The sequence below is a fragment of the Armigeres subalbatus genome, chromosome 1, assembly GCF_024139115.2.
Source record: "Armigeres subalbatus isolate Guangzhou_Male chromosome 1, GZ_Asu_2, whole genome shotgun sequence".
NCBI lineage: Eukaryota > Metazoa > Arthropoda > Insecta > Diptera > Culicidae > Armigeres > Armigeres subalbatus.
In genome coordinates this window covers 108,715,636-108,787,724 of record NC_085139.1, presented here as the reverse complement: position 1 = coordinate 108,787,724, position 72,089 = coordinate 108,715,636, and the positions used below count along the sequence as shown (strand labels likewise).

General features: G+C 38.7%; 3 protein-coding genes across 3 annotated transcripts; all 3 read left to right on the top strand.

The window, feature by feature from the left end:
- The first annotated feature begins 18,443 nt into the window (after positions 1 to 18,443).
- On the top strand, positions 18,444 to 21,169 carry LOC134206414 (uncharacterized). Its single transcript, XM_062682130.1, has 3 exons — positions 18,444 to 20,070; positions 20,132 to 20,869; positions 21,033 to 21,169. Exons 1-3 carry the CDS (start codon positions 19,512 to 19,514, stop codon positions 21,167 to 21,169), a joined length of 1,434 nt encoding a protein of 477 aa, XP_062538114.1. The 5' UTR covers positions 18,444 to 19,511.
- A 10,022-nt stretch (positions 21,170 to 31,191) lies between these two features.
- Positions 31,192 to 31,906, top strand: LOC134205225 (uncharacterized). The gene is made up of 2 exons (XM_062680293.1): positions 31,192 to 31,343; positions 31,405 to 31,906. Exon 2 carries the CDS (start codon positions 31,431 to 31,433, stop codon positions 31,761 to 31,763), a length of 333 nt encoding a protein of 110 aa, XP_062536277.1. The 5' UTR covers positions 31,192 to 31,343; positions 31,405 to 31,430; the 3' UTR covers positions 31,764 to 31,906.
- Positions 31,907 to 50,665: 18,759 nt separating this feature from the next.
- Positions 50,666 to 70,989, top strand: LOC134205220 (uncharacterized). The gene is made up of 4 exons (XM_062680279.1): positions 50,666 to 50,751; positions 57,732 to 57,864; positions 70,439 to 70,599; positions 70,773 to 70,989. Exons 2-4 carry the CDS (start codon positions 57,732 to 57,734, stop codon positions 70,839 to 70,841), a joined length of 363 nt encoding a protein of 120 aa, XP_062536263.1. The 5' UTR covers positions 50,666 to 50,751; the 3' UTR covers positions 70,842 to 70,989.
- Positions 70,990 to 72,089: the final 1,100 nt, after the last annotated feature.

Genomic DNA, 72,089 nt, shown 5'->3' with positions numbered 1-72,089 from the left:
TGAATCCAGATCCAACGATGCCTACCAACTAACTGATAATCCTTCCTGTGGTTTTTGTGGAGACGCAGAGGTAAACACGGTCTTCAAATAGCAAAAACCACCTACTAATATTCCTTCCCTCTTCCTAACTGACTACAAGGACGTGGCCGGCGCCGTTATTGATCATTTGAATATTAGAGTCACTGAAACTTGCACACTGAGAATGCTTGAACAATCCCAGTCAATCATTCAGTTGATTCTTTGTGCAATTTCACTGATTCTGGTCAATCACGGAGTAGCAACCATAGATATGTGTAGTCAGTCAAAGATAAGCTAAGCTAAGCTAAACTAAAATGTGGTTTGAACTTGAAATTAAGTTCCTGAAAAATATGATCAAAAGGTTCGGCATCCGAGTTGCAACTAATATTTGTTCCAACAATCCGCTCGCGACCTCCCTGGGGGTCGAACCCACAATTTGGGAAACCATGAGCTAGAGTGAGAAGGTACGCCTCGAGCGTCTGTTCACCAGGAGGTGCGGCTCAAACAGCATCTGCCTGGTAACCAGCGGCTGATTAATGGAATGCTGTATCGCGTCAGCTATACCTAAGGTGGCAGCGATGTAGGTAACGCGACCCCGGTAAGGTAGCTTACTGAAGCCTCTCAAATACCACGAAAATGGAGATAGAAGAAAAAGAGAACGTTTTTTTGGCAACCGACCCGGCAACGAAATAAGGACTATGATTGGAAACTCGGTACCTGGAATGTCAGGACCCTAAATGAACCTGGACGAGTGAGCCTTCTGGTTCGTGAACTGCAGAAGGTTGAAGTGAACGTGGCCGCTATTCAAGAAGTCCGATGGCCTAGATCCGGAGAACGAGAATTCCAAGCCGTGGACCCCACGACCAACACTGCATTCAAGTATAACATCTATCACAGCGGCGGCGGAAAAGCAGAGCATGGAGTTGGTTTCGTAGTGAAGGGTAAGCAGATGAAGGGAGTGACGCGGTGGAAACCCATTAGCGAACGAATCTGTGTGTTGAGTATACGGGACAAATTCTTCAATTACAGCCTAATCAACGTTTACGCACCGACAAACGATAAATCCGACGACGTGAAGGACACGTTTTATGAATGTCTTGATAAAACCTATGGAGAGTGCCCAAAGCATGACGTGAAAATTGTTATCGGAGATGCTAACGGCCCGGTAGAGAGGACTTTTCCGTCCCATAATCGGTAGGGAGAGCCTTCACTCCGCTACCAATGACAACGGTCTACGGCAAGTAAATTTTGCTGCAGCCAGAGGGATGGCCATCAGTAGCACCTAATTTGCACGAAAGAACATCCGACAGCACACCTTGAGACACCCAAATGGTGAAACTTGCAACCAGATAGACCATGTTCTGGTGGATGGGCGCCATTTCTCGGATGTTATCGATGTGCGGACATTCAGAGGTCCGAACATTGACTCTGATGACTACCTCGTTGTCAGTAAAATTCGATCACGGTTGTCAACTGTATCGAACGAAAGATCACAGCGAACGATGCGTTACAATATCCAGCGATTGTCGGCGGAAGGAGTATCGGCTGAGTACCGCCAGAAGCTCGACGAACGGATAAGTGCAATCAACGTTAGCGACAACATCAACGATCTATGGGAGTCGATCCATGGAGCGGTGAGCACAACAGCACGAGAAGTGGTAGGCACTGCACAGAGGCGACCCAGGACGGGATGGTTCGATGTGGAGTGCCAGAGAGTGACAGACGAGAAGAACGTTGCCAGAAGCCGGATGTTGGTGTCGGGTACCCGATCGAATAGAGATCGGTACAAGGAAGCAAGAGCAGCCGAAAAACGAACCCACCGCAGGAAGAAAAAAGAATACGAAGAACAAGTTATTAGTGAGGCGCAGGAAAAAATGGAGCAGAACGATATGCGGAGGTTTTATGAGTCTGTCAATGGCGTGCGGAGAAAGACAGCGCCATCTCCCGTCATGTGCAACGACCAACAAGGGAATTTGCTGACAGATAAAACCAAAGTGGCTGCCAGGTGGAAGCAACACTTCGAGACTTTGTTGAATAGAGGAAGTGACGGTGCATCGGTGAACAGAATAAATATTAACGACGATGGACAAGCTGTGGAGTCGCCTACACTAGATGAGGTTAAAAAAGCTGTTAAAGAGCTGAAAAACAAAAAGGCTGCGGGGAAGGACCAGCTCCCGGCTGAACTTCTCAAACATGGCAGTGAGCAGCTTTATGAAGTTCTGCACCATATTATGTCGAAAATATGGGAAACGAGGAAATGCCTGCTAGCTGGTTGGACGGCCTCATTTGCCCTCTCTTTAAGAAAGGGCACAGACTGGAGTGCGCCAATTAGCGAGGAATAACCTTCATTAGTTCGGCGAACAAAATTATGTCCCGTATTCTGTTCAACAGATTGAGACCGCTTGAAGAGTCCTTCGTCGGCGAATAGCAAGCAGGTTTTCGTGAGGGCCGATCAACGACGGATCAAATGTTTACCCTAAGACAAATCCTTGATAAATTCCGGGAGTACAACTTGCAGACACATCATCTGTTTATGGATTTCAAGGCGGCGTACGATTCAGTGAAACGGAATGAATTATGGCAAATTATGCTTGAACATGGTTTTCCGGCGAAACTGGTACAACTGATTCGTATAACGTTGGACGGATCGAAATCAAGCGTAAGGGTTGCGGATGAAATATCGACGTAATTTGTTACCCTAGATGGATGGAAGCAGGGTGATGCACTCTCGAATCTACTGTTCAATATAGCGCTCGAGGGAGCGATTAGGAGAGCTGGTGTGCAAAGAAGCGGTACCATTATCACAAGATCGTATATGCTCCTGGGATTTGCGGATGATATCGATATTATCGGGATTGATCGCCGTGCCGTGGAAGAGGCTTTTGTGCTTTTTAAGAGGGAGACAGCGAGGATTGGACTCACGATCAATACCAGCAAAACGAAGTACATGGTCGCTGGCAATCAACGTGGGTTCATTAGTGGTAATGGTAGCGAAATGGTGCTGGATGGTGAAAAATTTGAAGTGGTGGAAGAATTTGTGTACCTTGGAACATTAGTGACGTGCGATAATGATGTTACCCGCGAGGTGAAAAGGCGGATTGCAGCTGCAAATAGGGCTTATTACGGACTTCGTAAGCTTAAGTCTTAAGCTTAAGTCCCGTAGTCTGCAAACGAAAACAAAACTTGCGCTGTATACTACTCTGATTCTTCCGGTGGCTTTATACGGACATGAGACATGGACGTTAAAGGAGGCTGATCGGAGAGCTCTCGGAGTGTTTGAGCGTAAGGTGCTGCGGACAATACTCGGCGGTAAACAGGAGAACGGTATTTGGCGGCGTCGCATGAATCACGAATTGTACCAGGTGTATAAATGGCTGGATATTATTAAGCTTATACAACACGGCAGACTACGGTGGGCTGGTCACGTTATTCGTATGCCGGAAGAACGTCAAGCGAAGATAATATTTAGTAGAGAACCCGGAAGAGGTCGCAGGCTTCGTGGAAGGCGATGGCTTTTTGCAGTTGAAGAGGCCCTGATGTGTGCCCTGATGTGCGCTCAGTGTTCAGGGCGACTGGCCCAGGATCGAGTCCAGTGGAGAAGGTTACTCCATTCGGCGTAGGTTCATCGAAAAGCTGTAGCCCATCAAGTATGAAGTAAGTATCAAGTTTATTCACGAAATCTCAAAATACGGTTTTAAGTAGTTTTCATTCAATGCTAAAAAAAACATCTTCCGAATCTCAATGATTTTTTCAATAATCCTTAAAATATTTTCAGAATTGAAGAACAAACAAAAAAATTACAAAAATCGAGCAACATCTTAAAAGTGAGTGCAAATATTGTTAAAATACGCGAAAATACCGGCGGATTAATTAAAAAACTTTTCGCGAGATGATCGCGATCGTCGCGGAATATGCGATCACAACAAACAATTTGGATGACAGCCCGCATAATCATGGACCATACGTAGACCGCATCTGTTATAATTAAAGAGAATAAGTGGTATTGTAGCGAAGGTCTCACTAATAGTAGTCAACTATAAATGGACAGTCTCATATACTGTTTCAACAGTAGCTCAGATGGTAAACGGCCAAACTACCATATGAGTAATGGGCGGTTAAGTATAATTAACATTTAAATCCGGTCTTTTTTTCGAACAAAATTTTCGATGTACCATACATCAGTTGGTAGATGTACAATTCAAGAACTATATAATTACACATCGACAGCATGTTATGTATTAACAGTAAGTGTTGATGTAGGCTTGGTATGGTGAATCAAGCTTAAAATGGTATGCTAACAATGAAGTGAATAGTAACAATATATCTTATAACACATATGTAATTTTGACTGCATGGCATGTCGTTTTTCATTATGCGGGAGACTGAATGACGTCTTGTCAAATAAACGTCAGAATATTATCCCCACCCTGGACTTGCATGCAACATCACTAGCAATATTGGTTTGCACTACAAATGTTTATGTGTAATCAAAACAAACCAGAATTGGTAGAAGTGTTGCCAGAGTCACTGGAATATACTAGTTGAATTATGAATTATGTTTATATATCAATAATGTAGAATAACTTGTTAATGTAATATGACGATGGAAACTAATGAAAAATATACTCTGAGAACCAACAGAAAATCGTGTTTGATATTCTAATAGGTTATGGGCCCAGTGGTTAACTGGTAGAAAGTCGAGTCAAGTGAAGTTATTCTAAAGCGATTAGTTGAAGAAGATGCCTGGTAAGAAGGAAGATATTGCCCTCGGGGTTACCGATGGGGAACTAGCTGGTGGTCAACCAGTAGTAAACAACAAGACGGAACGCATTCCTCTTGAGCGAGGGCCGTCGTCCGTTGCGGCGCTCTATCGTGGAGACCGTTCGTGCGTATTCGACGGGAACGAAGCGAATTTCCCTGCTTGGAAATGGCGGATTGAGCACCATCTCAATAAGATGCGTCTGGTGCATAAGCTGTTGAGGACTCCCGTGGAAGAAGAATATGCCCATCCGGTGCCGGGAGCGAAACCCGAAGAAGAAGCAGCGAGGAAAGAAAAAATGAAGAAACGGATGGAAGAAGATATGGACGCTTTAGACGAAATAGTGCTGATGGTGAATAATCAGGTTTTAAATCAATTGATTGGCCTAGATTATGCGAAGCAAGTGATGGATGTGTTGGTCAGCACATACCAGAAAGTTGGAACTGGAGCAATGATCACGATGCGAGATCGTCTATTCAATCTCAAACATAAACGTTTTGATAGCCTTCAGCGTTTGTTTGATGAATACGATCTGATCATTCGAGAGCTGGAGAGAATGCGAGCTGGACTAACGCCAGCGGAGAAGATCCATGCTCTAATTATTGCGATGCCAAACCGATTTAAGCATGTCGAGGGTGCATTGACTGTGCTACCAAACGATGAGTTGTGTCGTAAACCATTAGGCGAGATAAAACGCATGTATGCAGAAATGATCGATGGTGAAACAATGGTTGGAAGGCGGATCAGAGGGTTAGATGACGTCGCACTGAAGTCGAACAAAAAGCACGTGAACGTTTGCTTTGGCTGTGGAGAAACTGGTCATTACAAAAACAAATGCCCGTTGAAGAAGAAGAAAGGACAATGGAATGGTCAACAAGCATGTCAACATCCCCGATGGCAGGGAAAGAACCCGAGTCGCCATCATGCACTGATGACTCAAACCAGCGCCAACGGTGAAACATCACGGAAAGTGAGATTTGTGGTCGATTCAGGAGCCAGCGACCACATGGTGAATGACGAGCGAATGCTGGAAGATGTGGAAGAATTGGAGAAGCCAGTCGTCATTGCAACTGCTAAATCAGGAACAACTCTTCGGGGTACGAAGAGAGGTAAGGTACGAGTGAGCAGTGTTGTCGGAGAAAACAAAATAAAGAAACTCGAATTCTATAATGTGCTTTTTATTCCGGAGCTAGATGTGAATCTCCTTTCAGTTAGAAGGGTAAATTCTATGGGAAAGAAAGTTACTTTTATGTATGAGGATGTCGTAATCCATGATGGTGGGGAGGTTATCGCCCATGGGATAATGGAAAATGGTCTTTATTATTTGCAATTGGAGTTGGAGGGCAATGTAACCTCAGCATTAGTAGGAAAGGACCAGATAAATGTTGAAACGTGGCATAAACGATTGGGACATTTAGGCAAAAGTAATATGCTGAAATTAGTAAGAAATGGCATGGTTGAAGGTATCGACTGTGGTGAAGAAAGTGTTGGCAGTTTGCCAGATGTTTGCGAAAGTTGCCTTGCGGGGAAGCAAGTTAGCAACAAGTTTAATAGTTTGAGGTTGCCAAGGTCTACTAGACCATTGGAACTAGTTCATTCCGATGTTTGTGGATCTATGGAGGTAGCAACTCATGATGGTTATCGTTATTTGGTAACATTTATCGATGACTTTACGCACTTCGCCGTGGTTTATCTTCTGAAATCAAAGAATGAAGTCTTCGAAAAATTTAAGGAATATTACGAATTTAGTACAGCACATTTTGGTCAGAAACTGTCTAAATTTCGTACAGATAACGGAGGAATATCAGAATAGAGAGTTCCAGAATTACTGTAAAAGTAAAGGAATTCAGATGATATATACGGTACCGTATACTCCTCAGCAAAATGGAGTAAGCGAGCGTTTCAATAGAACATTGATGGAAAAAGTACGCGCAATGCTTCATGATAGTGGGTTACCTAAGAAAATGTGGGGAGAGGCTGTTTATGTAGCGACATACCTTACAAACAGGTCCCCTACGGTAGCATTACAAGAAAATAAGACGCCATATGAAAAATGGTTTGGAAAACTCCCAAACTTAAAAAATCTTAGAGTTTTTGGATGTACAGCATACAAACTCATTCCAAAAGAAAAGAGAACAAAATTAAATTCCAAATCTAAAAGATTGATATTCGTGGGCTACGCGAATAATGGTTATAGGCTATGGAATGACGCTTTGAAGAGAATTGAAATTGCCAGGAATGTAGTATTTGATGAATCGAAAACACCATATATCGGTGAGTCTGCAGGTTCAAATGATTTGGTTTTCTCTCAAATAATTACAAGAGAAACTTGTGAAGAGAATACCGATGAGAAAAATGGCAACGAGGAAACTAAAATTCCAGAAGAAATTTCATCAGAGGATCGGGAAGATTCTGAAGAAACGATTTCCGGGGAAAATAATGGCATATTCGAAGAATCGGAATCAGAAATCGTCGAAAACGATAATCATGAACAAGCCAATGATACATCGGAGTCAGATAATTACGAACAACCCACAGAGAAACAGCTAGAATTACGTCGAAGCACGAGAAACAGAAAACAGACTACGTTTCATAATTTCTCTGCAAAAATTGCGCCAGTTATTGATGATTGCATTCCGCAATCAATCACTGAATTAAAACTACTGGAAGACTGGGAGCACTGGCGGGAGGCAATCGACGATGAAATGAAATCACTAGACGATAATAAAACATGGGAAGTGGTCAACTACAAAAACAACATCAAGCCAATACAATCAAAATGGGTCTTCACAAGGAAAGAAGATGGGAGATACAAAGCAAGACTTGTAGCAAAGGGATGTTCACAACGCCCAGGGTTTGACTACAGTGAAACATTTGCACCAGTAGCAAAAATGGACAGCGTCCGATTATTATTGGCTCTTGCAAATGAATACAAAATGCTTGTTCACCAAATGGATGTAAAAACGGCATTTTTGTACGGTGATCTAGATGAAGATATTTTTATGAAACTTCCAGCAGACGAAAATGGTAAAGCGAAGACTGTTCGTTTGCATAAAAGCTTGTATGGATTGAAACAAGCAAGCAGAAATTGGAATAAGAAGTTTGACGATGCAGTCAAAGAATTGGGATTTTCTCCCCCTAAAAGTGATTGTTGTGTATATAGATCCAAAGCAAAAGGAATTATTTTGCTTTTGTATGTGGATGACATACTGATTTTAACCAACGATCAGGGAAATTTGGATTGGATAAAAGAAGAACTTGGAAGGCTATTCCAAATGAAGGACCTTGATGAGGTCAAATATTGTCTCGGAATGGAAATTAAAAGAGATTTTGAAAACCAAACGATAGAAATATCACAATCAAGATACGTTGCGAAGATTTTGAAACGTTTCGGTATGATTGATTGTAAACCTGTGGGGACACCGCTCGATTCAAATGTAAAATGGTCTAAAACAAATCAGCAAGAAACTGCTCATCCCTACAAGGAACTGCTTGGGTGTTTGCAATATTTAACACTAACGTCTCGACCTGACATTAGCGCGGCAGTCAATACGCTAAGTAAATATCAGAGTTGTGCGACTGATGCTCATTGGGTTGGTTTGAAACGTATTCTTAGATACCTGAAAGGGACTACGGATACAATGATAAAATATGAGAAGAGACCTTACACACACATTGTCAAGGGATATGCGGATGCAGATTTCGCTAATGATCCTGATGATAGAAAATCGGTTTCAGGATATGCTTTCGAAATTTTTGGAAGCTTAGTTTCATGGTCAACGAAACGACAACAAACGGTCAGTTTGTCAACATCAGAAGCAGAACTTATTGCACTTTGCACAGCTGTAACAGAAGGAATATGGCTTGTGAAATTCCTCAAAGAATTGGATGTGGGTAGCATTCCATTCATTATTATGGAAGATAATGTTCCATGTATTAGTATCGCGGAGGAACCTCGATCACACCAACGAATGAAACATCTGGACATCAAATACATGTTTATACGGGATCACATCAAGGAAGGAAGATTACAACTAAAATTCATCCGTTCCGAGGATCAACCGGCTGATGCATTCACCAAGGGCCTCCCGAGAGACGCACATCGAAGGTTATTGGGACGTCTCAACATCCAAATTGCGGGGACGCGTTAAAATACGCGAAAATACCGGCGGATTAATTAAAAAACTTTTCGCGAGGTGATCGCGATCGTCGCGGAATATGCGATCACAACAAACAATTTGGATGACAGACTGAATGACGTCTTGTCAAATAAACGTCAGAATATTATCCCCTCCCTGAACTTGCGTGCAACATCACTAGCAATATTGCATTGCACTACAAATGTTTATGAGTAATCAAAACAAACCAAAATTGGTAGAAGTGTTGCCAGAGTCACTGGAATATACTAGTTAAATTATGAATTATGTTTATATATCAATAATGTAGAATAACTTGTTAATGTAATATGACGATGGAAACTAATGAACAATATACTCTGAGAACCAACAGAAAATCGTGTTTGATATTCTAATAAATATAAGGATTTTTAAAACATTTTTTATTTGATAGGCGCTCAGTTGTGTATGACGCTTTGCAGAGCCGCAACTCTTTAGGATGAAAATATTAGAATTATAAACACAATGATAGAGATGTTATTGAAATTTTATTAAGTATAAACAAATCATCTTCGTTTCTACTTTTATTTAGTGAGGGATTTTCCTAGGTTTTCAAACTAACCGTCTCACAGTTTTTTTATTTATATGGAGCGTGAGAAAAAAATCGACCTCCTACTTTTCCCATTAGCCCAAAGTGCTCCTTAAAATCGGAATATCATACAATTATCATGAAGTTATGAAGAAAGTACGGCCCCTTTATTTAAACATTTTCAAAGCTTTCCGCATATCATACAAACGTAAATATAGAGATCCAAAACCTGCAAAGCTGATTAATAAAACCCTGTGCATAAATAATGAAAATACGATTAAAAGACATCGCGATTGAGAATCCTCACCACACATTTATCTATAATTAATACAATGAATATGAAAAATAGACACGCCTTGACTAAATCACACTATATTGCTATAAATAAAACTATTTTTTTCGCATATTAAGTGATGTTAACAAAAAGAAAAATGAGCGGCAAAGGCATAAAAAACCCTTGCCAGCCCGTGCATGCAGTGCTCTATATCGCCTAAGAATATCATCTCTCATTCAGCTGGGGTCATGCCTCCCCCTAGACCGGGACTCTAGTTACGCCTATGGGATTACGTAACCACCTTCACATTCAAGACGAATTCTCAAAAGAACGTATTATGATACAGCCTGTAACGGGAGGATATTTTGAACTAAAACAACGAATGAATACACCTGAGTTGATGTTATTCCTGACATAGATAAACACATACAAATCTGAGTGTTACTACAGTGGATTCTTCTTAGTCATCATAATTGCAAACCATGTTTATCGATCCCTGTGGGAGCAAAAGTCAACTTTAATCTTTAGGTTAGACTTTGTTTCTGAGTTAGTAACTCCCATTGAAGCAATGACTGATACTATTCTTGTCTTAGCGCCAAGTACACGTTGAACAAATTTTACACATAAGTAGAGGATGTTCTCAAATAGGTGGTCTTTTCTGCTTGCTTGGCCCACATTGAGGTCGAACTAATATAGGCAAACCCTCAAACGTTGTTTACTTGCGTGAGTTTCACAGTGTACTGCTCGACACGAATTCACTTACAATATTCGCCTTCGTTGCCCAATAAAATGCAGTTGCAGAAAACACGAACCCCTAATCTCCATCCAGATTAGCGAAAAAAAAAACAAAGTATTACAGAACACAATCCTTATCTCAAACAGACATGTGCCAGCAACTGCAGAGTTGGTAATGAAAATACGATAAAGTTATCATCAATCCAGTTATGTTTGTTTATAATTTATAATCCCATCCTGGGCGATACCGGGCCCAAAAATAGGCCCAATGCGTGAACATGAGAGCGAATTGAACGACTTTCGCTATTGGCAGATCTGAACTGTAGCTAATCTCCAATTGTCCAACCGGACCGAGAGGTGAAGTGTGACGAAATGACCGTCAAGCACCATCACGCGACAATGCTCAATTTTGCATGTACGCGAATATTCAGAGTAGCGCGACTATTTTGAACCGTTGCTCGAATATGGGTATTCCCTGATACACTGATATAATACGTGGCTATAAACCGATGATAAGTGGCCTGAATCAGCCTCAATGCCCCAATGTATCATCGGAACGTGGGAGTCTTTGACAGTTCGTTGGTTAGATGCTCGTTTATCAAGCAGACTTTGCTGGAGGTGGCTGGGTTCGATTATCATTTGTGAGGCTTTAGGTGGCCCTTTTTTATTTGTTTGGAGTTGAGTTGGCTGTGAGAACAAACATAATATAAAGAAATTTAAATTGTAACTATTCAATGCCAAAACCGTGGTTTATATATTCCAAGATGCAATGCAAGTTAAAAAAAAAGTTATCGGTACACACACCATATTAATAATATCGTTCTTAACAAGACAACACGCCTCAGAACGGAAACGAACTACTGACGCGTGGGTCTTCAAATGCATATTTAATTGTGGGGAAAGAGAAGTAATATGCCTCTTAGAAAGAATGAATATGACTTATACAGAATCATGGCTCCAAAATAATAATTTTGAATTGCGTATAATTTGATATTCCATTTGTCATCAATTGTTGTTTTAGAGGCGCATTTTGTATCGATTCCTTTGAAGGGGCATGCACAGAGGTTAGTGTGTGTAATTCTTTGAACGCATCAGCCAAAACCGTGAATGGGTACTGATGACCGAAGACCGACAAAGCTTGAATACGTAGACCGGCCGGGAGACACACTCAATTGTATCATTCAATGCGAATACAACTCACTAATAGACTGAAATATGCGGTCCCCAAGTCAAATGACGTGGCACAGACACAAAAGCATAAGAATGCAAACTGTAAGACGATATTAAATTAAGCTATATGTAGCTAATGGTTGCCAGTTCGGCAGCACGTTCTGTAAAGTAGCATGAAAGACTGAAATACTGTAGGCATGCGTGCTTGCCATTGAACATCGCTTTGGAGGGATGATACGAATTTCCGGAAATCCGATCAGCTAGTGGGTTTTGCCGATGACATTGATATTGAAGGACATGACTTAGAAAAGATGGAAAAAGCCTACCTCAGATTGGAAAGGAAAACTCTTCAAACCATTGTTGTTCTTGGAGATCTGTGTATGTAGTCAACAAAGTATTCTACGGTACCTTGGGTATACTTTTACATAAACATCAATTCAGTATTAGGGACATCTCACAGTATTTAAAGTATAATGTCGGTACTCCAAACTACTCAGAGTGCAGATCTCGAAGGTCTGTAAGACCAACAAAGCGCTCCACGGAGTATAGGTCACTCTCTCAAGTAGAAATGACTCCGAGATATCATTTATCTAAGACGTTCTGATAATATTGTAAAGTATGTATCTATGTTGGTGAGAAGATGTCCCAAAGAGCTAATCTAACTCATAAGAATGATGGAAACTTTGCACATCTTCTTGTTTATTATTTAGAATATCTAGAACTGAACTCAAGGACAGTGTGAATTGTCGTAGATGTTCTGTTAATACTGTAATGTGCATATAGTAGCATAATGATGTACCATGGGGCTATTCTGTGTCATGAGTGTGTGACCTCGAAAGTCCGAAGCAAAATGCGATGACCTTCTCTCTCATAAAAAAGGCAAAAAATCGTCTAGCATAGGACGCAGTGATTTTTTTTAAGGCGCTTTTTTATTAGGAAAGAAGCGGGTACGAATTTGGTGGATCTACTGAATCCTCTGACTGGTTAGTGCTCTGTCTAAAGGCGAGATTCCAAAATGCCAGATCTCTGTTCAAAACCGAATTCGGAACTTAGAAGAAGAAGCAAAAGTACTCACTTGATACTTGATGCACTACAGCTCTTCGATGAACCTACGCCGAATGGAGTATCCTTCTCCACTGGACTCGATCCTGGGCCAATCGCTTCCAAACGCTCTGAACATTGAGCGCCCTCACGTCTTCTTCAACTGCAAAAAAACATCATGTACGCGGCCTTTCACGAAGCCTGCTGCCTCTTCCGGGTTCTCTACTAAATATTGTCTTCGCTTGACGTTCTTCCGGCATACGAACAACGTGATCAGCCCACCATAGTCTGCCGTGTTGTATAAGCTTAATAATATTCAGCACTTTATACACCTGGTACAATTCGTGATTCATGCGACGCTGCCAAATACCGTTCTCCTGTTTACCCCCGAGTATTGTCCGCAGCACCTTACGCTCAAACACTCCAAGAGCTCTCCGATCAGCCTCCTTTAACGTCCATGTTTCATGGCCGTATAAAGCCACCGGAAGAATCAGAGTAGTATACAGCGCGAGTTTTGTTTTCGTTTGCAGACTACGGGACTTAAGCTGGTTACGAAGTCCGTAATAAGCCCTATTTGCACCTGCAATCCGCCTTTTCACCTCGCGGGTAACATCATTATCGCACGTCACTAATGTTCCAAGATACACAAAATCTTCTACCACTTCAAATTGTTCACCATCTAGAACCATTTCGCTACCACCACGACTAATGAACCCACGTTGATTGCCAGCGACCATATACTTCGTTTTGCTGGAATTGATCGTGAGTCCATTCCTCGCTGTCTCCCTCTTAAAAGGCATAAAAGCCTCTTCCAAGGGACGGCGATCAATCCCGATAATATCGATATCGTCCGCAAATCCCAGGAGCATATGCCGTCTTGTGATTATGGTACCGCTTCTTTGCACACCAGCTGTCATATTCGCTCCCTCGAGCGCTATATTGAACAGTAGATTCGAGAGTGCATCACCCTGCTTTAATCCATCTAAGGTAACAAATGACGTCGATATTTTACCCGCAACCCTTACACTTGATTTGGATTCGTCCAACGTTATTCGAATCAGCCGTATCAGTTTCGCCGGAAAACCATGTTCAAGCATAATTTGCCATAATTCATTCAGTTTCACTGAATCGTACGCCGCCTTTACATCATAAACAGATGATGTGTCTGCAAGTTGTACTCCCGGAATTTATCAAGGATTTGTCTCAGGATAAACTTTTGATCCGTCGTTGATCGGCTCTCACGAAAACCTGCTTGGTATTCGTCGACAAAGGACTCTTCAAGCGGTCTCAATCTGTTGAACTGAATAAGAGACATAATTTTGTACGCTAAATTAAGAAGGGTTATTCCTCGCCACCGCGTGGAAGAAGCGGAGTGCGAGGAGATGGAACAGCTGTGCCTTTCTCAAGAAACACGCAAGTTCAACCAGAAGCTTAACGCATCCCGCAAAGGCTTCGTGCCGCGAGCCGAAATGTGCCGGGATAAGGATGGGAGCATCTTGACGGACGAACGTGTGGTGATCGAAAGGTGGAAGCAGCACTACGAGGAACATTTGAATGGCGCTGAAAGTACAGGCAGTGAAAGTCAAGACAGCGGAGGAGATGACTACGTCAGTTCAGCGGACGATGGAAGCCAACCAGCCCCCACCTTGAAGGAAGTTAAGGATGCCATCCAACAGCTAAAGTCCAATAAAGCAGCTGGTAAGGATGGTATCGGAGCTGAGCTCATCAAGATGGGCCCGGAAAAGCTAGCCACTTGCCTGCACAAATTGATAGTCAGAATCTGGGAAACTGAACAGCTGCCGGAAGAGTGGAAGGAAGGGGTTATATGCCCCATCTACAAGAAAGGCGACAAACTGGAGTGTGAGAAATTTCGAGCGATAACAACCCTTAATGCCGCCTACAAAGTGATATCCCAGATCATCTTCCGTCGTCTGTCACCATTAGTGAATAAGTTCATGGGAAGTTATCAAGCCGGCTTCGTTGACGGCCGCTAGACAACGGACCAGATCTTTACTGTACGGCAAATCCTTCAAAAATGCCGTGAATACCAGGTCACAACGCATCATCTGTTCGTTGATTTCAAGGCGGCATACGACAGTATAGACCGCATAGAGCTATGGAAAATTATGGACGGGAACAGCTTCCCTGGGAAGCTTACCAGACTAATCAAAGCAACGGTGGACGGTGTGCAAAACTGTGTTAAGATTTCGGGCGAACACTCCAGTTTGTTCGAATCGCGCCGGGGACTTAGACAAGGTGATAGACTTTCGTGCATGTTGTTCATCATTGCGCTAGAAGGTTGTCGGCGGAATCTTTACTTTTTTTTCACTGCCACTCACGACCATTTTTTATATTATATATCTACAAAGGTGTCATGCGGAGAGCCGGGTGTAACAGCCGGGGTACGATTTTCAACAGATCCAGTCAATTTATTTGTTTCGTGGATGCAATGGACATTGTCGGCCGAACATTTGGAAAGGTGGAAGAACTGTACACCCGCCTGAAACGTGAAGCAATACATGCTTGTGGGCGGAACCGAGCGCGACAGGGCCCGCCTGGGAAGCAGTGTTACGATAGACGGGGATACCTTCGAGGTGGTCGAGGAATTCGTCTACCTCGGATCCTTGCTAACGGCTGATAACAGCGTTAGTCGTGAAATACGAAGGCGCATCATCTGTGAAAGTCGTGCCTACTACGGGCTCCAGAAGAAACTGCGGTTGAAAAAGATTCGCCACCGCACCAAATCTGTCATGTACAAGACGCTAATAAGACCGGTTGTCCTCTATGAACATGAAACATGGACAATGCTCGAGGAGGACTTGCAAGCACTCGGAGTATTCGAGAGACGGGTGCTTAGGACCATCTTTGGCGGTGTGCAAGAAGATGGTGTGTGGCGGCGAAGAATGAACCATGAGCTCGCCCAACTCTACGGCGAACCCTGTATCCAGAAGGTAGCTAAAGCCGGAAGGGTACGATGGGCAGGACATGTTGCAAGAATGCCGGACAGCAACCCTGCAAAGATGGTGTTCGCTTCCGATCCGGCAGGTACGAGACGGCGTGGAGCGCAGCGAGCGAGATGGGCAGACCAGGTGCAAAACGACTTGGCGAGCGTGGGACGTATTCGAGGATGGAGAGATGCGGCCTCGAACCGTGTATTGTGGCGTCAAATTGTTGATTCAGTGTTATCTGTTTAGATGTAGACTAAATAAATGAAATGAATGAATTTCTGGGTAATTGACGCACTTCAGTCTGTGTCCTTTCTTAAAGAGAAGTCCTACGTCTTCAGCACACCGCCGGAAAAGCCTTCCGTCTTCGACACGCCGCCGGAAAAGCCCTTCGTCTTCGGCACTCCACCGGAAAGAACATGGCCATGAAATAGTTTTTCTTAGTTAGTTACATAAATTCCGTCCAATCCGAATGAAGATGTAAAGAATAATAAATTTGTTGAATTAGAAGCTCTGAGGATAATTCTCTATTCGATTTTGTTTCGGCAGTTCCATGGGAACCTGCTGTTCTCTTTACGTTTCCGTTATTCCGTTTGTAGATTGCACCTCAGACTTCTATTCCTCTAGTTGTTTTGCGTTTCAGCTGAGCGAGTTTAAGTGACTGCGAGGGTAACTGGGGCGAAGGATGTTAGTGTGGGTTTTCCAGAATTCAGCGGGTGATTTTGAACATTCAGTTAGCAACCGTTCGAGGATTTTCTTTGAGGAATTGTTTTAAAAAATAGTCGGGCAAGTCGATAGACTGGTGATCTCTCGTACGCGAGAGTGGCACTAAAGCCACCAAAGTTAATTAATTCCCTCAGAAGATTTGCGAACGATTACACTATAAAGACCATGCTGAGGGTGGCTGGGTTCGATTCCCGGTGCCGGTCTAGACAATTTGCGTTTTGGAAATTGTCTCGGCTTCTGGGAATAAAAGTATCACCGAGTTGGCCTCATGATATACAAATACAGAAATGGGAACTTGGCCTAGAAATCTCGCGGTTAATAACTGTGGAAGTGATGAATGAACACTAAGGGAAGATCCATAAAGTACGTCACGCAAAAATCGGCGATTTTCAACTCCCCCTCCCTCCTTCGTCACACTTTTTGTATTAAAACTCTAAAATATTAGTATGAATCGTCACGCTGCTTGAAACCCCTCCTCCCCCCTAGGAGTGTCACGTACTTTGTGGATGGCCCCTAAGCAGCGAGGCGGCAATGTCCCAGTGAACAGCTCCAATAAAATAGTGGAAGTTCAACCTATTACTCTCAGAGCTAGTTGTATTATGAGTATCTATCTTGAGAAGAATGATTTCCAATTTCTAGTCCTTCGCGATTACTGAGAGACCCTTTGTCGGTTTAGAGAACAGTTGGTCCTAGTAAAACGAGTAACGATTGTTACTGTGGGTTGAATACGGGGATCTGATAGGCTTGAGAACCTACCCTGAGTGTCTCTTTCGGGTTAACCGGGCTCGTAAATACAGTGCTGACATCTTTGTTAATCGCAATTGACGCGTAAGTCAGTGCCGGAAAAAAGGCTCTATTAGGGAACCCCCTCGCTTTACAAAGGAAACACCTCTCTTCTTACTCATCATTTCAAACTTCTCATTTCTAACTTTTCCCTGGGAATTGAGAAGTGAGAAGTGGGATGTCAAATGACCTATATGACCAAATGACATATTCGGCCGAATGACCTATTCGGCCAAATGAGCTGATCGGAAAAATTACCTATTCGGCCAAATGACCTATTTGGTTAAATGACGTATTCGACCGTTTGTCTCGTTCTGCCAAATGACTTTCGGCCAGATGGGTTTCGGTCTAATGGTTTGTTCGGTCTTGTGGCATTCGGCTAAATGACTTTCGGCCAAACGACCCTTACCTGTTTTCGTGTAACCTGTGCTGCCTCTGCCTGATGGTAATATGAGTTCTACAAGTATGACAATGTTTTTAATGTAATGGTGTGATATTGTATTTATATATATTTTTTAACCATCATTGGGGCTGTATCAAGTCTGTTGATGTAATAAATAAATAATAATAATAATGTAAACGTCACCGGTCTGAGGTTGAACTGCAGGAAATTGTTAGGCAGGTAGATAAGTGGGAGTTATATTTCTCTATTTCGTTAATAGTCGTTTGTCCGTCAAAAAATGTTGGACGTTGGCGAAATTTCGATTGGGATTTCTTGTTGTAACTCTTACAGTTGGTGGATATAAGCTAGTTTCCTCATTTTTTCAATCTCTTGCAGTTTCTTTTCTCCATCTAGTATTTCTAATTCCAACTACTTCTGGGATCGCAACGTAATAGAGCAATTCTCTATGAAATCATGATTTTTTTCGAGATTTCATTTTGTATTTTTTGTTTTCTCTGAAATTTTGCATATACATTAGGGTGTCCCAAAATTGGACAAAGTCTGGGATTTTGGGGGCTCAACCTTCAAATGAAAGCTTAGGGTATAACAAAAGAAAAAATGTTCTACGACAACTCTGGGAAATGACGTTTAGGTACCATCGAAAAAAAAGGTATATCGGAAAAAAATTCGATGAAACCCATCAATTTTATATTTTTTACATTTAACCTAATATCTAAACTTTATGTTAAAACTTTGATACGGCATGTTTTACATCAATATTTTTTGTACTGAAGTTTTAAATTCGCTGAAATGATGATTTTTTAAATATATTTTTCTATTAATGCACCCAAATCGGGTATCCATGGTAACGCCGTTTAAACTAGGCATACATAGAAAGATGGGGAATTTTATAACGAACAACTTTGCTGAAGAAGGCATCTTTCTATCTCCAGCCGTTTAAAAGTTATTCACGATTTACTGAGTCTCAGTAGTACGATAGTTGGGAACAAACAATGACCTATCTACAAATCAGCACATACTAACTGAGTTTCACCCAAGCAGTAGCTCTGACAACGCTTTTGTATTTTTTGTTTGTTTCGTTTCGAAGTTTCTAGAATTCACCCAGGGCCTATATAAGAGGAATGGTATCGAGAGTTGGTTTCAGTTTCCTTCCAATTCTATAACAATTCATACGAAATCAGTACTGAAAAAGAAAATGTCATCAAAAAACAAATTAAGGGACATCATAACTGGCATTGCAAGGAGAAACCTTCCAAAAAATCATTTGCCGTCGGAGTTGGATATTGTCAGCTTTTATCGGTTTCAGTGTGAAAACCGAACATTTTCTGCCACACAAAGCCTCGGAATTGTGGCCACCGAAACTGTGTCTATTTGGAATCAAGCCGGCTTACCACATCAGCTCAAACGGAATGTAATTCGAAAGATTGCTAAGCTCATTTCAACTTGGAAGTGCATAAGAAAGTCGTGTATGAAGAAAGGTTCAGACCCATTATCCTTAAAGGCTTTCAAGAACCGGATGACACATTTCTTCAACATTAGTAATATCCACATTGAAGCTGAACTGCAAAACGATAACTCGCGGCTTCAATTTTGGCAACAACAAGTGGCCAACAAAGCTCCTATTGAATTTCCAGAAAACTACTTAAACAGTGTTCCGTTAGCCTGCAAGCAGTGTAGCATGGAGAAAAAATCAAAAAAAGGCAAAAACTTAAAGTGTCATGTGGAACGAAAGGCTACAATACGAGAAGTAATCGTGGATAATGAAAGAATTGTGCCGGACCAAAATAAGCGGATTAAGTTGATGACAAAAGGCATTATCGAAAACATAGATAGAACCCAGGTATCTAATCGTGGAGCTGTTGGCGTTCTGGCGGCCACAGCAGTTGCTATCGGTTTGGATGCCGAAAACGTGAGTTTAAGCAAATCAACAATTCATAGAAAACGCAAAACGGTATGATATTTCATCTATATGTTATAATATTGTATATTAAAAAGTATGACACATTTCTTAAGGTGCGCCAAGAAATCGTAAACGGAATTCAGGAACATTTCCACAAAGAAAATGCTTTGGTTGTTCACTTTGATTCCAAGAAACTGAAGTTCAATCGGAAACAAACTGAAAAAATTGCAGTTGTTGTTACCGGAATGGATGGATTGGATCAAATTATCAACAGTGTTTTCCTTCAATGCGGAACAGGAAAAGCCGTTGCTGAAGCAGTTTTTGAGACTTTGCAATGCTGGAATCTAGATGGTGTTATCATCGGAAAATGCTATGATACTACAAATGTGAATTCTGGAGAGAAAAATGGAGCTGCTGTTATCCTTGAACGAATGTTAGGAAGAAAGTTATTAGATTTACCTTGTAGACATCATATTTATGAGTTGGTACTTGGCACAGCTTATAAAACTTGTTTCGGTCGAGTTACGACTTCACCAGACGACATGCTGTTCAAGTCGTTCCGTGACGAATGGGACAGATTGGACAAAAGCGTATATTCTGGCTTCCCTGCAGGTAAATATAGTTACATTTTTTTTGCAAGCTAAGAATGTTATAAATTGCCTTCACGAAACAGGTAAAATTGCTGAAACTGAAAAGGTAAACATCGTTTCCTTTTGCAATCGGATGCTGTTGCAAACCCACATTCGTGAAGACTATGCTGAGTTTCTCGAGCTAACCCTAGTGTGCTTAGACGATAGCAAAGCAGTTACGTTTCGTCGTCCTGGTGCACTGCACCATGCTAGATTTATGGCTAAAGCCATTTACAGCCTTAAAATGTATCTTTTTCGAGATCAGTTTATGCCAGATTGTGAAAAACTTGAAAGATTCGTTCTTTTCGTTGTACTAATTTACATCAGGGGATGGTACAAAGCTCCGATTGCAACAGATGCACCGTTGAATGATTTGAAGTTCATGCGAGCTTTGAAGAACTATGATGACAAAGAGTTAGGCCAAAAAACATACCAGAAATTCAAAAAGCATCTATGGTATCTGTCGGAGCTAAACATCAGCCTTTCGTTTTTTGATGATAACGTTAATGTAGAGTTGAAAAGAAAAATGGTACGGAATTTGAAGACGCCAAGTAATAAACAGCACATGCTAAGAGTAAAAAAATGTGCTATTGAAGGAGGTTTAGAAGTTTATGTCACAGAAAACTCATTGAAGTTTTTTGAAATTCTGAAACTTGATTGCAGTTTCCTGCACGAAGATCCAACCACCTGGAACAACAGAAATGATTTTATCGCAGCAAAAACCAAATGCCGTTGTTTGTGTGTTACAAACGATCCAGCAGAACGAGCTCTTGGAGTAGCAAGTGAATTGAGGTCTCCAAGCAGATTTTACCAACACTATCACAGAGTGATTTTTTTTGTTGCACACTGAATCAAAGTGAAAATTTGCATTTTCACCTGATGTCTAGTTCAAATTTGCGATATTTTTCTTAGTGTTTCCACTCATTGTTTGTTGTTTTCTAACAGCAAACAAGAAAAATATGACAGTTCTAACAGCAAACAAAGAAAAATTTTGTAAACATAGCACCAACACTGATGGGGATGGAGAGGGCTATACAATGAATTTGGTCCACAGACAGACCAAGAAAAGTTTCATCTGCTAATGGTCGTAGCAGAAAATCGTAAGCATCAAAATAATTCTTCAAAACGTTCCGTTTTCAATAATATTAAGGAATAGTTTGTAATTAGTGAAGATTGTTCTTGTTTCCATAAATATCATAGATGTTAGATGATAAATATATCAATATGCTAAAATAAAAATGATCTATCTGCAGTAAATCGTGAATAACTTTTAAACGGCTGGAGATAGAAAGATGCCTTCTTCAGCAAAGTTGTTCGTTATAAAATTCCCCATCTTTCTATGTATGCCTAGTTTTAACGGCGTTACCATGGATACCCGATTTGGGTGCATTAATAGAAAAATATATTTAAAAAATCATCGTTCTAGCGAATTTAAAACTTCAGTACAAAAAATATTAATGTAAAACATGCCATACCAAAGTTTTAGCATAAAGTTTAGATATTAGGTTAAATGTAAAAAATATAAAATTGATGGGTTTCATCGAATTTTTTTTCCGATATACCTTTTTTTTTTATGGTACCTCTAAAAAAAGCACTTTTTTCATAAAATGCGTCAGGGCTACCCGTAAACGTTATTTCCCAGAGTTGTCATACAACAATTTTTCTTTTGTTATACTATAAGCTTTCATTTGAAGGTTGAGCCCCCAAAATCCCAGACTTTGTCCAATTTTGGGACACCCTAATGTACATTCTTTGTGATCAAAAAGCATAATCTGCATCATTGGTTTGCCATTTTGACTCTAGCCAAACTTTTGACAAGGGCCTAAGCAAAAACACCTTGAACACTTTCAAAAAAGTTTCACTTGAAAACGGCTTGACCGATCGTTTTGATGTCTTCGGCAAAGTTTTAGGTAATCAATGGGGCTATGTGAAAAAAATATACACAGCGAAAAAAAATTGTTCAAACATCTATATATATATAAAAATCAATGTTTGTATGTTTGCATGTATGTTCGCTAACTACGTCTGAACCACTTGGCCGATTTCAACCAAATTTGGTACATATAATCTCTATCCTTCTGGTAATTTGTTTATTTGTTTTCGATCAACAGGCTAATAATAATATAGCCCCAATGATCTTATTAACTTAATTTCTACTAATTACATATGATTGATCAGTTTACATTACACACAATATTAAGAGAATAATTCATAAACAAAATACAATTTAAACAAGATATTACATTACATGATTCAAACAAAATGAAAACTGCAGACTGCAAAAAACTTTTTTTATGGTTCCCAATAGCTGGATTCACGATGTACAAACGGTCTGTACAGTAGTCCCAAAGGCCACGTTGACTGCATAAGCGCTTTTTCTTTATACTTCCAGTCTATTCCAATCTTGAAGGAAACATATCGTAGGTTTTCTAAATTACTCCAACTCGGTACAAACTTAACTACGTCGGGTAGATCACTTGATTTCAAACAGTTTGTAACCATTTCACGCATTACATCTGACGACAACTCTTGTAAAATACATCCAAAACCGTTTGGATCCGGTGGACAAGGCTTCAGCGTTAGATCCCTTAAATAATTGTGTTGAATCATAATAGCTTCCATGAGGTGTAGATGTTTTCGGCATAACGACACTGTTATTGATCGGTTGGTAACCACTGTTTAGTGTCCGCTGCAGCTCAGTAAAGCTTTGCTTTATTACCGCCACTTCTGAACGTAGTTCACTCACGACGCTATCGATATTGCTTTTATATAGATCATCCTTCTCCTCCGTATTCGAATTATTCATTCCTGATGCCGAGTGCTGCTTACGGAACGAGGAAAGACATTCTTTGCACAACCATAGGACATTGTCAAAATCGACACATACTCGCATCTGATATGTATTCATCTGCGTGCAGTTTAGATGATATTTAACACAGCATCCATCACAGACGATATACTCATCCATTCCTCCGACGAAAAGAGAGCAAATACCGCAACCAATGCCCATTGTGAAACAGGAATGATGAGTGGTAATGACGGCGCAACAGCTAGGGGAATTGTACCGGTTTTGGCCATGTTCCTAATTTGGCCAATTTGGCGAATAACTCCAAAAATAAAGCAATTCGCAAGGGTTTTATTAGTTCCAACAAGAGATATATCCCTCACGCTTCGACGCTGCTTTCAACTGATCGATTATTTTGGAAAAATATGTATTTCTCAGGGTTGGCCAAATTAGGCACTAAGTTGGCCAAAACCGGTGCACTTCCCCTATACGGATAGAATTTTGCACGATCGTTGGTTTCTAATTTACAACTTTTTCAACGATACAACACGCTAGTGACCTATATCATCAGAATCAGCTTCAGATAATCTGTTCAATTATATGCACATCACGAATTTACGAGTTATCGATATTCAATTGCAAGTAAACAAACTATTGGCGAATAAACACGAAATGCACGCAATTCCACGGCAAACACCAAAATCCTCAGGGGAAGTTAACAAAGGGTGTGGGATGGTCATATGGAAAAAAGGGAGGGGTGGTGGGCATGGTTTTGTTTAGAAAACGAACAATTCTGTGTAACTTTCAACTCCCATGACCGATTTCAACCAAATTTTGTACACATATTCACTATGAGGAGACGATCATATGGGAGGATATCCAATCTGGGAAATTATGAAGGGGTCTGGAGGGAGGGGTATTGTACAGAAAACGAACAATTCAGTGTAACTTCTGAACCTCTTTACCGATTTCAACCAAATTTGGTATACGCATTCTCTATCCTAAGCAGAAGATAACAAAAGGGGTGGAATGGTCATTGGGAAAATAGGAAGGGTAAACGGGAAGAGGTTGTCTTTAGAAAACGATCAGTTCAGTGTAACTCCCAACCCCCCGGACCGATTTCAACCAGATTTAGTACACATATTCTCTGTTTTTAAAAGATGTTTATTGAAAAGGTAGAAGGGCTATATAAATCTATATATCAGAGCGTTAATGATTAAAGCTGCCAACGAATGATTAAATTTGTTATGAATAAATCATTCAACACTATGATGAATGATTATAATTAATGATTTATTCATTTTTGACAAAGATGACTGATAATGATTAACGATTGAATTTATTTTTGACAATGATTAATTATGAATAATAAAAAAAACCGTATGATTAACTACTAACGATCGTGATAAAATGTTGACACACTATGTGTATGGTTAATGATTAACGATCGATATGATTAATGATTAATGATTATGAATGCTCAAACTGAATAATTGCATAGTGATCAATAATTAATAAAATGAATATGATTATGATTAATGAATAATGATTGAATAAATGATGATTAAATCTATGATTAATCACTAATTCTCTGATATATATAATTTAATGTTTGTATGTTTGTGTGTATGTTCCAGCATCACCTCAGTGTAACTTCTGATCTCCCCATAGCCGATTTCAGCCAAATTTGAAACCCACATTCTCCAGGAGACGACAATAGTGGGTTAAGGATGGAGAAGGGGAGGGTGTGGGGGAGTGGTATTGTTTAGTTATCGATCAACTCAACTCTCCATCGAAATCATGGTTTTTCCAATGTTTCCTTCTGGATGGTGAATGTGATCCTTTTTTTAAACATAGACCTTTGCTCGGAATAAGACGATTTTGGGTTTGATCTCTTTTTCAAAATCAGTTAATGCTTTCAAATGAAATCTGCTTTCTATTGATCAAATGATGAAGTATCAATCAACGCAATTATCCTGTTTACCAATTGGTTTATTCATAGTCCGATTGTAAAAAAACTGCGAATCAAACTGGCAACTCCGAGCAAGGCCGGGTACATACAGCTAGTTGAAAATAAAACTCAAAAATCAATTTTCTCAAAAACGAATTTTTCAATATTTTTTTTATATTTTGATATGATACTTTTTTGCACTATGCTGCCGCTAACCGCAAGTCGAGCACATCTGTATATGGGGCTCCATATACAAATGTGTTCGACTTGCGGTTAGCGGCAGTATGGGTCATAATGGAGAAATGATGGACAAAAAAATTATTTACTATGTCTGAAACTTGATTATGCATATGTACAACATGTGATAGATTTAGTTCGGAAAAGGTATTGGAGGGTAACCGCCCCTTCGGTGGGGTTTGATCCCACGACCCCAGTTCGCATGACAGGTGCTTTCCCTACTAAGCTACGAAGGACCTCCGTCGTCCACCGCAGCTTAGCGGGTACTGATGAAACCAAATTCCCAGCACCAGGTACCAGCCGATCTCTCGCAATACATTTTCAGAACTAACTCTCTCAAATGTATTTTTGTACACATCATGTCAACCAAGTAGGATGAGTATTTAGTATTGTCCGGCTCCTACACACTTGCTTCATCAGCAACGGCGCTCAATGAAGTAGGGTTGTGTGAGGTTGTGCCAGTTTGGTCGTCAGATCCCAACACGACCACACAAGCGAAGAGAGTTAGTTCTGAAAATGTATTGCGAGAGATCGGCTGGTACCTGGTGCTGGGAATTTGGTTTCATCAGTACCCGCTAAGCTGCGGTGGACGACGGAGGTCCTTCGTAGCTTAGTAGGGAAAGCACCTGTCATGCGAACTGGGGTCGTGGGATCAAACCCCACCGAAGGGGCGGTTACCCTCCAATACCTTTTCCGAACTAAATCTATCACATGTTGTACATATGCATAATCAAGTTTCAGACATAGTAATTAATTTCCACTCCGGGTGGCTTAATACCCGGCATATAGGCAATTAACTTTGAATGTACTGATCTCGAGTGGCGATCTCTCTTCGCTTGTGTGGTCGTGTTGGGATCTGACGACCAAACTGGCACAACCTCACACAACCCTACTTCATTGAGCGCCGTTGCTGATGAAGCAAGTGTGTAGGAGCCGGACAATACTAAATACTCATCCTACTTGGTTGACATGATGTGTACAAAAATACATTTGAGAGAGTTAGTTCTGAAAATGTATTGCGAGAGATCGGCTGGTACCTGGTGCTGGGAATTTGGTTTCATCAGTACCCGCTAAGCTGCGGTGGACGACGGAGGTCCTTCGTAGCTTAGTAGGGAAAGCACCTGTCATGCGAACTGGGGTCGTGGGATCAAACCCCACCAATACCTTTTCCGAACTAAATCTATCACATGTTGTACATATGCATAATCAAGTTTCAGACATAGTAATTAATTTCCACTCCGGGTGGCTTAATACCCGGCATATAGGCAATTAACTTTGAATGTACTGATCTCGAGTGGCGATCTCTCTTCGCTTGTGTGGTCGTGTTGGGATCTGACGACCAAACTGGCACAACCTCACACAACCCTACTTCATTGAGCGCCGTTGCTGATGAAGCAAGTGTGTAGGAGCCGGACAATACTAAATACTCATCCTACTTGGTTGACATGATGTGTACAAAAATACATTTGAGAGAGTTAGTTCTGAAAATGTATTGCGAGAGATCGGCTGGTACCTGGTGCTGGGAATTTGGTTTCATCAGTACCCGCTAAGCTGCGGTGGACGACGGAGGTCCTTCGTAGCTTAGTAGGGAAAGCACCTGTCATGCGAACTGGGGTCGTGGGATCAAACCCCACCGAAGGGGCGGTTACCCTCCAATACCTTTTCCGAACTAAATCTATCACATGTTGTACATATGCATAATCAAGTTTCAGACATAGTAATTAATTTCCACTCCGGGTGGCTTAATACCCGGCATATAGGCAATTAACTTTGAATGTACTGAAAAAAATTATATTTTTTTTTCAAATTAGTTGGTTTTTCAAAAATGATCGAAATATGTTTTTTACGTTTTAATGTACAGTTATATTATTCTAAGTGCTACCGTTTCTGAGAAACAGCAGTTATAAGATAAAATAAACCGATTTCTTCAATTTTCAGTCGTTTTTGAATGTTTTTCGATTCTATTTAACCTAGAATCAAATTTTACGGAGTCATTGATATTTATTGACAAATGCTAGTATTGATTGGTTATTTTCGTACGAGGTACGAGGTTGAGGACAAAATACGTAGAAAAAAAAACAAATAATTTGTTTTTCGTAATTCAACCTTAAAGTGAACCATCTTGGGAAAGAATCTTTTAACTATACTAATTTTTGATATATGTTATAGCAGAAAACTGTTGCACAGTAGATCAAAGTGGGCAAAAATTGAAACTTAAAAAAATATACAAAAAGACGGGTTATCCCCGAAACGTATAGGCTAGATGTACCAGTCGTGGCTATAGCACCAGTTGTCGCACTAGTGCTTAATAAGCCAAATGGCCAATCACACCCAATCATTCCCATATGATACGATAACACCTTTGATCTCCCCCAAAACAAGCAAAGCATATTTGTAAAAATTGATTTTTGACGTCCTTTGCACCAGTTGTCGCACTAGTGGTGTCCAATTTGGCCAATCCCATAAGAAAACAATGGGATTGACCAAATAAGGAACCAAAATTAAGAATATTGCCACAACTGGTGCATGCGTTCCTATTATGGATAAATCAATTTTGGGAGCGTCCACAAATTACGTAACGCTTAGAGGGGGAGGGGGTTGAGCAAAGTGTGACGATCCATACAAAATTTTGAAATGTTTCATACAAAAAGTGTGACATAGGGGGCGGGGGGGGTTTAGACAGCTAATTTTTTTTGTTACGTAATTATTGGATCTTTCCAGCGGGCTTGGTAGTCATATGACTACTGCTTCTGCCTCATACGCAGGAGGTCGTGGGTAAAATCCCAGGTCCGTTCCATTCTCCTACTTTGTATCCTTCTCTTTATTTCTCATGTTCCAGCAATTGCTAGAACTGGAAATGGACTTCCATAACGTGTCCATTACTATTCCTATACCTTCAACTTGAGTATTCTATCAGTAATCTGCTAGAATTGCAAATGAATTAAACAGCTCGTTTCCTACATACAATTAGAGATTCTATCAGTTACTTTTTCCTATCTATCACATTGGCAGCTCGTTAACCAAAACGGACCTCTGCCTCTCCAACCTAACCCAGAAATTCCAACAAATTCCGCATGAACTCGTGGCAAGTGCAGAGGTATATTCGGCTTGCAGTGGGCGAGTGATTGCATCATCATTTCCTCTCTTCCCTACATTGACTTGCATTCTGACGTGGCAGGCGCCAGAATTACCTAACAAATGAGGTCACAGTACTTGTACATTGAAAATGAGTGCTAGTCCCAAGCAAGCATCTGTTGGTTCTCTGTGCAAGAACAGCTGATCTGGTCATAATGGAGTAGCAACTAGGAGCAGTCAATCAAGCTCAAGCTCAAGCTACGTAATTATTGGATCTTTCCTTTGAGGATAATAACAAATTTTATTATGGTTTTCACAGCTGTTCTAAGGAGCAGGAAGTTACACCTTTCGCTTGATATTTAAAGTCCACCCACATGCCGTTTACTTATTTAAAAAAAAAATAGTTGGTCTTATGTATGGCGATAATTGGTACACCCACCCTATATATGATATAATGATGTATATATTTCATCAAACACTCTCCTGTTGTAGGAGGCAAGAATAACGGAAATAGCATTTTATTCAAGTGACAAGGACAAGCAGATAACAAGCTTAAGATAGTTTAGAAAGTAATAATGCATTTGAAAATGGACAGCAAGGATGCAAGGATTAATAAACGTGTTTAAAAAAATCCAACTTAATTCACCGAGTGGTGATACACCCGATTCTTTTTTTACACGGGGGATGCGTTCCGTAAAAAAAGTTTTATGATTTCTCGCGAATCATGCAAAATGGAGCAACTTTGCAAAAATTTTGTATGGGATTTTTTTTACACGGCCGTGTAAAGAAAATCCGTGTAAAAACAGAATCGGGTGTACTGCCTTTCTCGCATTTAGTCAAGACACCAACCTTATATGGCTCTTATATAGTTCGATTCCATTTTCTTAAGAAATTTTAAACGCAATGGTCGATCGTTATCAAATTTAATAGTAATCAACAAAGCTTTGCGCCCTGTCGAATACAACTTGTTGTGAGAAAATCGGTTAAGAATTACCATATGAAAAAGTTGCTTATGTTTTTCGGTTTTCATGTGCATACACACACATACACACGGACAGACAGACATTTGTTCAGTTCGACGAACTGAGTCGATTGGTATATAACATCATGGGTCTCCGAGACTTGGAGTGAAATGATAGCCTTTCGGTACGACTTTGTTGTACGAGAAAGGCAAATACGTATTGGAAATCTTTCTGATTGCTAAATGAGTTGGTGTAGATTTGGAATTGGCCAGACAAACTACCCAATCTAGTGGTAATGATTTATTGTGTAATGGAGAGGAAGATATTCGAATGATTGATCTTAGTTCAATAAAGTTTTCAAGCAAATTCACTGTTAGGACTCTACAATTTCAACTCTTGGCTATATTTCTTAATTCATGCAAGTCTAAAACAAGTTGAATACAAATTCATATACTGCAACGAATGCCAAAGGGTTAAAACATGCACATGGCGTTTCCTCTACTATTGGCCAAGGATAGTCTAGGCTTCCTTTTAATCATAATTTTGTAAACATCAAATTCATTTCCTATATTTGTCTATCACTTGTCCATCCTGATCCACCTTCAATATTGAATAGAAGCCTTTGACCAAATAATATACCAAACATTAGTTAGGTTGAAAGATTCAGATTTGATTTTTTTTGGTAAAGATTTTTTCTCCACCATCTCATACCATGAAAATGGTTAACCACTACTCCATTACTAGTATTTGTCAATAAATATCAACGGCTCAATAAAATTTGATTCTAGGTTGAATAGATTCGAAAAAAAAATCGAAAATTACTGAAAATTTAAAAAAAATCTGTATATTTTATCTTATAACTGCTGTATCTCAGAAACGGTAGCACTTAGAAAAAAATGCTATACACAAAAACAATATTTCGACCAGTTTTGAAAATCTAACTAAATTTAAAAAAATATAACTTTTTTGTCCATCATTTCTCCATCATGACTCATGATGGAAAATGATACATATATTATCTGCTACAACATATCAAAAAATAAAAAATATTGTAAAAATCTGTTTTGAGAAAATCGATTTTTGAGTTTTATTTTCAATGGTTGAATAATTTTTTTTTTTCGCAGTGTATATTTTTTCACATAGCCCTATTGATTACCTAAACCTTTGCCGACATCAAAACGATCGGTCAAGCCGTTTTTAATTTTTTTTTTCTTTTTTGATAGTGTTCAAGGTGTTTTTGCTTAGGCACACTCAAAAGTTAGGCTAGAGTCAAAATGGCAAACCAATGATGCAGATTGCGTTTTTTGATCACAAAGAATGTATATGCAAAATTTCAGAGGAATCAAAAAATACAAAAATAATTCGACCTTCGATTTCACAGAGAATTGCTCAATAGTTAAAAATTGTTCGCGAACGATAATCACAGATCCGAGTATTCATGTAATCAGTAATCTATAAAAAGAACAACTGACGATGACATATGTGAAATTTTAGGTTTATTGATCTTCGTCATAAAAAAAGTCAATACTCCACCATACTCTTCCTCTAACTCATTATAACCCCAATGACGGTATTAGAAATAACGACGACTGGGGGTACATTGATAAGAAAAATCGAACCAACTGAACATAAATGAAAATATCTAATCTTGGATTATCGTCTCATGGAGGTCCGGCTGTATTCGTGTGTGCATTTCAAAAACAATAATCCATTCGTACAATCTTTTTTGAAAATATCAAAGTCAAGTGCACTCGCTTAATACCTTAATATGGTTTTGCGTTAATTCTGTTTTATTCTAAACCTCAGAATGCACGATCAGTTGCTTTTGTCGTTAGTCTACGCTATCAATAGAATGATGGCGAGCACGACGAAAAAGCCAAAAAATCATGTTGCCCTAAAGGAAACAAAGTCTAAAATCTGTAGGAATACAATTTAAAACCACGTACAAATGAAGTGCAACTTATTCGGAATGGTAGCTCCAAATGCTCGTGAAAATTAATTTATCTAAATCGATATCATTTAATCTGCCAACGCTGTTTGCACGTTGACCGGGCCTACACGGAGTCAGCAGTTTCCAAAACTAACACAAGCCGCCGCACGAGAATCTGTATTGTACACTAATCTAGCAAATTAAGCCGTTCGCACTGATAACATGTCCACAAAAAGAAGCATACAACTGGTTTAAATAGGAACGCCGCACCGACGGAAGCCATCAGTTTCGAGTTGTCCACCTTGAGATTCTGTTGGTAAGCATCCTCCACCACACCGCCGAGCATCAATTAGCTCATTTGATCTTCTATCTTTAAGAATAAAACCAAAACCACCTCAGCAAAATGGCCCTGAAGTCCGATGCAGTTTTCGCCAAGATTGCCAAGCGCTTGGAAACCATCGACCCCGCCAACCGCCAGGTCGAGCACGTGTACAAGTTCAAAATCACCCAGGGCGGTAAGGTGGTCAAGACCTGGGTCATGGATCTGAAGAACGTGAAGCTGGTCGAGTCCGACGATGCCGCCGAGGCTATCCTGACGATGGAGGATGACATCATGTTCGCCATCGGAACCGGCGCCATGCCGGCCAAGGAAGCCATGGCCCAGGACAAGATGGAAGTCGATGGACAGGTCGAGCTGATCTTCCTGCTGGAACCCTTCATTGCCTCGCTGAAGTAAAATGCTCGTGCGATCATGGGTCCCCACTCTTACTCGTGTTTGCCTCGTTTAATTTGAGCGAAAGTCATGTCATCCAAACTACTGTGTTGTAACTTATTTTTTATCGCGATTTCGGCATCATTAAAGCATATTTTTTAATATAATTTGATGGTAGTAATTATTCCAGTATCCGAAATCTGAGATAGAGGAAGGATTTAATGAAAAATATTATTTTTAAGCTTGTTTATTGGATTGTCCTAACATTTATATATGGTGAGCTGATAACATTTCATTTAGCATCACTATTTGTTTCCATATACACATTCTGACCTCAACAGCAAGACCATCTTCAGTGTATTGTTCTTAATTCAGCCTTACAGTAAAGATTGAAACGTATCTGCATTAGTGTATCAAAGGTGAGTTGGGAGTTTTGCATGTCAACTGCCATACTATTGAGTGGCGATGAACTATGGAGCTATTTTAAACCAGCGGATCGGCTTTGTTCGGGTTCGGAGTTTCATATTTGCTAATTCCAATTATTGTGTTGCACTCGACATTGATTTATGTACGATCAATGAGGTTTTCACCACAACTTGTTGTTTATTGTGCATTTTCCATTCTGATAAATTTTTGAGTAACTCACTCAGTCCAGTAGAAGGGATAGCTACCATTTTTTCAGTAAACATGATTTTACTATTAATTGCATATTATTCGGCAGCTTGGCCGTACGAAAATCTTTTTTTGTTAAATATCTTGGCTGTGCATATGCACAGCACATGTTTCGAAATGGACAAATTTGGGCTTATTCTACGAGTCGAGTGACGTGAGGTGAGTCGATTTTAGCAATTCTCACGTGAGGTAACCATGTTATTCAAATGGGGCTATACGACTCTTCTCACATCATTCGAGACAACTCACGTCACTCCACTCGTAGAATAAGCCCAATTGATATGAAATTTACGAAAAAGAAATCACCTGTCTCGAAGGGACTCGAACCCTCAACCTCCTGCTCTCTAGATAGGCGTGATAAACCCCTACACAACAAGACCACTTGAAGGTCACGTTTTCGGAAAAGACATCAGAATCCGAGTACCAATTTCCACCGCGGATAGCTTTTTTTTAGCAAATTGAATAACTTTCGGATGCTTGATTTGTCCAATCTTCACATGTGCTCTACTGTTGTATGATTTTACTTCTATAGATTCGAACGATCTATGTGAGTCGATCCATGGAGCCGTAAGCACAACAGCACGAGAAGTGGTAGGCACTGCACAGAGGCAACCCATGACGGGTTGGTTCGATGTGGAGTGTCAGAGAGTGACAGACAAGAAGAACGTTGCCAGAAGCCGGGTGTTGGTGTCGGATACCTGATCGAATAGATGTCGGTACAAGGAAGCAAGAGCAGCCGAAAACGAACCCACCGTAGGAAGAAGAAAGAGTATGAAGAACAAGTGATTAGCGATGCGCAGAATTAAATGCGGAGGTTTTATGAAACTGACAATGGCGTGCGGAGAAAGACAGCTCCAAGAAAGAAATTTGCTGACAGATAAAACCAAAGTGACTTCCAGGTGGAAGCAACAATTGCAGACGTTGTTGAATAGTGGAAGTGACAGTGCATCAGTGAACAAAATAAATATTAGCGACGATGGACAAGCTGTGGAGTTGCCTACAATAGATGAGATTAGAAAAGCTATTAAAGTGCTGAAAACAACAAGGCTGCCGGGAAGGACCAGCTCCCAGCTGAACTTCTAAAACATGGCACCGAGCAGCTTTATGAAGTTCTGCACCCTTGAGACAAGCCAGCCCTCTCTTTCCCGTATTCTGTTCAACAGATTAAGACCGCTGGAAGAGTGCTTCGTCGGCGAATACCAGGCAAGTTTTCGTGAGGGCCGATCAACGGCGGATCAAATGTTTACCCTGAGTACAACGGGAGTACAACTTGCAGTCACCCCATCTGTTTGTTTATTTCAAGGCGGCGTACGATTCAGCGAAACGGAATGAATTATGACAAATTAACCTTTGCATCCCCAACCTTTTTTGGGCATCAAAAGTTTGGTGATGTTTTTGCTCTAATTCATTCAATTTTTGACCGATCTGTAACCGACTTGAAATTTTCAGACATGAACCACAAATTATCATAGTTTCAGGGGATCGATCGATTCACCGGTTCCGGATTTATACGGAATCCCAGTGGGATCTGTCGGGTGGCCATTTAGGACATTTTTGACTTTTATGTTTGTTATTCGTACCAATATCGTCTTTTTATACCCGTATCGTGAAGAAAATTTATTTGCGATGCTTCTGAACGAATTTGGAAGCATGATGGCCACATAGGAACCGGTTCCGGGGCTCTAGCTGGGGACATATATCAGAATACTTCGAAATGTATCATGAGGCATATCAATCATCGGCATTTTTTGGCGAAAGTTATTTTGAAACTAATTTTAGATTTCTACTATCAATTTTGATCCTTTTGATCCAGTTGAACCAAACATCCCGGGACACCTGGAACCAACCATTGGTGAACAGAGGAAGCGGTGCGGAATTTACTGCAAGTTCCTTCGGGAATTCCACCCGTAGTTCCATTAGGAATTCCACCTAAAGTTCTTTCAGAAATTCCTCCGGAACTTCTATTAGGAATTGCCCCGGAAGTTACTTCAGAAATTCCTCCTGAAGTTCCTTCAGAAATTCCTCCTGAAGTTCCTTCAGGAATTCCTCCTGAAAATTCTTCGGCAATTCCTCTGCAAGTTCTTTCAGCAATTCCTCCAGAAGATCCTTCAGCAATTCCTCCAAAAATTCCTTCAAGAAATCCTCCGGAAGTTCCATCGAACATCGTTTGGAAGTTTCATCAGGAATACCACCGGAAGCACCTCCAGGAATTCATCCGAAAATTCCTCCAGCAGTTCCTTCAGCAACTCCTCCGGAAGTTCCTTCAGTAATTCCTCCGAAAGTTTATTCAGCAAATTCTCCGGAAGTTCCTCAATCAATTTCTACGGAAGTCTTACACTAGTTACTCCGGTAGCTCCTCCGGAACTTACTTCAGGGATTCCTGAAAAAACCTCTGGAGAAATTTCTAAAGGAACTTTCGGAGGAATTCCTGAAGGAACTGCCAGAAGAAATTCTGGAAGGAACCCTCTAAGAATTTTTGCAGGAATCTCTGAAAGAATTGCTGAAAGATCTTCAGGAGGAATTGCTCAAGGATTTTTTGGATTTTCCGGAGGAATTCCTGGAGGAACTTTTGGAGGAATTTCTGAAGGAACTTTCGGAGGAATTCCTGAATATACTTCTGGAGAAATTCCTGAAGGAACTTCCGGCGGAATTCCAGAGGGAACTTCCGAAGGAACTCCAGTAGGAACTTAAGAAGGAAGTTCCGAAGCAATTCCTGATGGAATTTTCTAAGGAATTCCTGAAGGAAATTCTTAAGGAATTCCTGAAGAAACTTCCTAAGAAATTCTTAAATAAACTTCCTAAAGAATCCTTAAGGTACTCCTGAAGGAACTTCCGGACGAATTGCTTAAAGAACTTCCGACATAATTTCTAAAGTAACTTCTGGAAAAATTCCTGAAGTAACTTCCAGAGAAATACCTTAAAGAACTTCCGGATGAACTCCTGGAGGAACTTCCGGAAAAAATCTAGAAAGAACTTCCGGAGAAATTCCTCCAGGAACTCCTCCGGAAGTTCCTCCAGGAATGCTTTCGGAAGTTCATCAAGGAATTCCTCAGAAAGTTCCTTCAGGAATATCTCTGGAAGTTCTTTCTAGATTTTTCTGGAAGTTCCTTCAGGAATTCTTCCGGAAGTTCTTCAAGGAATTTCCTCAAAGTTCCTTTAGAAATTGCTCCTGAGGTTTTTTCAGGAATCCCTGAAGTAAGTTCCGGAGGAGCTACCGGAGTAACTGCTGTAAGACTTCCGTAGAAATTGCTTGAGGAACTTCCGGAGGATTTGCTGAATGAACTCAGTGCGGTATTCAACTAGCGTTGGGCGGGTTGGTGGGATACCTCCAATGGGATCTTGGCTCCCGGTGCGAGTTGTCAATCGCTCGCGTCCCTTGGCTTTCCGGCGAATAATGGAGACCCCAGAACCGGAACAATTTCTGTCCTCACGGCTCGACCGAGTTAATAACGACTCACGGTCCTTCGGATCTGGGAATCGTCACACGGAATCCTGTGGAGTATAGTTTCACCTGAGGGCGACGAGGTGAAACCCGCACATAAAACAAAAAGGCCCGCTGTACGGACCTGTTCAAAGCACATTAGTATTCAACCAAATTATTTTATCCCAACCCACGAGTACCACAAACACACTACAACAATTCTACTAATTTACGTAATTTACCTTTTGTTGTATAGTTTTGCCACTAATCACAGAATTGCTTCACCTATTGGCTTCTATGGACAATAGTCCTATTCACTTTAATAATGGAATAATAGAACAATCAGATTACAAAAGAACCACATTTTCTTAACAAATTCACTAACCGTACTAATTACTGTGATCCTAGTTTAAGATTGTAATTTTATAATTTGCCGTTTAGCTTGTAAGTTTTACCTATAATAACACAAAGTTTTAATAATTTTCACCAATTGAACATTTTTTACACATAATACTTTTAATTTAGGAACACGACGCGCACTTCTTATTCCTTGTAAAAACTCGGACAGAAAGACGGATATGATTTAGGCCTAGCACTAAATAATTAAAATAGTGACATACGGGCCCGAAAATAACCGAAAGGTGGTTAACAACCCTCTGTGGGTTACCTTCCTTTGTGATTAACATTACTCTTGCATTCAAGTTAGCTATTTCAAACCGCTACAAATAAACATAAATTGATGGGCGAGTGGCTAACTGACAGCATACGCGTGTGAGTCCCATGTAGGAAGACAGGGTCGAACTCTTGCATGACAAAAGACTCACAAGCTTCAAAACCGCTTCCTTCGACTTACAGATTTTCCCGGAAGTGGCCAGAAGTAGAATCGAGATCTAAAAAATGTTATCCTACATTTTTGTCATGGTGAATCATGAAGTTTGATATGTCGCATGCTATGTTTTTTTTTTTTCAAAAATCGTATCCAAGTCTTCCACAGGGTCTCCGGAATTGGTTCCAGGTGTCCCGGGATGTTTGGATCAACTGGATCAAAAGGATCAAAATTGATAGTAGAAATCTAAAATTAGTTTCAAAATAACTTTCGCCAAAAAATGCCGATGGTTGATATGCCTATATGCCCAGTAAGAGCCCCGAAACGGGTTCCAGTGTAGCCATACTTCAAAATTCGTTCAGAATCATCGTACATAAGTTTTCTTCACGTACCCGTATCGTACCCGTAAAAAGACGATTTTGGTACGAATAACAATCAAAAAAGTAAAAAATGACCTAAATGGCCACCCGACAGACCCCACTGGGGTTCCGTATAAATGCGGAACCGGTGAACCGACATGTCCAATCGATCGATCCCCTGAAACTATGATAATTTCTGGATCATGACTGAAAATTTCAAACAAATCGGTCAAAAATTGAATGAATTAGAGCAAATCACCAATATTTTAATGCCCAAAAGAGGTTGGGGATGCAAAGGTTAAGCTAGAACATGGTTTTTCAGCGAAACTGATACGGCTGATTCGTATAACGTTGAACGAATCGAAATCAAGTGTAAGGGTTGCGGATGAAATATCGACATAATTTCTTAACTTAGATCGATTAAAGCAGGATGATGGACTCATCACAAGATCGCATATGCTCCTAGGATTTGCGGACGATATCGATATTATCGGGATTAATCACCGTGCCGTGAAATAGGCTTTTGTGCCTTTTAAGAGAGAGACAGCAAGAATTGGACTCACGATACCAGCAAAATGAAATACATGGTCGCTGGTAAAAGAATTTGTGTATCTTGGAAAACTAGTGAAGTGCGATAACCCGCGAGGTGAAAAGGCGTATTGCAGCTGCAAATTGGACTTAGCAATTGCTTCGAAAAAGATTAAACATTGTTGACCGTTGCCATTTGATGCGATGGGCAGATTGCACCAGAGTAAACCTGTCTAGCCGAGATGGCATCGTTCCAGTTCTGCTTAAAGTCCCATCACACACTGAGACTGGGCTAATGTAACTTATATGGCATATATATATATATATATATATATATATATATATATATATATATATATATATATATATATATATATATATATATATATATATATCTCGATGCAGCTTTCATATAAAAGTTTAAAAGAGTCATCAACTGCATCAAATCCTAGACATGCCCTGGGGGACAACCCATCACTCTAGATGATGTCAGAAGCTAAGTGATTATGCCTCATCCTTAAGTAATCCTTAACTGCCGGCAGTTTTAATGGACAGATCCATGACCTAGGAACATGTGAAGACCAGTGCTATACTGCCGTAATCTGAAAAAGTGACGTATGCGCCATTTTACAACATACATGTTTTCCATTTTTATGTTACAGAGTACGATGAATACTACTCGTTAACACCATTTTTGGAAAATGGCGTATACGTCACTTTGCCAGATTACGGCAGTATATTACACACTTCTCCGATATGTCAACACACCAATTCTCCAAAGCTTTTGACAAAGTGCCTCACGATTTAACAAATAAGAAAGCTCGAACGCTTAGGGTTTCCAGCATGGCTTCTCAACTGGTTGCGCTCTTATTTATTTGGAAGATCTGCCTACGTGAAACTCATATCCACTGAGTCAAACCGCTTCACTACACCTTCCGGTGTTCCACAAGGAAGTCACCTTGGGCCTCTGATTTTCATACTGTTGTCAACGACCTGAGTTACCGTCTGTTGAAAATATTCCCTGTAGTCAGTACACTGATTAACTGTGCTGCTCTTCAGCAAGACATCGATGCCATTGCTATTTGGTATATTTCGAATGGGATGGAAATGAACGCAATGAAGTGCAAGGTTTTAAGCTTTACCAGAAGTAGAACACAGCTGAGATTTGAATACGCTGTAAACGATGCAACGCTGGAACGAGTATCATCCATCAAAGACCTTGGCGTAATAATGGACAGCAAGCTAAACTTTAACGAGCATATTACCACGACAACCGCAAAGGCTTTCGCTGTACTCGGCTTCATTCGTCGCAACGCATCCAAGTTTCGTGATGTGTACGCGCTGGAGGTACTGTACTGTTCGCTTGTTCGAAGTTTTCTAGAATATGGTGTGCAAGTCTCGGCATCATACCGAGAAACACACATCACTAGAATTGAAAGAGTTCAACGTTGCTTCCTCCGTTTCGCTTTACGACGACTACCGTGGAACAATCCAATAAGGTTGCCCCCGTACGAAAACCGGCTCCAGCTAATACGATTGGAGTCTCTACGAAAACGACGCATATTTCTGCAAACAATGTTCGCCTTTGACATAATCAGCAACCGAATAGACTGTCCGGATCTTCTACAGCAGGTGAATATTTTTGTTCCTGCTCGCCGCTCCCGCCAGCGGCGCCACGCCGCGGTTGTTCTCGGCGGCGGCGGCTCGGATCGGCGCGATTCAAAATTATCATTTCTACGGTGTTGACGAGCAATACTTTTTGCCTTTCTCGTACAACAAAGTTTTTTGGAATATTATTTGCATGTCTCGTGCATGGCAATAAGCATAATTTATATTGAACGCTGTTAAATAAACTTCAGGAATACAATGAGAAAATGCATCCAAGATTCCTTTGAAAGTTACTTTAGGAATTTGTTTACTTTCTCTCCAGAAATTCTTCTTGAAATTTCTTCATGAATTTATTTAACAGTTTGTCCGGAAGGGTTCTTAATTCCTAGTGAAAATACGTTCAAAAATCTTTGTTTTGTGTCTTTATTAAGGAGACTTTTAGCCCGAGGCTGGTTCGTCTCCGGAACTATCAAAAATCCTGAATTATGCCTTCCTTAGCCTGCCGGCCACAAATCAAGGCCATGTAGAAGGTGACCGGATCCATTTCATGGTACAGTGCAAGTTTTTTTGGTTTTCCCTATACATGTGAGCATCATCGTGTTAGTGTTATGGCACAGAAATGCAAAAATAAAGAATCTACTTAGAAACCTAGCAGATAAAAACTGTAGAAGTGCTTGATGAACACCAAGCTGTGATACGGCAATTTTCAAATGAGGGATGTAATGACAACAAAACAGATCAGATGATGAGCATTTTCCAGGAGTTTCCCGTACAGAGATTCTGGACAAAGAAATCCCTAAAACTCATAGATAAGGGATTCTTGGAGTGAATTAAAAAAAACTGGGAGTAAACACATTTAAATTATTTTGCCGACAATCTTTCGCCTAGATTCCAACAGCCGAGATCTCGGTATTTTTTTTACCGAAATTCGGTAATTCTTTTACCGAAATTTCGTCATAATTTTACCGAAATTCGGCAAAGTTGACTTTTTACCGAGATCTCGGTAACGATTACCGATGACTCGTCGAAATTATTGCCGAGATCCAGGCTGTTGGATTCTCGGCAATCGTAAAATTTCGAATTTTAAGTGTGTAAACCTCTCTTCCCCTACAATTTCACTGGAATTCTAGCAGAAGAAACTTTTTAGAAATCCTATTGATGGAATTCCCCAGAAAACAAGGAGAAGAAATTTCCTATAATTCATAGGAGAAGATTACCTCATAATTCGTGAGGGAGAAATTCCCCAGAGGTATTGGAGAGAGAATAATCTCGAATTTTTTGGGATGAGATGAATAATTCGCCTGGATCCTCGGAGGATAAATTCCTCCAAATTCCTTAAGGAGGAATTCATCTTAATTTCTGGAAGAGGGATTCCTCGAAATTCGTGCGAGTAGAAATGCCCTGACCTTTGGAGAGGAGGAATAATTCCTAAATGAGTATTTAGGAGAATTTCTGAAGAGAGAAGAAAAATTTATTTATTTATTTATTTTTATTTCTTCTTTTTAATTTCTGATGTCTCAATGACTATAAGGATAAAAATGTAACCTCAATCTAATTATTATATGTACAAACATAGATAAAATATGCTCATAATACAGCAATCAGAATACATAAGTAACACATCAATAAAATTGAACAGGACATATCAATATTCAGTTTTTCTGTTAATTTGTACCTCGAAAGTATGTGGCAAAAGGTCGTTGTAGAGTGGCTGGCGAGTATTCCACAATTCTTGTATAACGAATTCCTACAATTCCTGAAGGAGAATTTCTAAAAAATTCTCTGAAAATTTCTGAAAAAGGGATACCTGCGTTGAGGGAAGGGGGTGTGTTGTTGCAGTTCTTTAGATTTTTGTTGGAGTTATTCCCCATAATTCCTGAATGGGCAAGAATGATTGGAAAAATAGTTTCCCAGAGTCCATGAAGCCAGAATTTCCTTGTGTCCTAGAGAAATTGTTTAAAATTAAGGAAAAAATACAGCCTGCAGGGGGACAAAGTTCTGAAATCCTTGGAGGAAGAATTTCCCATAATTTTCTGAAGCTATAAATTAACTATTAAGCGCAACGGGTCGTTTTGCAATTTTTATAATAACTAGAAAAGACTCATCCTTACCAATATAGAAAAAATATGCATCCCAGTCCATACAAGAATTGCCTGAAGTTTTTGGTTTGAGCTTCTTGAGAGCTGCATGCCTTTTTTATTCGTTTATGCTGACTGTGGTCCATAGAATTGAATTGGACTTTTCACAAAAAATTAAAAAACAATCCATAATTTAAATAGAAAAAGTCTATTGCTTTGAGTGAATTTCACATAAACAAGTTAAACAACTTTTACATTACAGTTATCCAAACGGCTGTTATCTCTTTTTCAAAATGAATAATGCGCTTTGTACTCAATAGAACCAAATGTTATATGCGCTCAATTTTTTTATTGTCTTCATTAAGGAGTTTTTCTGCCCTAGGCTGGCTCGTCTCCGAAACCTACCACACACCACCCCCCTTCCCCCCTCAAACATTATTTTACTCCGCCCTATTGGCTGATAGATCTTTCCAAAAATAATTCATGCTCTATATGATCCATATAACCAAATTGGATAACCATTAAACAAGAAGTCAAATGCTATTTGATCAAAAACGTCACTAGCAGTATGTTCATTTCCACAAGGAGCAAACAGAGCATGCTCTATTTAAAAATAGCTAATAGATCTTTCATTACCCGTATATATCTTAAGGTCGTGGAATTCTGGGTTACCTGTAATGGAACACATGTTGAACGTAAGTCCAATTTGATTCATGAATCGCTAGGAATATTGATATATAAACCGTAAACTATTAGTTTACTCGTCGAGATCTGAAAGCCCTAACTCCAGGAAATTATTGGAAGACTTGAAACGAACCTGGTAATAACATATTTAGTCAATTAATTTAATTAGGGTCTTTGGATTGCTAAAGACCAGATCATTTAGAAATGGGGCACTTTAAAATGCGTGTATTTCTTTAACTTTTAGTGTGATCGAAAAACTTTCTAACAATGGAACAAAAGTAATATTATTTTATACAACTACACTTCCTTGCTACAATGGCAGCTGACTAAATCTAGCCAAAACGTAAATGGGCCATCATGGGACTGAATGAAGGGTAAAATCTGGCTTTTGATGAAGATGGATTTTGCAGGACTGTGCAGAATTATTTATCGTTTCTTTTCCTGCATAGTGAATATTTTGAAACCACGTTAGTTTTAAACCGTGAAAAAAATAGACCCAAAAGAATGGTTTACTAATTATGAAACGCTGTGAAAAACTTGCACATCCGACCACTAGGAACGCCACTATCTCTTAAATAAAGTGCCCCATTTCTAAATGATCTAGGCTTTATGTATCATATTGAAAAGAATTCGAAGATCATTTAAATGAAAAACAAGAAATCATAACAGAAATTCTTTTTGCATCCTAACATCAAAGTGACATAAAAAGAGGTTTTGGTGTACATGATCTCTTCAGCGGCGCAGCCGAAATTTTTCAAATGTATAAGGGTTTGAACGAAATTTTTCTTCTAACAAATTGGGTGAGGGGGATGAACTCCCAAAACTATTCCCAGCCTACGGCACTTAAATTATGTCAACGGCCCAAAACTCACCGGCGGCGCCAACCAGACAAAGTTGGGGTATCATTCAAGGAATATAAACTCATCGACAAATTAGTCAAACCAAGTCAAGTTTTCATCGCTGCTGAAAAAAAAACAAAAGACAGGGTTTGCAGAAATCACTCTTAATATATAACGAACAACGATAAAAGAGAGGCAAAAATTCTTCGAATCTTAACAAACCATGAACATGGAAAAAAGTTTATAGAGCTTGTATACTGCCGTTATATGCATATTTGTCCCATGTTTGCTGGGATTTCCAATATACATGCGACAGTTATGCGTATAACGGCAGTAAACAAGTGCGAAAAAACATATTCGAGTAGGAAGCCCTCACCGAGAGGCTATGATAAAAACCTTCGTTCTCGCTAATTTTATATTGGGGACCATATTTTTTCACACAGCTATTTGAAACAAATTGTAAGGCTTCGTCAGAACTGGTGCCCCCCGTAGTTAGGGCTTTCAGTAATTTATCATGGAGTATAGCCCCCCGTTTCAGTTCATTATCATAACCATTTGAATGCCATTTGTTCTTTGTTCTTTGTTCTTTGTTCTTTGTTCTTCGTTCTTTGTTCTTTGTTCTTTGTTCTTTGTTCTTTGTTCTTTGTTCTTTGTTCTTTGTTCTTTGTTCTTTGTTCTTTGTTCTTTGTTCTTTGTTCTTTGTTCTTTGTTCTTTGTTCTTTGTTCTTTGTTCTTTGTTCTTTGTTCTTTGTTCTTTGTTCTTTGTTCTTTGTTCTTTGTTCTTTGTTCTTTGTTCTTTGTTCTTTGTTCTTTGTTCTTTGTTCTTTGTTCTTTGTTCTTTGTTCTTTGTTCTTTGTTCTTTGTTCTTTGTTCTTTGTTCTTTGTTCTTTGTTCTTTGTTCTTTGTTCTTTGTTCTTTGTTCTTTGTTCTTTGTTCTTTGTTCTTTGTTCTTTGTTCTTTGTTCTTTGTTCTTCTGTTCTTTGTTCTTTGTTCTTTGTTCTTTGTTCTTTGTTCTTTGTTCTTTGTTCTTTGTTCTTTGTTCTTTGTTCTTTGTTCTTTGTTCTTTGTTCTTTGTTTTCTTTGTTCTTTGTTCTTTGTTCTTTGTTCTTTGTTCTTTGTTCTTTGTTCTTTGTTCTTTGTTCTTTGTTCTTTGTTCTTTGTTCTTTGTTCTTTGTTCTTTGTTCTTTGTTCTTTGTTCTTTGTTCTTTGTTCTTTGTTCTTTGTTCTTTGTTCTTTGTTCTTTGTTCTTTGTTCTTTGTTTTTTGTTCTTTGTTTTTTGTTTTTTGTTTTTTGTTTTTTGTTTTTTGTTTTTTGTTTTTTGTTCTTTGTTCTTTGTTCTTTGTTCTTTGTTCTTTGTTCTTTGTTCTTTGTTCTTTGTTCTTTGTTCTTTGTTCTTTGTTCTTTGTTCTTTGTTCTTTGTTCTTTGTTCTTTGTTCTTTGTTCTTTGTTCTTTGTTCTTTGTTCTTTGTTCTTTATTCTTTATTCTTTATTCTTCTTTCTTCTTTCTTTTTTCTTTTTTCTTTTTTCTTTGTTCATTGTTCTCTGTTCTTTGTTCGTTGTGTTCTTTGTTCTTTGTTCTTTGTTCTTTGTTCTTTGTTCTTTGTTCTTTGTTCTTTGTTCTTTGTTTTTTGTGCTTTGTTCTTTGGGCTTGGTTGTAGGTCTTTTGTTCTTTGTTCTTTGTTCTTTGTTCTTTGTTCTTTGTTCTTTGTTCTTTGTTCTTTGTTCTTTGTTCTTTGTTCTTTGTTCTTTGTTCTTTGTTCTTTGTTCTTTGTTCTTTGTTCTTTGTTCTTTGTTCTTTGTTCTTTGTTCTTTGTTCTTTGTTCTTTGTTCTTTGTTCTTTTTTCTTTGTTCTTTGTTCTTTGTTCTTTGTTCTTTGTTCTTTGTTCTTTGTTCTTTGTTCTTTGTTCTTTGTTCTTTGTTCTTTGTTCTTTGTTCTTTGTTCTTTGTTCTTTGTTCTTTGTTCTTTGTTCTTTGTTCTTTGTTCTTTGTTCTTTGTTCTTTGTTCTTTGTTCTTTGTTCTTTGTTCTTTGTTCTTTGTTCTTTGTTCTTTGTTCTTTGTTCTTTGTTCTTTGTTCTTTGTTCTTTGTTCTTTGTTCTTTGTTCTTTGTTCTTTGTTCTTTGTTCTTTGTTCTTTGTTCTTTGTTCTTTGTTCTTGGTTCTTTGTTCTTTGTTCTTTGTTCTTTGTTCTTTGTTCTTTGTTCTTTGTTCTTTGTTCTTTGTTCTTTGTTCTTTGTTCTTCTTTGTTCTTTGTTCTTTGTTCTTTTGTTCTTTGTTCGTTGTTCTTTGTTCTTTGTTCTTTGTTCTTTGTTCTTTGTTCTTTTGTTCTTTGTTCTTTGTTCTTTGTTCTTTGTTCTTTGTTCTTTGTTCTTTGTTCTTTTGTTCTTTGTTCTTTGTTCTTTGTTCTTTGTTCTTTGTTCTTTTGTTCTTTGTTCTTTGTTCTTTGTTCTTTGTTCTTTGTTCTTTGTTCTTTGTTCTTTGTTCTTTGTTCTTTGTTCTTTGTTCTTTGTTCTTTGTTCTTTGTTCTTTGTTCTTTGTTCTTTGTTCTTTGTTCTTTGTTCTTTGTTCTTTGTTCTTTGTTCTTTGTTCTTTATTCTTTATTCTTTATTCTTTATTCTTTATTCTTTATTCTTTGTTCTTTGTTCTTTGTTCTTTGTTCTTTGTTCTTTGTTCTTTGTTCTTTGTTCTTTGTTCTTTGTTCTTTGTTCTTTGTTCTTTGTTCTTTGTTCTTTGTTCTTTGTTCTTTGTTCTTTGTTCTTTGTTCTTTGTTCTTTGTTCTTTGTTCTTTGTTCTTTGTTCTTTGTTCTTTGTTCTTTGTTCTTTGTTCTTTGTTCTTTGTTCTTTGTTCTTTGTTCTTTGTTCTTTGTTCTTTGTTCTTTGTTCTTTGTTCTTTGTTCTTGGTTCTTGGTTCTTGGTTCTTGGTTCTTTGTTCTTTGTTCTTTGTTCTTTGTTCTTTGTTCTTTGTTCTTTGTTCTTTGTTCTTTGTTCTTTGTTCTTTGTTCTTTGTTCTTTGTTCTTTTGTTCTTTGTTCTTTGTTCTTTGTTCTTCTGTTCTCTGTTCTCTGTTCTCTGTTCTCTGTTCTCTGTTCTCTGTTCTCTGTTCTCTGTTCTCTGTTCTTTGTTCTTTGTTCTTTGTTCTTTGTTCTTTGTTCTTTGTTCTTTGTTCTTTGTTCTTTGTTCTTTGTTCTTTGTTCTTTGTTCTTTGTTCTTTGTTCTTTGTTCTTTGTTCTTTGTTCTTTGTTCTTTGTTCTTTGTTCTTTGTTCTTTGTTCTTTGTTCTTTGTTCTTTGTTCTTTGTTCTTTGTTCTTTGTTCTTTGTTCTTTGTTCAGAATTATGCCAACTACCATTATGCCTAATTAACCTATGCCTAACGTCGCGGACCCGTGCAATGAAATGGGACCCGTGCGGATCCTAGAAAATCGACTCATGGAGGTTAGACTGTAAATATACATATGAGAGCAAAAATGTCTCCACAGTTGCCTTAATTAGATTAGCTACAGCTTATAAAGAAAGCAGTCATTTATAAAACAATAATTGGTGGAACGACTGTCCACTGGCAGCACCAGAGTTCTAGTAATGGTGGGGCGATTGTAAATTTGACGTAATCGGTTCATTGATAATTTGGATTCAGTAGTAAAAACTATCATTGGAGGGGTTAAAACCTCAATTAATCCACCTAGCGGTAATGGTGCCTTTCGCGTACATTATAAAAATAGTATTTTGGCCATAACCTTCAAGTCCATATAGTCCGATCTGGCCCATTATCAATAGAAAACAATGACTCAGGACTCCATGTCGACTGTAACTTGTTACGAGCAAATCGGTTAAGTACTAAAAAACATGTGACTTTTGAACGCGTTTTGCGTACAAAACATGTCAATTTTCATTAGGGAACAATGGGATAGGATTCCTCGTCAAACGCAACTTGTTGCCACAAAATTTGTTGTGAATGAGTGCCTGAGTAACTTTTTTGAGCGAACATCCAAGAAACTTTTGGAATCCATACGAAATTTCCCTAGGGAAATTCTTTTGTAACTTCTACTTCTTCCTTTGAAACATTTTACAGGAATTCTTTCAGAACTTCCTCTAGGAATGCTTTCGCAAACTCCTTCTGCCACTTCAGAAATTACTCTAGCATCTCTTCCACAAAATTCTCTAGATCATCGGAAATTCCTTTGAAACTTTCATAGAAAATTCCTTTAGAGAATTGTTCAGAAGATTTTCCGAAGGAATCCTTGAAGGATTGTCTAAAGGAATTCCTAGCGGAATTCCCAAATTTATTTCAGAAGGAATTTCCTAATGAATTCTTGAAGAAATTTACGAAGGAGAACCTGAAGAGATTTTCGAAAAGAATTTCTGAAGAAATTGCTAAACGTATTTACGAAGAAATTTCCAATGGAATCTCCGAATAAATTCCTAGATTTCTCCAAAGATTAATCCAAAATTACTTTAGGATCTCCTACAGAAATTTCTTTCAATTTTTTTCAGAAATTTCTTAGGAAATTTCTCCTAGAACTCTATCGAAAGTTTCTCCAGGATTATTCAAAATTGGCGGAGAATCAGTTTTTATAAAAAATACTGAAGGTTAACAATTCTGAAGTACATATTTAAATTTCAGATAAAATTTGGTGGGTCACGTGCCTCATCATGTCCCATGAATGTGCTTCACATTTTTATATGATTTTTGCAAGTTTATTTCTTCTATTATTGTAAGACTCTTCATCTAAATATGTAAATCAAAGTACTTTCGCTATTCACTTTCCAACAACGAATTCATTAGTTAGGAAAACAGCTCAAATATGGAAGTTATGGAAACAAACAAACCACCTTAGAATAAGGGGCAAATTGATTATTATTATTTATTACTAGCTTTATGTACCCGGCCTTGCTCAGGTTGCCAGTTTAATTCGCAGTTTTTTCACCATCGGAATTGGAATAGGTCAAAAGGATAATTGTGTTTTCTTATTGATATTTCATCATTTGATTAAAAGAAGGTAGATTACATTTGAAAACATTGACTGATTTTGAAAATGGGATCAAACCCAAAATCGCTTTATTCCGGGCAAACGTCTATTTCTAAAGAAGGAAAAACATACACCGATGCCTTATTCCGGAAAAACGTCTATTTTTAAAGAAATGATCACATTTACCGTCCAGAAGGAAACACTTTAATCATTGCTTTTCTCTGGGCAAACCATGATTTCGATGAAGTGTTGAGTTGATCGATCCCTGTCATCTTCGCCTTCTTAAGAAAAAGAATGTTTGTTCCAAATTTGGTTGAAATCGGGCAAGGGGTACAGAAGTTATGCTGGAACATTGGATCATTGCATACCTTGCTTTTATTTATTAATCTTGAATCATTATCATATAATTATCATACCTTTTAAAATTTGGAATAAAGGTTACTCGATTATGGATCACTATGCAATTTGATCATTCATAATCATCAATCATTAATCATATCGATCGTTAATCATTAACCATACACATAGTGTGTCAACATTTAATCACGATCGGTAATCGTTAATCATAATCCAACGGTTTTTTCATCTATTATTCATAATCGTTAATTATTGTCAAAAATGAATTTAATCATTAATCATTATCAGTCATCATTTTCAAAAAATTATAATTCATTAATCATAATCTTTAATCATAGAGTTGAATGATTTAATCATTTAATCTGCTTAGAATTGGTCCTGGGGTCAGGAGTTACACTGAATTGCCCGTTTTCTAAAGACAACCGCTTTCCCTTTACCCTTCCTCTTTTCTCAACGGCCATTTCACCCCTTTGTTATCTTCTCCTAGGGATAGAAAATGTGTGTACCAAATTTGGTTGAAATCGGTACAGGGGTTCAGAAGTTACACTAAATTGCCCGTTTTCTGAACAATACCCTCCCTTCAGACCCCTACCCCCTTATCCAAATTTCCTCCCGTACGATCGGCTCCTCATAGTGAATATGTGTACAAAATTTGATTGAAATCGGTCCTGGGGTTGGGAGTTACACTGAGTTGCTCGTTTTCCAAAGACAACACCTCCCCTATACCCTCCCTTTTTTCCAATGACCATCCCATCCCCTTTGTTATCTTTTCCTTATGATGTAGAATGTGTGTACCAAATTTGGTTGAAATCGGTACAGGGGTTCATGATTTACTTTGAATTGCCCGTTTTCTAAACAAAACCCCTCCCTCCAGACCCCTCCCCCTTTCCCAAATCCCTCCCATATGATTACCTCCTCGTAGTGAATATGTGTACAAAATTTGGTTGAAATCGGTCCTGGGAGTTGAAAGTTACACAGAATTGTTCGTTTTCTGAACAAAACCCTCCCACCACCCCTCCCCTTTTCTACATGACCATCCCACCCCTTTGTTAACTTCCTCTGAGGATAGAGAATGTCTGTACCAAATTTGGTTGAAATCGGTCCTGGGAGTTGAAAGTTACACAGAATTGTTCGTTTTCTGAACAAAACCCCTCCCACCCCCTTTCCCCCTTTTCTACATGACCATCCCACCCCTTTGTTAACTTCCTCTTAGGATAGAGAATGTGTGTAACAAATTTGGTTCAAATCTGTCCTGTGAGTTGAAAGTTACACAGAATTGTTCGTTTTCCGAACAAAACCCCTCCCCCCACCCTCCCCTTTTCTACATGACCATCCCTCCCCTTTGTTAACTTCCTCTGAGGATAGAGAATGTCTGTACCAAATTTGGTTGAAATCGGCCAAGTGGTTCAGAAGTAGTTAGCGAACATACATACATAGATTGGTTTTTATATATATAGATTCTTTCACTGAGGCATAGCAAACCCCGTTAGATGAAAACAAAAACGGGTACTGATATTCAAGAATGCGAAAAAAAGCTACATAAAAAAATTATTCCCAACTCGCATCGAGGAACTTGGTACATTTTGACATCTACATCAATGGATGAATAACTATCATACTCGCAGAAGAACCAATGACGAAAGGCTCTCCTCCGCTCGTTACGCATATTCTCCCAAAATGCACCAGCAGTGCAATGTGGCTCAAGTCTTCCTCGCCCTGACCACTGAGCGCTATTTATAAATCGATTAATTAAACTCGAATGCCAAGCTCGGTCTCGCTAGGCTAGTGCGAATGGAGATGAACCATACGTTCCAGAAAAAAATGAATCGACGAGGAATTAGTAGACACGACTAGGGTGAAAAGGGGCAGATTAATGTTTGGGCCATATTCCTTGTGTGTTATTATTAAACCTGAGCTTTTATAAGCATGGGTATTTGACTGAAAACTGTAACCCATCCCATGATATCGAGTATACAAGTAGTTAATATGCACTCCTCTCCTCTTAGCTTAAATTAAGTTTAAGAATAAAAACGGAGAACTTTTGAAGGATTTAGAGAATTAATATCACTTCTTGGATAAGTTTTAAATTGGATTTGCATAGGAAGATTAATTGATTTGGGATCGTCTTAAAAGTTAAAATTAAGACTGAATTGAAGCTCAATATGATTTTGATTTGTATTTGAATAAATGTGATTTGAATGAAAGTGATTTCAATTTAGATTTCAAATTAAAATTGTATATATGTAGATTGGCACTTTTAGATTTGGTATATAGGTTTACATTTCCTTCGTACTTTAAGGTATAAATTTGTACTGTACAATTATTGGGTTTTGATACTAGCAGTCAACCGTTTGCTAGGTAAGGATATACGACAAAAAACACCAAATTTGAATATTAAATCCAATATAGTTGAAAAAATAATTGATTCTAATTTGAAATCGATTAAGTAAATTGATTTGCTCCTCTTCCGTCTAGGAAGCATACTTTTAGTTTCCACTAGGGTCGACATTTCACTCCAATTTACTCTATGTTTGTCTAATTGGTTCACAACCGGGAAGCCGCCTATTTAGCACATAGCTGCTGACCATCCACCCTCAGTTATGATTGTGATCTTGAGCTGAGAGTGCAAAATTTAATAAACCATAGTCAGAAAGTAATAATTTGCAACATTTTAGAAAAAGTGAGTACATTACTTAGAATAAGCATCAAAAACACTTCCGGTTTAGATTGTTGCAAGTTACATTTTCTAGTTCTAATGATCAGTTGCGTTAGAACAAATTCATCCATTGGTTTTCCCATACTAAGCTGGGAAAATCGTACAAAATAATATGACAATACTGTAATAAATCAATTCGTGATGCGCTACATCTCTGGGATCATGAGCAGCAATATTTTGTTTTGATTTTTGTTCAAATCACTAGATAATGAAGTATAAGACTAAAATACATTTGGTCCGAAGGTGAATGTGTCTAACGTGTAAAATTTAAAATGCCCAATCAAATAAGTTTAAAAAAACAGAATATTCCACCTAACGATGATGGTGCCATTCTCGTATATTATTGAACGTATTGAGAAACATAAATATATAGTCAAAATAGCACCTTACTGCCGCAATCTGAAAAAGTGACGTATGCGTCAAATTACAACATGCTTGTTTTCCATTTTTTTTTAAAGAGTACGATAAGTACTAGGTACTCGTTAACATCAATATTTTTTTTTGGAAAATGTCGTATGCGTTACTTTTTCAGATTACGGCAGCTACAAGAGCTAGATTGAACTATTTCCATCACTTTACATTTATTTGCGTTAATTTGAAGGCATTGCAATAGTTTGTCGATTGTTCAAAAATATTAATATAGTGGAAACAAAAAGTACTATGTTTTTCGATAATTCTGGAACGCAATGACTGATTGCGCCAATTTTCAATAGTGAAAAACTAGATCACATTCCCCGTCGGATGCAATCTTTTGCGAACAAATCGGATAATGCTACACAGTTAAAAATTTTGAAAATTACACGCTATGGAAATATTTGAAGCCTTTAATTGATCCTGAATGGCACACACATAGTTACTCACCAAAATTAAACCGATTATCGGATTTTCTTGAAATTTTTAGGGAATGAAAAACTTCTAATGAGCTTATGATCAGGGATTGAATTCAAAAGAAAATGAAAAAGTCTCTCACCTATCATCTCTGAATACATATACACTGAATTCTGTTTTTACGTGATTTACATATTTCCAATTCTGCACCAACCCTAAATGTTTAACGCATATTAATTACCATGTGATTTTTCTTTGAATTATTTAGGATTTTTTTTAAACATGTTGCAAAGATTTTGGTGGCAAATTGAAGTCACACGATCAAAAATACGAAAATGGAAGGAAGCCTGTACCCCATGATAAATTTCTTTTAACCTTCCGGGACTCGCGCCGTTGTAAAAAGCACAACACCTTCGAAAAAAGCTCGCTTGTCGTTCACAAGACGGGCGGGACTGCATGAGCGATCTAGGACCATGCGAGTCCCGGAAGGTTAAAAAGCTCCAAACGCGGGGAGCACTGGTTCTGATGATGCATTTCAACTTGTTCTACATAGCTGTGCGGTATCTAACACAAAATGAGCGAAAACAAAGCGAAAATCTTCACTTCTCTGTGGGGGCTGCCTATCCGATTCTGTTTTTTCGCACTTGTATTTATACAAGTTTGATAGATTTGTTATCATGGCTTGTTATGATTCGGAACAGTTTTTGCCATTCTTTTATCGTTGTTCGTTATCTATTGAGAGCGATTTCTGCAAACCCTGGTAGTGATCCTAAAGCCTTTACGTATACTTAGGGGTCATCCACAAAGTACGTCACGTTTCTAGGGGGATCCCCCGAACAAATCCTGAGAGCAAATCGATAACTTGTCGCCAAATCTGGTTACAAATATGTACTTAATTTGATATCTTTTAGGAAGTTTTAACAGTTAAAATAGCAAAACGTTTAGCAGAAAAATCTTGCAGTGACATACACACAGTTTGATGGCAGATCATACAAATCAGAGATCAACAGCAAAATAAGATCAAAATATGTAATCAGTCATGATGATTCATATTTAAAAACAAATTATGATTTCAATTTGATATCAATTTCAAAATATGTTTTCTATATGCTCTCATTATGTTTTCAGACTTTGCTCGGGCCGAGTAGCGTGACAAGTAATACAAATCTTTTAGAGGCTTAATACAAAAAGTGTGGCGAAGGGGGAGTCCCAAAACAGAAAAAAAATTTCAAAATATCGAAAAAAATAGATTATTCGCAATAATATTAAAGTAAAATAAAGTTCAATGAAATTGCATTATTTGTGCTTATTCTATGTCTTGGGTGATACGAGAATTGTTGAATGGATGAAAAGCAAAATCTGTCGCTATGAAACGAGTAGATAGTGCCACCGTAGCCCAGTTCCTTCAAAGCCTCTCGCATGTTAACCTACATATACAGTAGCGGCATTGCTGTTTTGATGCGATGAGTGCAAAATTAGTTACCTAAAATAATCCATTCGCTTTTACTCGCGCGACACGACTGTGGAAGTGTGTATACCCGAGCAAAGCTTAAGAGCAAATCGATAACTTATTTTATTGTTGTGAAATCGCCTAATTTTGATTTCTTATACTGACATCCTTTTGGTCGTTTTAACGGTTAAAAGATCAAAATCTATAGCAGAAAAATCTCACGGGGACAACAAATCTAAAACTATTTATGCTGTTGATGAAAGCAAATTGAAAACAAATTTTGATTTTGGTTTTCGCTTACAAAATTAGTAATCAGTTTGCTGCCAATATGATAAAATGTATAATATATACAATTTAGAAATCGACACCATATGAAATCAAAAGATGTAATCAATCACGAAAAATAGAATTTGAGAACAAATCATGATTTCAATTTGATGTCGACGTCAAAATATGTTTTCAATTTGCTCTAATTTTTATATCAGACTTTGCTCGGGTAAGGGAATATAAGGGAACTGTTCCGTTTTCCATCTCATTCAGCTCATCGCAAAATAAAGAAATACAGCACCAATCTTCTTTCGCTTTTTTGCCATTTCATTGCTTTGTTTTTGATGGGATGAACATGGAAGCTATGAGATGAAGTGCCGAACAGTTCCCCTACATGTTTATTGTGGTAATGATTGAAAACGCTTGTTGCCATATGTTACATGGTTAACTGAAATAAACAAATAAAATAAAGAGCCCATTTAGTGTATGTACTGAATTCTGTGGAAATGGGTTTTTATCAAGAATATGGCGAGTTGGCTCTTGTTTCGGACAGCAGAACGATCACGAGATTTGCCGAAATATTGTGTTTTGCATTGCGCGGCCGTCAGTGCCTGTTTTGTCGTGTTTCTGCTCAGTAAGCAGATAGTTCGCGCGGCCGAGTGAGTAAACAATTGGTGCGTGATCGGACGTGGTTCAGGTAGGATTTAGAACATTCGTAAAATCCGAGTTTTTGGTTCTGATTTTAATGTTCGGGGAATAAGTTTTGTATATAATGCGAAACATTTGTAAAATCCAGGTTACTTTGTCCTCCTTTGGACGGTTCGTAAGTAAATTGATGACTATATTTTAATATTTTTTCAGCATATACTGTTATTGACAAACGCTCTACAGTCCTATCCCGATTTTGGCAACACCCATTTTTGTCTACCCCCGATTTTGGCAACACCCGTTTTGGCAACATTTTCTTCCCGATTTTGGCAACAACCTCGAAAATATTTTTTTATTACTTTTTAGAGCTAAAATCTTTTATAATTATGTAATAAGATAAACAAAACCAAAAGTGAATGTCATTAAGGTTTATATGCGTACTATGGGCTCTGTACGAATAGTGGGCACTTTCGCTGAATTAATGAACCACCACTCATATTACCGCTCATTGCAAACAATGTCTATTTAAAATTTTCTGCTCTTTTTATTCACGTTTTCCTATTCACACTACCCTAATCTAACCAACCCACCGTAAAATGTCTAATTTTTTGGCATCTCACTGATTTTGTCAACACCTATTAAGCCAAGCCCGCTGATTACATCACAATGCAACAGATACTGCATGAGTGATCCAGCAACAAGCAAACCCCGTAGGTTTAATTGCTAGTGATTGGCACATTCGATTGTTTAAATGCGCTGTCTAACCATCAAGTCGTTTTGCTCATTGTACTTTTCTGGTATCAGCCGAGAAACCGTAATTTTATCATTTTATCCGTCTATCTGCTGAATTCCCGTATATAAAATAAGCAACAATTTAATTTCAAAGAGTCTTATTTTTATAAATTAGGCAAATTTGTCTATAAATCATATGGCCTTTCCATTTTTCTGATGTGTCAATTGCATAACGAGCCTTTTGATTCCAGCATGTTTGCCAACAGTTCAATAGTAATGGTAAGAGTTTGGTAACATGTAATCGTAAGGCTCTCGAGCAGGCATTGACTTAAATCAGATCATGAGAAAAAATCGGGTTAATCTAAGCCTACTTGATGCTCTGCCGTGGGGCAAGTTATGAGCTTCCTAAGATCTTTGAAATTGAATGTTCGATGATTCATAGTTTATTGATCTTCAACACTGACCGATGGAAGCTGATTGTGTGAAGCGAATCACTTGGTAACACAACAATGAGCGAAGTTCCGGTGCGCTGATAGAAGAAGTCATTCAAGCATTCTAAAAATGAAGACCTCCATGAGTCTGGAACTCCAGTACACTGAATGGGAGGCGTTGATACTTTCTCTTGACTATCTTATCACCTTGAAAAAGGGTGAATAAAGGAGAACACAGCAAGCGGGGTACGAATGGATACCTCACCACGGCCTGGCTTGTTAGACGGTGTTGCTCATTGTTTATCACAGCAACGATCGCTCCTCTACTCATTGTTTGACATCCATCTGAATAAGGCAGTTCACTCATTGGCCATGGATGTAGCATAGATTGCAATAGATCAATACTCACAATGCTCACTTCCAATGCCTGCTCTCGTGTGTTCTGTTTGTTATGGCGAAGTATCAGAAGTGTTCTGCTGTACGTTACCAGTCACGCAGTCTACGGAGGGTCCGTAAATCATCTTCCACCTGATCGATCCACAATCGCTGCACACCTCGCCTTCTTGTGCCTGTCGAATCGTTGTAGAGAACCATTTTTACTCCAAGTGCTCGTTGGTCCTCCACAAGCATTGTCCAGATCTCGTACGTACGCTTTCCTGCCACGTTGCGTCTCCGAATTTGTCTGCTGATATCGTTATCGGAGGTCAAGTGAGCCCAAGTACACGAATTCTTCAACCACTTTGATTTTGTCGAATAGCCGTTGTCTTCTCTTGAGCCTATTTCGTCTTCATCGTGTTAATTACTAGCATGGAGAACTGGAGTGCGATGAGCATCAGCGAGCACCAGTAGGTTGAGTGCTATCAAGTATGAGAGGTGGCATGCCGCAAATGGTCTTCCAGCTTCCACTTGGCCACACTACCACTTGTAGTGCGAGGTGCACATAGTGCGCATGGATCAATCATTGCCGCCTGAAATATTCCTGGGTTGAGTGCTAGGAGACCGACTACTCTTAATCACACCGACCACAAGAAAGTTTGCCTCCATTAAAATCCATTATATAAGAATCCGAAATTTGTAGCACATTTAGTCATCTTGTATCCGTCGGATCGCTATTTGATTTATATAGAGAATTATGATAAAAACAAGCATTTTCGGCCTAAAATTTATATGAGATGTCAGATTGAAGTCAGCACTTCAATGGACTACTATAGAAACGTTTTTTTATTACTACATTTTTTTTTTTGTAAGGACATGGCCGACGCTATTATTATTTTTAAATATTATTTATTATTAAATTGGTATTATGGAATTGACTAATTAGTTACATTATGTTTTGATTACCATTCTTGAGTTTGTTTCAATTTTGTTTGAGCTACAATCTCCGAATTATGAATAATATCGCAAAAATGACAATTATGATGCACGTGCATCACTTTAACACACTACACATACTTTGTAGAATATATTCTAAGTATTGAGCTTCAATAATGCAAACAAAAAAAAAATGAAATTTTGTATGAAACTTTTTTCCCGTTTTTGGCAACATCCCCATTTTGGCAACATTAAAATCCGGTCGTGTTGCCAAAATCGGGAAGGGACTGTATATTGTTGAATAGAGCTCCCTATTATTCACCTTTCCCACTAACACAAATTTTCCTTCCCGAGACATCTATGAAGGTAGTATGGGTTCCCTGCATCTTCACTAGTAGATGTTGAACTAACATTCCTTCCCTTCATTCCGTGATTGTAAGGACGTGGCCAGGTATACAACTGCTACTGTATAGGAAAAGGTACTAATCCCAAGTACCAATTTGCGACAATATACAGTAGATTGCTCAATTGAGCATTGTATAGCCACCCACGATTTGTACAATCACACTAGTCGACCCGGCAGACGTTGTCTTGCATAGTAGGCGAAAATGCGCATTGTGAACAATCCATACGAAATCCCCATACGAATCTTTGTTTTGTTTTTCACGATTCACTCAACTTTACTAATGATTTTCGTAAAAGGAAACATCATATAAACCAGTCGGAAACGATAACGAACATTCTTGCTGAAGGAATGAAGAAAATCCATCAAGCCATTTTCGAGTTATGCGGATACGAACACAGACCATTTCATTTTTATTATATAGAAGAAGACTAGTGGACCCGGCAGACGTTGTCCTGCATAGTAGGCGAGAATGTGCGTTCCGTACTGCCCATGCAAAGTTCGCATAGAAATCACATATTAGTTTTTCACGATTTGCTCAACTTTACTTATAATTTTCGCAGTAGGAAATATCATATAAACCCGTCGGAAAATATAACGAATGTTTCTGCTGAAGAAATGAAAAAAATCCATCCAGCCGTTTTTGAGTTATGCGGATACGAACACAGACCATTTCATTTTTATATATAAGATATGCTATGCTATGTTAAATGTGTTTTTATCAAGAATATTTGAAATCGAATAAATAACCAAATAAGATGATCAACCAATTTTCATAAACCATCAGACTTGTAATTCCTCAAGCATTTTTCCTTGAGCATGCTGGACAGGTAAAGTGTTGGAACATTATTAATCTTTGTGCATTTCATTCTAGATGGCGTTGAAATCGGATCTAATTTGGGACAAACTCAACGAGCGGCTCGCCCTGATTGATCGGAACAAACGTACCTTCAAGGTGGTTCTGTTCGTTCATTTACGACAAGAGGGGAAAGTGGTTAGAAGTGTTGGTGAGTATTATGAAGTTTACAACAAGTTTTCAGTTTAGTTTAGAAAGACTGTACAGTTGGCATATTAAAAAGATCAGCTATTATGTGTATAACCCTCGTTGATGTTCACACGCCTGGAGAGTTGAGGACATTCTCGCATCCTACACTAGCACCCATTCTCAACTCATTGAAAAATTCAAAATCTACGGACACAAATCCTTAGACATTGAAGATCGGCCGTTGAATACAATTTATAGTACACCCGATTCTTTTTTTACACGGGGGATGCGTTCCGTGTAAAAAAAGTTTTCAGTTCAAAATTCGAAAATCCGTGTAAAAAAAGTTTTATGATTTCTCGACGAATCATGTAAAATGGAACAACTTTGCAAAAATTTTGTATGGGATTTTTTTTACACGGCCGTGTAAAAAAAATCCGTGTAAAAACAGAATCGGGTGTAAATACAAAGTCCTTTCATACTTCACACAACCGGTGATTGTTAGATTTTCTAACAATTCTGTTTAAGTTCCTACCAAAACCTATATAAGAACTGGACATATGCGAAAATGCTAGGATTCTAATACAAATATTTTATGAGACCTTACAATTTTACAAGCTTTTCTTACAATATTTGTTTGTGAGCTTACATTTTTTGAATAAGAATCTAACAATTTGGAATACCTACGCCTTTGCCTTATGGTAGGATCTTATACAGAATTGTTAGAAAATCTAATAGTCACTTATTGGGTGTATCAATGGGCTACTGATCAACAATCCGAAAACTCTGACCATTTTTGGAATATGCAGGCAATAAATCGACTGTCTTTAAGACGAATTAGTGCTGTTTTAGCGTGTAACCCGATTTGTCGCGTCAAGACCGAGACACTGAAGACGAGCATACTTTTAATGCGAAAATACGTATCGTAAAGTAACAATCAAATTATGGAATTAATTATTAAATGAACAAATTTGTAATTCATAAAATTTATTGCAGACTTGCAGTTCCATGTTACAAGCTTTCAATCGTGATCCTTTATTCGTTATCCTTTGAACATCTAGTGAGCTTCGTGGCCATGCGGTTAGCGACGTCAATCGTCTAGACGCATGTGCTAGGGAGTGTGGGTTCGATTCCCGCCCGGTAAGGAGAAAACTTTCCATGATCGAAGAATTCCCCACTGGTCCACTGGGTGCTATGTGTCCTGTCCGTTGTCTCATGCTAGGTGTTCAGTCTGTACGACCTCTGGTCAAAAACGGTGTTCCTGTCTTTATAACATCTTTTCCAAAAAAGTAAAAATCTGACTTTCCTCACACGTCATGAATCAAGAAAAAGAGAAATGATGATACCCTGCAATATTCACACACCATAGTTGGTCGGACGCACGGTGGCAAGCGAGCCTCTATTGTCGTTGCAGAAGCCTCAATACGACAAGTAGAAGCACATGTTTGTGATTCAAACGCATCCGGCTGTTGTTCTATGCTGATACACATAGTTGGGTAGAGAGAAAAGGTGTGAAATGTTGCCAAAGCAGATTCGATGGATACGGGGAATTGACTGATAGGGTAGAAGCACTATATTTTGCCACTCTAAACGTATGTTTATCTCTACAACAGTGACGGGAAATGTCATTTCGATGTCATGGGACTAATTTGCTAATAACTTTTTTCACAAGTCATTTACAATTATGTTTTCCTTATAAACATGTAGCCCTTAAAGAACCCGAAAACTTTTTCTAACAGGTAATTCTTCAAATATGATATTGGCGGCGTGAGAGCCGAATTAGTGTCATATGACATTAATGTCATGACATTCCGTGACATTTTTTTAATATCGCTTTCATGGCTCACACTTTGTATTTAGAACAACGATCTGTTCGACAAAGTTCTAGGACCCTCTAAGTACTACATGTTAGTCAAAAAATCCGTCCTGTTAATTACTTTTGAAAAAAAGTTATCAGGAGATTAGTAATAGCAATGCCATGACCTTTTTTTTACATTTCCCATCACTGCTCTCAAATTGTCGCAATATGCAAAAATCTAATAATTGTGGAGATGTTGGGATGTTGGGGTATTACGTAAAACTGGTCTTTACCTAGCAAATCTGATTTAATAATGACGATTAATTATTGCTATTTTATATAAATATGCCGTTTAATTAGCAAGTATTCTGATTCAATTATTGCCACACATTTCTCCCAAAATCTGTTTTAAATAGACGAATCCAAATAACAATAAGAAGAAGACAACCGATGCTGTTGATAGTGGCGAAAATTAATTCAGGTTTAAATTTCAGAACTATGAATGGAACCTCGCCAGTGGCGATAATTGAAATTACTAACTTTTTAGTGGTAAATTTCGCCACCTTTTATTTAACTAAATTTAGACAAAAGCATGTCATCAGACCGCATCGTGCTTTCGTGCTGTGCGGTTCTTTCTCTCTTTGCGGAAGGAAGTTTTTAATACTACCCGAAGCTATTTTAATTTCAACGGTGCTTCTTAGCGCTATTTGTACCCACTGATCCCGTTACGATCTTTGCAAGGACCCGTGCCTTCGTTTTACGTTGGACCCGTTTGCGGAAGTAAAATTCCGACAAGCGGTGGTAATCCTGCAGGGACACCGTTCTGGGAAAAAACCTCTTAGAAGGTCACGTCTCCACGCTCAGCAATGAGTATTAACAAAAACAAGAGGAAGGGAGTCTCTGAATTCTCCACTTCCTTCAAAGAAACAAGGTTTCAAGACCGTCCTGCCCAAGCGCGGAAAAAATAGAAGGAAGCTGGAGAATTCAGATATTCCTTCTAACTCTAATATCGGAAATAATTCTTCTCCAATCGAACTGAGCAATCAGTTCGATTTGATTAATGATGAAATTGAGCAAATCGAATCTACCTCTAGCCCAGGTGATTCGATTCATGCGAAAAAGCAAAGGATTCCGCCAATTGTGGTATCTGTTGCCGAGTTTTCTGGCTTCCGGAATGAGATTTTGAGTAACCTTCAGGGGATCAAGGTTTCATTTCAGATTGCTAGGAAGGGTGACTGCCGCGTTTTGCCGGGATCCTTTGACGATCGCAAACGTCTTCTTCACTATTGAACTGAGAAGCGCCATAAATTCTTCACATACGACGACAAAACTGAGCGATTGTTCAAAGTCGTCTTGAAAGGTCTCCCCAGTGATGACAAATCACTGGATGAGATTAAAATTGAAATTTCTCAATTACTTGGATTTTCACCAGTCCAAGTAATTAAGATGAAAACGAAATCCCATTCTGGTACTTCCCCGAGGGGCATTTCTCAAGAATTTTATTTAGTTCATTTTAACAAAAGTGAACTAAATAATATGAAAAGTTTGGAAAAGGCCTGTATTATGTCTCATGTCCGTGTTACATGGGAACATTTCCGCAGGCCTGGGGGAAATTTCCAAAGCCCTACCCAGTGCCGTAAGTGCCAAAAGTGGGGTCATGGAACCAAACATTGTCACATGGATGCTAAATGCATGATTTGTGGTGGGACCTCTCACGCCAAGTACGCATGTCCTGTGAGAGAAGATTCAAATAAATTTAAGTGCGCAAACTGTGGGGGCAATCATAAATCCAATTTCTGGGAATGCCCTTCACGCAAAAAAGTTTTGAATTCCCGTGCAAAATTGATGACGGGAAATTCCAATCGGATCCCAGATTCGATGGGTAGAAATTTTTCAAACGCTCAAATTTCGAAACCGGTTACCGGTCGAGCAATTCATACCCACCACAATTCACAAACAAATTTTGCCGCTCGTCCACGGGTAGCAAGCACTTCAGTAAATTCCAATTTTTCCAATGTACCGACGTATGCAAACATCGCTGCTGGTAGACCAAAGTTATCTTCTCAAAATGAGGTTTATCCCCATGTCCCAACGGAAAATAACGGTCATGTTGCCGATTCAGGTAGCATGACTGCTTCCGATTTTGATTTTTAACTGAACAATTGCATCACATGATTGATGCAATGTTCAAAGTAAATACCATTCCTAAAGCTGTTCAGGTTGGTATAAAGTACACACAAAAAATTGTTATCGGACTCCGTTTTAATGGATCTGAATAATTGTGTGAAAGTTCTAAATTGGAATGCCTGCTCTCTAAAGGGTAAGGAAGATGAATTATTCAACTTCCTTTCAGTTCATAATGTACATATTGCCATTATAACTGAAACGTATTTAAAACCAGGACTCTCCATTAAAAGAGATCCAAACTATTTTATCTACAGAGATGATCGTCTTGACAGCGCCTGTGGTGGGGTCGCCATTGTCATTAATAGACGTATCAAACATAAATTATTTTCTTCGTTCGAAACCAAAGTTTTTGAAACCTTGGGAGTTTCTGTTGAAACAAATTTTGGACAATTTTCCTTCATTGCAGCCTACTTGCCTTTTCAATGCAATGGGCAGCAAAAGAATTTGTTGAAAGCTGATCTTCAAATTCTGACTCGCAACAAATCAAAATTCTTCGTAATTGGTGACTTCAATGCCAAACACCGTTCATGGAATAATGCTCAAAGCAATTCCAATGGTAAAATTTTATTTGAAGATTGTTCTGCGGGATATTATACTATTCAATATCCCAATGGACCAACTTGTTTTTCTTCCAGTCGAAATCCTTCTACAATTGATTTAGTTTTAACGGATTCAAGTCAGCTGTGTGGCCAATTGGTAACTCATGCTGACTTTGACTCTGATCACCTTCCTGTGACATTTGAAATCTCACAAGAAGCCATTTATAATCCAATCAGCTCTACTTTTAATTATCATAGAGCTGATAGGGATTTATATAAAACGTATATCGATAGGAATTTTGATGTTGATATTCCTCTCGATACCAAAAGTGATATTGATAATGCTCTCGTATCTTTGACAAATTTAATTGTCGAAGCCAGAGGCATTGCAATTCCGAAATGTGAAGTTAAATTCAACTCCATTATTATTGACGACGATCTTCAGCTACTGATCCGTCTTAAAAATGTGAGAAGAAGGCAATACCAAAGAACTCGCGATCCCGCGTTGAAAGTTATTTGGCGAGATTTGCAAAGTGAAATTGAAAAACGTTTCGTTATTCTGAGAAATACCAACTTTGAGAATAATGTCTCGAAGTTGGATCCCAGTTCGAAACCCTTTTGGAAATTAACAAAAATTCTTAAAAAACCTCAAAAGCCAATTCCAGCGCTTAAAGAGGGAAATAAAATTTTATTAACAAATGGCGAAAAGGCTCAAAAACTTGCTCAGCAGTTCGAGAGAGCCCATAATTTTAGTCTAGGTCTCACTAGTCCAATTGAGGATCAGGTTACACGGAGCTTCGAAGACATTCTCAATCAAGAGAATGTTTTTGACCCTTCGTTGGGAACCAATTTGGATGAAGTGAGATCTATTACTAGAAAATTTAAAAATATGAAAGCCCGGGTGATGATGGTATTTTCTACATACTTATCAAAAACTTCCTGAGAGCTCTTTATCCTTTTTGGTTAATTTATTTAACAAATGTTTTCAATTGGCATACTTTCCAGATAAATGGAAAAACGCCAAAGTTGTTCCAATTTTGAAGCCGGACAAAAAAATCCAGCTGAGGCTTCTAGTTATCGCTCAATCAGTTTGCTTTCTTCAATAAGCAAACTGTTTGAAAAGATTATTTTAAATAGAATGATGGTTCATATTAATGACAATTCTATTTTGCTGATGAGCAATTTGGTTTTCGCCATGGGCATTCAACCACTCATCAGTTATTAAGAGTTACGAACTTAATTCGGCTCAACAAATCTGAAGGATATTCGACTGGAGTTGCTCTTCTTGATATAGAGAAAGCATTTGACAGTGTTTGGCATGAAGGTTTGATTGTAAAATTGATGAATTTTAATTTTCCTCTGTACATCATTAAACTGATCCAAAATTATTTATCAGATCGCTCGCTACAGGTAAACTATCAGAATACTAAATCTGATAGATTACCTGTAAGGGCTGGTGTCCCCCAAGGCAGCATACTGGGGCCCATATTGTATAACATTTTTACTTCTGACTTACCTGATTTACCACCAGGGTGTCAAAAATCTTTGTTTGCAGATGACACGGGCCTTTCAGCCAAAGGGCGAAGCCTTCGTGTCATTTGTAGTAGATTGCAAAAAAGTTTGGATATTTTCTCCACTTACTTGCAAAATGGAAAATTTCCCCGAATGCTTCCAAAACTCAGCTTATAATTTTCCCACATAAGCCGAGAGCTTCTTATTTGAAACCTTCTAGCAGACATATTGTCACTATGAATGGGGTTCCAATTAATTGGTCTAGCGAAGCTAAATATTTAGGACTTCTGCTAGATCAAAATTAACTTTAAAAATCACATTGAAGGCCTTCAAGCCAAATGTAACAAATATATTAAGTGTCTATATCCACTTATAAACAGAAAATCAAAACTTTGTCTTAAGAACAAACTTTTGATTTACAAACAAATTTTAGACCTGCCATGTTGTATGCTGTGCCAATATGGACTAGTTGCTGCAATACCAGAAAGAAGGCACTTCAGAGGATTCAAAATAAAATTCTGAAAATGATTCTGAAGTTGCCTCCGTGGTATAGTACCAATGAACTTCATAGAATTTCTAATATTGAGACATTGCAACAAATGTCCAACAAAATAATTTCCAATTTTAGACAAAAATCGTTGCAATCTTCTATTGCAACGATTAACTCCTTGTACCCTTAGTATAAAATAGGTTAAGTTTATTTTAAGTTGAAAACATTGTAATTCCTACATGGTTCAATTCAACCAGAGGAAAAAATTCTAACTGCCAGAGGCAATTGAAATGTATTAATAATAACTAAAAGCGTAACATAGCAAATAAGGATGATAGTGTTAAGAAAACACGGAACACCTAGTCTAAGAGATGAATGCATGTATTAGATAATTAGCAAATAAAATTAGTTAAAAAAAAAAAAAAAGACAAAAGCATGAACTCTTTTATTTGAAACCGTTAGTAATCGCATTTTTGAATAATTCTTATGATTGTGTACGTATATTGGTAATAATTTTGAATGTTTGATCAGTTTTTCCTGCATTTGTTTATTTTGGCACGTTCTTCAAACGGACAAAAATTGCCATGGTATCGAGACAACTATTTTCAGATGCATTTTTCATCATTAATTGTAGATTAATAATAACAATATTTTAAATTGACGTATGCATATGCATGTTTACTAGAGCTGTAGGAGAGACTGGGGAGACTTGATCCTCTTTTCTGATTTCCGATGTATCACAGCCAAAAATAAATAATTATGCGCGATTTCCACACAGACTCTCTAAGAAATATAATATTTAACTTTACTGATGTATGACAGTCCTTAAATTATTGTTGTTATTGATACACAATCGATTTTTTTGAGTGCTGTCAAAAATCGACTTTTAAAATATTCGGGGGAAATAGATCCCTCTCTAAGAACTTGCTTTGATAAACTTAGAAAGGTGCTTTCAGATTTTTAAAATATTTTTCCTTCAAAATACGCGGAATTTTCGAATTGCTGTGCGTATACATGAACGACTTTTGTTATTAAATTCGACAACACATACAATTTAAAAATTTGGGGAGACTTGATCCCCTTTCTATGATATCTACGCAATAAATATTTTTTCCTGCCAACCCTCCATCAAATCTGTCAAATCTACAAAAAATTAGAAGCCAAATTTTTGTATGGGTGACTAATGGGGGATCAAGTGTCCCCATATTGAGGCAATAACTTAAAATCCAAATATCCTAAAACTTTGATGGAATGTTGACATTTTCGTCAAATCGTCAAGCATATTCATGACTTTGTGCTGTGAAAAAACGAAAGCATTTGATCATTGTTATGAAAAGTTGTTCAAATTTTGCGTGGCTAATAAAAAAATCTTTAGGAAGGTCAAAACATACAAACCGCCCTGCAGAATAAATAAGGTTGTCAATTCAAAAAATAACTCACCACATAAAGGTCATTTTTCTAGAAAATCTATACTAAAAAATACGCTAGAACAAAACAACTTTAGTTCTCGATAAAACAGGGGTAATCAAGTCTCCCTGGGGATCAAGTCTTCCTACCTTCCCCTATGATTGTTTATTACAGTTAAGTAAAATATTGCACTAGAGCAGCGGTTCTCAACCTTTTTCTTGAGAGGTACCCCTTTGAACTTTTGCATTAATTGAGGTACCCCCTGTTTTTTTCTGTAAGTGACTTACTTACGTAACTTATGAGATCCATGAAAAATGGACCTGAAAACTAACGAGATATATGGCTCTCCACAAGTTGGTCTAAAATTTTCATTATTCCGTGAAATTTTCCAATTCAAATTAAGTTTATACATCAAGCTTCCAAATAACTTGAAAGTTGGCTTCGAGCCTCTTGAAAGGAGGTTTCTGAACCTCTTGAAGGGAGGGTTCCGAGTCCCTTTAAAGGCGGCTTTTCAGCCTCTAAGCCTCTCAGTAGGCTTCTAAGCCTCTTGAAAGAATAATTCCGAGCCATTTGAAGGGAGGTTTCCGAGAATGTTGAAAGTACATTTCCGTGTCTCGTGAAAGGAGGCTCTTGAAAGAAGTCTTCTGGGCCTTTTAAAAGAAAGCTCCTGAACCTTTTAAAATGATGCTTTCGAGCCCTTTAAAGGCGGCTTTCAAGCCTCTTGAAAGGAAGCTTCCGAGCCTCCTAAAAGAAAGCTTCCGGGCTTCTTGAAAGAAGGCTTCCGAGCCTCCTAAAAGAAAGCTTCCGGGCTTCTTGAAAGGAGGCTTCCGGGCTTCTTGAAAGGAGGCTTCCGGGCCTCTTGAAAGGAGGCTTCCGGGCCTCTTGAAAGGAGGCTTCCTGGCCTCTTGAAAGGAGGCTTCCGGGCCTCTTGAAAGGAGGCTTCCGGGCCTCTTGAAAGGAGGCTTCCGGGCCTCTTGAAAGGAGGCTTCTGGGCCTCTTGAAAGAAGGCTTCCTGGCCTCTTGAAAGGAGGCTTTCTGGCCTCTTGAAAGGAGGCTTTCTGGCCTCTTGAAAGGAGGCTTCCTGGCCTCTTGAGAGGAGGCTTCCAGGCCTCTTGAAAGGAGGCTTTCAGGCCTCTTGAAAGAGGCTTCCAGGCCTTTTGAAAGGGAGACTTCCAGGCCTCTTGAAAGGGAGACTTCCTGGCCTCTTGCAAGGAGGCTTTCTGGGTTCTTAAAAGGAGGCTTCTAGGCCTCTTGAAAGGAGGCTTCCAGGCCTCTTGAACGGAGGCTGCCTGGCCTCTTGAAAGGAGGCTTCCGGGCCTCTTGAAAGGAGGCTTCCGGGCCTCTTGAAAGGAGGCTTCCGGGCCTCTTGAAAGGAGGCTTCCGGGCCTCTTGAAAGGAGGGGAAGGTATCCCCAGGGGTACATGTACCCCAGGTTGAGACCCGCTGCACTAGAGAGTTAAAAAAACTACTTGTTTTACCAAGGTGGCGAAATATATTGCATCTACCCTATCCCATCGTTATTAGCTAGTTATGAAACAACTTCGCGCAAAGGCAGCTGTTGTATAATTGGTAATACGTCCGTGTACTTAATGGAATAGTATGGGTTCAAGTCCCACCGGCAGCCGAATCTTTTTTTTTCGCAATATCTCATAAAAAAAACAACAGTTTCATAGTAGGCGTCGTTGAAAACGGATGCAATTTTTCCTCGCGTGTGACAGTTTTACCTAGGTGAAAATTTGTAATTTTTTGTTTGAATCAAATTTGTAGCATCATCAGACGCCCCAGATTTGCATCTTTTTGGCGTACGAAATCCAGGATGTCGTACACAAATGTAGAAGAAAAGAAGATCCTGATGACATCCATTACGAACACTGCAGTTGCCGATAGTTCTTTTCTTTTGGATTTATGTCGTCGTAACTCACTAGTCGGTGGGAAATTGGTCACTGGAACCGATGGAGACCTGCTTGGGGGCTAGAATACTCTTATCAAAAACGATGGTGCTGCCAATTAATTCAGTAAGATGTTGTAGTCATAAGCCGAGCAAAGGTAAGAGACATTCGATTTTTCGCTTTTGTCATTGCGTTCCTCAGGCAAAGGCAATGTCCACATCGAAAAAGGACGAAACTTAAGGATTACTTCCTTAGTTCATTGCGGTTCATGGTTTTAGGTCATACCAAAAAAGATTATTTCTTTCAGATAATTTTTGATAAATTAAATATGAAATAAATATGAAATTGTGTAGCGGACAAAATGAAGCACTAAGACCAGGAAGCCAGGATTAATGTATCAGTCAAACTTATTGTCTCCCGATCTACAATCCTGGGATTTACTCGTGAAGCTAATCGAGACGCCACATTTATTATATCAATTTATTATATTGAAAAGAAAACGTCATATTCCGTCTAGTCATGTTAATGATGATGATTACGGGTCTCTCCATGATTCAATATTTTATTATAATATACTGATCCGCATTAAAAAAAATGAAAATGCCATAAAAAAAACAGATTAACAAAACCTTTTTTTTTCATAGTAGGGCCAAGCAAATATTTTAAGTAGAGGGCAAACTGATCAATAAAGTTTTAATTTGAAACATTCTGTCCGTGTACGATATTCCCGATTTTGTTATAGCATGCTAGATAATCTGAACCAAATAAAGCAAAACATCATGCCAGATCGTCTCTCCTACTAGTTTCTACTTCATTCTATAGGTTCCTACAGGTTTCGTGCTGTATCCAAGGTGTCATTAGTTATTCATCTTAGTATCCCGTTCCAGAAATGCTGTTTTTGTATCCAAGGAAAGTTCGTCATGCCTCACCGCCACGCTTTGTTCGCATGTTCCAGCTAAGTTGATAAGAGAGCGCCACATGCAACTCCACCTGTTTCAACGATTATTTTGTTTTAAAAAACCCAATCATAAATATTGTTTTGCTCCATCAACATTGCAGGAATAGAACGTTTTAATTTATTTTCTCCATACATACTCTAAGGTAGGTTCTCCCGATGGCATTTCATAACAAAATGTTTACATTGTGCTGTAATAATGCAAAAATGGCTGGAGGGTCCACTATTGGTTGGGGGTCCACTATTGGGCACTTTACCCTAGCATGTATGAAACATTGAAAACGGCCTTCCTGTTGAGGTCGATATACGATCATGTGATGGAATCAAATGGGATAGTACTAACTCATCTTATGACAAGTGATTCAATGTGGAATAATAACCAAAAGCTGCGGCCTGCTTCTACAGTTCAAAATTGCTATACGGCCCTTGATAGTATGCATGATGGGAGCAACTGAATTATAACATCTTTTTCAGGCATAGTTGTATCGTAAGTCATATCTTTTAAACAGCATAGGAATGATGGGATGCTAACGGTTCAACCAGATGTAGATGATTACCAACAGTATGAGCTCCAGAACAACTTGGAGTGCCTGGAACCTTTGCGTAGCGCAAATACTCTTAGACTCTGTGAGCCTGTATGGACATAATCAGTTAACTTCGTTTCCATATCAGGAGCTGCTTACCTGTAAGACCAAATGATCTAATCTCCAGGATAATTTGGAGAACCTAGAACCCAGAACATATCTTAACATAAAAACAACAAAAATCATTTGTTTGAGAAACTGCACTCCATTTTACACAATTTCGAGAAAACAATAAAAAACTGTTTTTGAAAAAGCGGCACCGAATATTTCATTTTTTTCCGCACAGATCAATAGTGTTAGTCAAAACTCTGCATCCTGGGGCACTTCCTGTTCGAAAATTGCAAGCAGTACTCCATAATTGCTCTTTAAAGTGCGTGTACATATGCAAACAAAAAAAATCATAAATTTCCGAACGATTTTTTCATACTTTTTTTGCCAGAATACGTATTTTGGATTTAAGAATATAAAAAATCTCATTTTGACCAAAAATGTCACATATGCACTTACTCAAAAAACGTTTCAAATGCAATGCTGGGTCGATAACACACGTAAGTTAGGCAATTAATGTTCAACCAGCAACGTTTGATATTCCTCTTGGCTTGACCATCCCTAATTTTCCATACAAACTTGCGTCTAGGATTTTGATGCCGTGTTCCAATTTTTTTCTTTCACCAGGGGTCACTAGTTACCTCAATTTATTTTTGGTTTTATCTTGAAGCAATAGTTTTTTTTTCACAATTTGTTACGCAGTGTAATACATTGTTCTTATATAGAAATGCTCAAACATGTTTTGGACGTGCAGAATATACAATTTTAACTGAATAATTCACTTGAAACGACTTTATTTGCTTTCTTTATATTTTAGTGAAGAAGCTTACATTTTTGTTTTTGAATCTACCTATTTTGTGTTTGTCAGTATTTTATACAGAATTATAAAAATTTCTGGTTTCCATACTAAATTCACGCTTATAAAGTTCTTGAACATCAAGAGTGCATCCAGGAACTAATTTTTAATCCTAAAGTCATCAGACAAGTCCAATACACTATGCAGTAAAAATCTGAGCTTGACTCACACTTTTTGAACTCGAATGGCATGAGCGGAATTACATGCCGCTAATTTCAGAATAGAATTAGGACACGTCGCAGGATAATCTTTTTTTGCGGCTTATTAGAAAACTTGGTATGGTTTGATAAAATTATTAATTCCTATTAAATTGCTTTTTCTCCCTTTCCTATAGTGTTGGACTTCGATGAACTGAAAATTTCGGAAATCGAGCTAGCAGCAACCAGCACCGCAGACTACCCGGCCGAACGTATCGACGGGTCCGTCACGATTGACGACAACGATTTCTATTTGGTGGCAACGAAGGAAACCACATTTGCGGCCCTTATCGAACAGGTGAGGCATGATGTCGTCTGATGCTACGTTATCAATCGCAACAGGTGCCATAAACTGCAACTCCTGATAATGTGGCGTGGACTTGGGACTGTTACAGCAGTTTTGAGTTTCTGGCTTGTGGATTACATGACATTTATTGATGTTTTTATTTATTCTATTCCTTTCTGTTTTAGGGAAAAGTGGATATAACTGGAAATAAAGAGACATTCATAACACTGGATGAAAAATTTAGGAAAAAGTGAACCACATTGTTCACATGGAACAACCAAAATAATCAATGTGAAATATAATAAGCATCAATGAATAATTGCTTTGTAACTCTCATAAAAGGTTCGCATTACTCCTCGTAAAGCGCAATAATAAAATATGGTATATATCCGTACAATCCAATGTGAAAAGTGTTTTTTGTTCCTTTTGAATCCGCCACTTTTATTGCAGCTTCATGGACGGTGATGAAAAGCATCTTAATAGATCTCTCATTTTGTTACCTTGTAAAGTTGATTTTTTGACTCATACTTGACTCAACGCCTACTGAGGACGCCATGTGAAACCGATATATTGTCTCTCTGATTTTGTCAAAAGATTGTTAAGTGACAATAGGTAGTTCGTTGGGCGAAACCAGGCGGGTTTTATGGGCGGACCAGGTGTTCGCCATTCACCAAGTATTGTAGAAAAGCCGCGAATACAACGTGCCTACACATCATCTATTCATCGACTTCAAAGCTGCATATGATACAATCGATCGGGACCAGCTATGGCAGCTAATGCACGAACACGGATTTCCGGATAAACTGATAAGGTTGATCAAGACGACGACGGATCGGGTGACGTGCATAGTTCGAGTTTCAGCGGCATTCTCGAGTCCCTTTGAAATGCGCAGAGGGTTAGAGCAAGTTGATGGTTTTTCGTGTCTACTATTCAACGTCGCTTTGGAATGGGATAATACGAAGAGCAGGGATTAACACGAGTGGTACAATTTTCAACAAGTCCGTCCTGCTATTTGACTTTGCCGACGACATAGATACTATGGCACGTAACTTTGAGAAGATGGAGGAAGCCTACATCAGACTAAAGAGGGAAGCTAAGCGAATCGGACTAGTCATCAACACGTCGAAGACAAAGTACATGATAGGAAGAGCTTCAAGAGAAGAAAATGTGAGCCACCCACCGCGAGTTTGCATCGGTGGTGAAGAAATCAAGATGCTAGAAGAATGTTTGTACTTAGGCTCACTGGTTACTGCCGAAAATGATACCAGCAGAGAAATTCGGAGACGCATAATGGCTGGAAATCGTACGTACTTTGGACTCCTCAAGACGCTCCTATCGAATAGAGTTCACCGCCACACAGTGGGACAAATTCCAAAAAAGACGGTCAAAAATGTTAGAAGTGAATAAAATGGTCTAGCAGGCCACATATTATGATATATCATTGAATGGATGGTACATCTTCTAGACATCACCGACCCGTAAGCTAGAGATCCACTACCGGA

Excerpts from the sequence above, each read along its gene's own strand:
- LOC134206414 (XM_062682130.1), top strand. The coding sequence starts at position 19,512 with ATGATATTTCATCTATATGTTATAATATTGTATATTAAAAAGTATGAC. Across the intron at positions 20,071-20,131 it reads ATATTCTGGCTTCCCTGCAG|GTAAAATTGCTGAAACTGAA; the intron begins GTAAATATAGTT and ends TTCACGAAACAG. Across the intron at positions 20,870-21,032 it reads ACGAGCTCTTGGAGTAGCAA|CAAACAAGAAAAATATGACA; the intron begins GTGAATTGAGGT and ends GTTTTCTAACAG.
- LOC134205225 (XM_062680293.1), top strand. The coding sequence starts at position 31,431 with ATGGCCCTGAAGTCCGATGCAGTTTTCGCCAAGATTGCCAAGCGCTTG.
- LOC134205220 (XM_062680279.1), top strand. The coding sequence starts at position 57,732 with ATGGCGTTGAAATCGGATCTAATTTGGGACAAACTCAACGAGCGGCTC. Across the intron at positions 57,865-70,438 it reads GAAAGTGGTTAGAAGTGTTG|TGTTGGACTTCGATGAACTG; the intron begins GTGAGTATTATG and ends CCTTTCCTATAG. Across the intron at positions 70,600-70,772 it reads TTGCGGCCCTTATCGAACAG|GGAAAAGTGGATATAACTGG; the intron begins GTGAGGCATGAT and ends TTTCTGTTTTAG.